At 36.4% G+C, this 72,089-nt stretch overlaps 1 protein-coding gene and 4 long non-coding RNA genes across 6 annotated transcripts; 3 read left to right on the top strand and 2 right to left on the bottom strand.

Annotated features, from left to right (window-relative positions):
• The first annotated feature begins 3,747 nt into the window (after positions 1 to 3,747).
• On the top strand, positions 3,748 to 36,966 carry LOC135778964 (C-type mannose receptor 2-like). The gene is made up of 8 exons (XM_065289600.1): positions 3,748 to 3,773; positions 17,678 to 17,741; positions 17,905 to 18,273; positions 19,832 to 20,170; positions 20,355 to 20,440; positions 34,145 to 34,208; positions 34,345 to 34,710; positions 36,953 to 36,966. Exons 2-8 carry the CDS (start codon positions 17,708 to 17,710, stop codon positions 36,964 to 36,966), a joined length of 1,272 nt encoding a protein of 423 aa, XP_065145672.1. The 5' UTR covers positions 3,748 to 3,773; positions 17,678 to 17,707.
• On the top strand, positions 14,481 to 15,816 carry LOC135779328 (uncharacterized). Its single transcript, XR_010544758.2, has 5 exons — positions 14,481 to 14,510; positions 15,055 to 15,148; positions 15,247 to 15,379; positions 15,462 to 15,565; positions 15,676 to 15,816. It is a non-coding gene; the product is annotated as an uncharacterized lncRNA (long non-coding RNA).
• On the bottom strand, positions 15,631 to 16,964 carry LOC135779329 (uncharacterized). Of its 2 annotated transcripts, XR_012337777.1 has the most exons (3): positions 16,757 to 16,964; positions 16,194 to 16,330; positions 15,631 to 15,870 (listed from the first exon to the last, which is right to left on the bottom strand). It is a non-coding gene; the product is annotated as an uncharacterized lncRNA (long non-coding RNA). The 2 variants fall into 2 exon arrangements; XR_010544759.2 differs by lacking the exon at positions 16,757 to 16,964 and having other exon boundaries at positions 16,194 to 16,747.
• Positions 36,967 to 37,381: 415 nt separating the features above from the next.
• LOC135779323 (uncharacterized) lies at positions 37,382 to 42,773 on the bottom strand. The gene is made up of 6 exons (XR_010544752.2): positions 42,686 to 42,773; positions 42,336 to 42,442; positions 41,884 to 41,953; positions 41,402 to 41,624; positions 41,053 to 41,290; positions 37,382 to 40,481 (listed from the first exon to the last, which is right to left on the bottom strand). It is a non-coding gene; the product is annotated as an uncharacterized lncRNA (long non-coding RNA).
• Positions 42,774 to 45,417: 2,644 nt separating this feature from the next.
• LOC135779325 (uncharacterized) lies at positions 45,418 to 48,052 on the top strand. Its single transcript, XR_010544755.2, has 3 exons — positions 45,418 to 45,695; positions 45,994 to 46,089; positions 47,239 to 48,052. It is a non-coding gene; the product is annotated as an uncharacterized lncRNA (long non-coding RNA).
• The last annotated feature ends 24,037 nt before the right edge of the window (positions 48,053 to 72,089 follow it).

Consider the following 72,089-nt stretch of genomic DNA (forward strand, 5'->3'; position numbering starts at 1 on the left):
AGGGTTACGCGCACATGTCTTCGTACTCTAGAATATGTAAAGATTTCGGGTTTCTGTCTCAAAGCCAGAGGTGAGGTGTGGTCTGTCGCTGCATGACATTAATGACAGATGCATCTCTCTTAAGCTGCGGATCAGCTATGGAAGGCCAATAGGACAAAAATGTCCAATCAGCTAAAACGCCAGGAAAAGTGTGCTTCTCCAGTACAGAGGACCTCTTTTCTGGGTGTAGTATGGATTTCTACGATAGCAGGCACTGTTGTCCCCTGCTCGTATAGAATCCATCCTTTAACCATGGGGTTCCTTGAGGGGCAACCCGTTTCTCATGATCAAGGTCACACGCAGATGCTTTGTGCCTTAGTATTATGGAAGAAACAATGGTTCCTTTCGGCCAGTGTTGGCCGTTTTACCATGTTCAGGGTTACGCGCACATGTCTTCGTGCCCTAAGAATATGGAAAAATGCTGGGTTTCTGTCTAAGTCCCGGAGTGAGGGGCAGACTGTTGTCGCATGACATTAATAACAGATGCATTTCTGTTAAGCTGAGGATCGGCTATGGAAAGCCAAAAGGACAAAAATATCCAATCAGCTAAACGCCAGGAAAATTGTGCTTCTCCAGTACAGAGGACCTCTTTTCTGGGCGTAGTGTGCATTTCAACGACTGCAGGCATGTTTGTCTCCTGCTCGTATAGAATCCATCCTTTAACCATGGGGTTCCCTGAGGGGCAACCCGTTTTTGCATAATCAAGGTCACACGCGAATGCTTTGTGCCTTAGTATTATGGCAGAAACTATGGTTCCTTTCTCAAAAAAGGCCAGTGTTGGCTTTTTCACATGTTCAGGGTTACGCGCATATGTCTTCGTGCCCTAAGAATATGGAAAAAAAAATTGGGTATTTGTTTACAGGCCCCAAGTTAGGTGCGGTCTGTCGCAGCAAAACATTAATGACAGACGCATCCCTTTCTAGCTGTGATCAGTTATGGAAAGCCAAAAGAGACAAAAATGTCCCATCAAATAAACGCCAGGAAAAGTATGTTTCTCCAGCACAGAGGACCTCTTTTCTGGGCGTGGTATGGATTTCAATGACTGCAGGCACGGTTGTCTCCTGCTCGTAAAGAATCCATCCTTTTAACCATGGGGTTCCCTGAGGGGCAACCCGTTTCTCATGATCAAGGTCACACGCAGATGCTTTGTGCCTTAGTATTATGGAAGAAACCATGGTTCCTTTCCCATGAAGGCCAATATCGGGGGCTCAAGGTCGTCACATCAGGCTTACGACGGATGCATCCCACTAAGGCCGGGAAGTGGCTATGGAAGACCATAAGGTCAAAATCTATGTAAGTCCACATGGAGCAGACGTTCTGCTGCGGCAGGCGTTGAGCTTGGGGAATGAATTTGGCTCAGGTTCGGCCAAGCGAAAGCTGACCTGTTTGCAATTCAGGAGAATTCACATTGTACTTTTTGGTTTTCTCTTTTTCACCCAGTCCCACTCGGACTGGTTGCCATGACACAGGAAGGGTCTGAGGGCCTCCTGTGTGTTTTTCCCCAATTGCTCAGCTCCCGGGAGTTCTGGAGAGGGTCCGGCAGCACAGGCGCAGCAGTTGCTCGTAGCCCCGTGTTGGCTGACCCGAGTGTGGTTTTCGAACCTGGTCTCCCTCCTAGACGGCTCCCCATTTCAGGGGCCGATCTGGAGGGGTCGGTAGTCTCAGGCAAGGGGCACTGTGTTTTACCCCTACCTAGAGTTTTTGGGTCTGGCCTCTGAGGAGGACAGACTCATAGAAATGGGTCTCTCAACTGAGGTTGTGCAGACTATTTTATTTCCAGAGCTCCCTCCACCAGGAAATTATACGCATTTGAAGAAAGACTTTAATTACGTGGTGCCAAGAGCACTTATATGACCCAGTTAACTGCCCCTTGGTACAGTTCTGGAGTTTTTATAAGAGCAGTTTGCAGCAGGGCTGCCTCCTTTGACCATTAAGGCTTATGTGGCAGTTATATCTGTCTTTCATACCTTAGTGGTCGGTCCCTCATTAAGTAGAGACCATCTATTCATGCGTTTCCTGTGTGGCACTCGGAGGCTGAGGCCTGCGAGTCATTTTAGGATCCCTGCGTGGGATCTGTCTGTGGTCCTGGAGGACTTATCGGGGCACCATTTGAGCCATTGATATAATTTCAGAAAGTTTCTTACTCTGGAAACTATATTTCTCCTAGCTATTACCTCCCTTAAGAGGGTAGGAGATTTAGAGGCTCTCTCAGTTTCGCCAACCTGTCTCGAGTTCGCTCCAGGCATGGTAAAGGTTTTTCTATACCCTAGATCGGGCTACGTTCCGAAGGTTTTGAGCAACATACCATGCCCCATAGTCTTGCAGGCGTTCTGCACTCCACCATTTAAGGACGCGAGCCAAAGAAGGTTAATTTACTCTGTCCAGTATGAGAACTGGACATGTATGTGCTCAGAACAGCGGAGTTCAGGAAAGCAGAGCAGTTATTTTTGCGCTTTGGTTCGGCCCGGAAAGGTTTCCTGGCCACAAAGCAAACTTTGAGTAAATGGATAGTCGAGGCTATCTCTTTTGCTTATGAAGCCTCTGTACGGCCCTCTCCTTTAACCGTCAGAGCGCATTCAACTAGAGGTATGGCAGCATCTAAAGCCCTGTGGGTAGGTGCCTCTGTCCAGGATGTCTGTGATGCGGCAGGCTGGTCCTCACCGCTCACTTTTGTACAGTTTTATAAGTTGGATCTCACTCCTACTCCTGGATCTTTGGTGCTTAGGTCTTAGTTGTGCTTTTTACACACAGACAGGCACTCGTAGTCTGGCGGATTGGGTATAGCGTTCCCATAGCGTCTCTATGGCGACGCAGCGCGAGTTCCCTCGAAAGGGAACGTCTCGGGTTACGTATGTAACCCTTGTTCCCTGAGAAGGGAACGAGACGCTGCGTCTCCTTTGCCATACTTCCTGCGTACCTGTAAGCCGTCTTCGGCAATATTTCAGATAATGTGGGCGTGGTTGTACGTCGCCTTTTATGCTTTCCGGCTCCTGCGTCACCCCGCCGGTGACGTCACGCCCCACCATTGGTTGGATTTGATATACACATTCAGACGCACTCACACCTGAAGGCGTTCCCATAGCGTCTCTATGGCGACGCAGCGTCTCGTTCCCTTTTCAGGGAACAAGGGTTACATACGTAACCCGAGACGATGTTGTGTTCTGCAGTGAGGACCATCTCAAAGTTTGTGGTGTCCCTTAACTAAAGTGCCCTTAGAAGGGGAAAATATCTTGTTTTGAACGCACCTAAAGTCTTTTCTTCTTTTTTAATGCTTATGGTGGTTGGCAAGCCAGCTTTAGGTGCAAATACTGCCAACTACTAAGATGGAGTGTGCAGCATTGATGTTAAGGGACTAATAAATAACAAACAAAGTACAAAAAGTCATGGTCGTTAATGTTTTTGAATAATGAACTGGCATTAGAAAGAACATGAGTGTGTGGATGTGAAATAGTTTGGGTATCAAGATTCGGATATTTGACCTGTTTTTTGGCGAAAGCCTTTGATGTCAATCTAACGTCAGAGTTCATGTAAATGTACTGGGCTTTCTTTACTCATGTTCTTTTAAAAATAAATCTTAATGTAAAATCTGAACATCTGAATGGAAATGAGTTTCAGATAGATGTTTTACATAAAATTTATTTGTGTATGAAGCTATTCTGAAGGAAATAAAACCTTAAATGTAGAGACTGAAACAGTACAGACCACCACAGCTTCAGTCTTCACTGTTCCTGCAGGTAATCTTGAAGGTTTTTATTGTAATTCAACAAGTTTTCGTGTATTTTTTTACTGTATCGTTGTACTTGCACACTATAAAGTCCAGTAAGTTAACCTTAAGTTAAAAAAACATAATGCAAACCAATTGCTTGAAAAACTTATTTAAGAAAAATAATAAATATATTTTCTAGTGTAGAGTTTATTTTAGATATAGCATTGATTTAGTAGTGGATTTGTTGATTTGAGTTACGTTGTCATAAAATTTATTTAAATTTAATTTTAAATAAAAAGTTTATTGCACTGTTAAGTATGTTTATGAATTAAGATGTTGATAAAGTGTTAAGCTCCTTAATAAATCAGGCATAATTTAAACTCAACAATGACAGTAACTTGTCAATGTACACATGTTTTGAACAAAACACTACTGCAAATGTTTAAAGAGGATTATTTTAATGAAAGTCAAGCGCACAACTAACAGAAACACTGATCACCATAATATTGACTTTAGACAAAACGTATTTTCAATATAAACTCAACTAAAGTTAATCCTCTGTAAATTCTCATTAAAGACGTTTGTGCATTTATGAAATTAAGTCAAACTGAAGTGAAGATGGTTATGGTGGGTGTTTTTTTCAGATTTGAAGGACTTGTTTAAGCATCCTGTTGTTAGATGTTAATGACTAAGTCAACAAATCCTTTTTTAAATTTTTTCTTCATTTTTTTTACGTTAACATCAAAAATTTAGAAGAAGAAGAAGTTTTATTTCTATAGTGCCTTTCCATAGCCCAAGGTCGTTTCACATATTGCTATACAATACATTTGCATATCCACATGCACAATACAGAACACATAAGGCCACATACACACGAAAAAATACATAGGGCAAGATTTAGCCACATTATCCAAAATACATATTGAAAGGATACATTTTAGCTGGGTCTTGAAGGTTGGCAAAGATGATATATTATGAAGTGTACGGAGTAGAGATTTCCATAATTTAGGAACATTGACACTATGGGGGTGGTTTCCCGGACAGGGATTAGACTAGCCCTAGACTAACATAAATGTAAGAGCTGTCCAAACTACTTGCACTGACATATCTTAAAATACATCAGTGCCCTTTGTTTTGCCTTAAAATACACACGTAATGTTTTTAGTAGGGCATGTTTGCTACTATTTCCTTATTAAACTAAGACCTAGCCCTGGCTTAAGCTATTTTCTGTCTGGGAAACCACCTCTAAATGACCTACCAACTACATTGGACAGCTGAAAATGATTGAGTGGACAAAATGAAAATTTATAAATGTGTTTGATTTATTATGCTTTTTTTGTTTATTGTTTAGGATTCGCTGCATTCTGTTAAACCATCACCAATGGAAAGATTAATTCAGTTTCTGCTTTTAGTGCACAGTCACTTTAAATACTCTGTATGGTGGATTCATGCAAACACAGGCCAGTGCTCATTTAATACTCATTTTGTTGTGCAGAAAGATTAATTTAAGGTGCACTTTATCGAGGAGGTCTGACAAAGTTAGTTTTCAAATGTTTCTCTTACTCTCCTCTCAACAGGATTCTGGATGTTCACACAGAGCAACTCAAATAAATATATTCTCATCCAGGAGAAAAAGACCTGGGCTGATGCACAAGTTTACTGCAGGATGAATCACATTGACTTGGCCATGGTTGCAAGCAGTGAAGACTAGACAAGTGTTCGAATAGCGGTTAGCGCCGCAATGCCTCCATTGGCTTGGATTGGAATGTTCAGATACAATAACAGTTGGTGTTGGACTTTTGAGATATTGACATTCACGTTCTGGAAGTCTGGAAAGCCAAACAACCCTGATGGAAGAGAGGATTGTGGTGTCATCAGTGCCAGCGGATGGGAGGATATGGCATGCGATCAATTGTTTCCATTTTTTTGCTACAATGGTAAGAAACATGTCTATATAATGTATATAATGCGAGTGGTGAATCCTATTTACTAAAGCAATATCGCTCAAGTAGGAGTGTGATATGTCTGTATATCAGATTAGATTAGACTAGACACAAGGCCGCAGACAGATTGATGACACAAATCTGAGTGTGTAGACCCTTGTCAGTGTTTTTTTTTTTTGCTAGTATCAGCCCGCCCATACAAAAATGTAATATATGGCCATATTTGTACTTATATTTTACATAGTATGACATATATCTATACATATATTTGACTTATCTGAGAACACAATATATGCCTGCAACATATATGTACACTTATATGTCCAAACATGTGAAAAAAAATATTTGGTTTCATCAATATATGATACCATATATCTGCATAAATTATAGTATAGTATTGGTTTCTCGCATATATGGACAATTTTAATTATAAATATGTGACATACATATTTGTTTTCCACATATCTATACATATATTTGACTTATCTGAGAACACAATATATGCCTGCAACATATATGAACATTTATATGTGCAAACATGTGAAAAAAATATTTGGTGTCATCAATATATGATACCATATATCTGCATATATTACAGTATAGTATTGGTTTGTCACATATATGGACAACATTAATTATAAATATGTGACATACATATTTGTTTTCCACATATTTAATAAATGTATGTAAACATACATGCATGTGATACTGATGCATTTTTAAAGCTGTGGCATATAGTTATGGTACTTTGTGGATGTATTTGTCAAAAATTACAAATAAAACACTGCATTATTGTATTAAAAATACTATATTATGAAGTCCTGTTAGTTTTGTGACCTAAAGACCCTCCCACCAGGATCACCATCAGACAGGTTTTTGCTTTTATACAGCAAGTAAAAATTATCTGGTCAAATCATCTTTAAATATGTAAGTGAGTGTTCAAGAAGATTTGAACCAAGGAGAACTTAATAACTTTAGACCAATCTCAAATCTCCCTTTTCTTTCGAAAATATTAGAAAAGGTAGTGGCAAGCCAGTTACGCACATTCTTGAAAAATAATAGTACATATGAAAAGTTCCAATCAGGATTCAGGCCCCACCATAGCACAGAGACAGCTATGCTTAGAGTTACAAATGACCTCCTATTAACATCCGATCGTGGTGAAATCTCAATTCTTATATTACTAGACCTTAGTGCAGCCTTTGACACAATAGATCACACAATCTTACTCAATAGACTAGAAAACTATGTTGGTATCAGTGGTCAGGCGCTAGCCTGGTTTAGGTCATATCTAACCAATCGCTATCACTTTGTTTATGTAAATGAGGAAGAGTCATATCACTCCCTGGTTAAATACGGTGTACCGCAGGGATCAGTTTTAGGTCCTATCCTGTTCTCGTTATACATGTTACCCCTAGGAGACATTATCAGGAAACATAACATAAGTTTTCACTGCTATGCGGATGATACCCAGCTTTACATCTCCTCGCATCCCAGCGAAACACACACGTTTTCTAAGCTAAAAGACTGCATTAGCGATGTTAGTGACTGGATGGCACATAACTTTCTTAAGCTCAACTCCAATAAGACAGAGGTACTTATTATTGAACCAAATCGCTACAAACATAATATGTCAGATTACAAATTGCACATAGATGGCTGTACTGTGGTGCCATCTTCCACGGTTAGGAACTTAGGTGTGATGTTCGACAGCAACTTATCCTTTGATAGTCATATCGCCAACGTCTGCCGCACAGCATTCTTCCATCTTAGAAATATCTCAAAAATACGCCATATACTGTCTACATCTGACGCAGAGAAGCTTATTCATGCTTTTATGACCTCTAGAATAGACTATTGTAACTCGCTACTCGGGGGATGCCATTCAAATCAGGTCAACAAGCTTCAGCTAGTTCAAAACGCTTCTGCAAGGGTACTTACTCGATCTAAGAAGTATGACCACATAAGCCCAATTCTGGCATCTTTACACTGGCTACCAGTTAAATATTGCATCCAATTTAAAATATCACTAATCACCTACAAAGCTTTAAATGGCTTAGCACCCTCATATCTTAGAGAACTACTATCAGAATACAATCCATCACGCACACTACGGTCGCAAAATTCTGGTCTATTGATTATCCCTAGACTATCAAAAGTGTCTAAAAGTGGAAGATCCTTTTCCTACTTAGCCCCTAAGCTCTGGAATGATTTACCAACCGATGTCCGAGAATCAGACACAGTCGATCATTTTAAATCTAGACTTAAAACTTTTCTCTTCAACAAAGCATTTGCATAATTTGTCTAGTAAATGTTCTTAACTCGCAATAGTTATTTTCACGGAACAAAGCACTCACGGTCATAACACAGACCAACCAAATAAATAAATAAAAACCTTTTCTGCATGAACACTTAAAATGAATTGCATTAAATAGTTTGCCACCATTTGCCACTGAACCTGCATTAACGACGAGAGTGGGGCTTCCGGCCTTAGTCAAACGGGTTGGCACGTATGATCGGGTTGCGATTTTGGCGCTATCGTAAGTCTTGTGAATAGTATGCCATACAGACCCGTTTGCCACTGAACCTGCATTAACGACGACAGTGGGGCCTCCAGCCTTAGTCAAACGGGTATGTATGGTCGGGTTGCGTTTTTCGCGCTTTCGTGTGTCTTGTGAAGAGTATGCCATACATACCCGTTTGCCACTGAACCTGCATTAACGACGACAGTGGGGCCTCCAGCCTTAGTCAAACGGGTATGTATGGTCGGGTTGCGTTTTTCGCGCTTTCGTGTGTCTTGTGAAGAGTATGCCATACATACCCGTTTGCCACTGAACCTGCATTAACGACGACGACAGTGGGGCCTCCAGCCTTAGTCAAACGGGTTGGTATGTATGGTCGGGTTGCGTTTTTCGCGCTTTCGTGTGTCTTGTGAATAGTATGCCATACATACCCGTTTGCCACTGAACCTGCATTAACGACGACAGTGGGGCTTCCGGCCTTAGTCAAACGGGTTAGCACGTATGGTCGGGTTGCGATGTTTTTGGCGTTTTCTCCTGGTCCTGTAAATGTTATACAATATAGACCCGTTTGCCACTGAACCTGCATTAACGACGACAGTGGGGCTTTAGGCCTTAGTCAAACGGGTCGTCAGGTTTCATTTTCTCTTAAAGATCGGAAAGTGACCCTTATTTACCATATATACCCTCGCATTGGGCCCCCGATTTGCTAAATCCTCAACTGTGGATAATATAATTATGCCGCAATAGTTAGTCTGTCAGGTACTAAGCTGAGTTAAACCACATCACTGTGTGACACTTCAATACATATGAACGGCCGCTACGCTAATACGATTTTGTTTTTCTCTCCCTGTCTCGTTCTCGACCCGAGGACAAAGAGACAAACAGACCCAGTCCCGGTAGATGTGAAAGTTGGCACACCTCTGATCTACTGGCTGTCCTTCAACGTGATGCCCAGCTGATGCCTGACCAACGATCACCGGCAGAACCGCTTAATCTCCGCTAAATCTCCTTATCCGTTCTCCCAAGGGTTTTTCCCTCCTAGGACTTATTTTTCCTCGGATAAAAGCCCGGGGTTTTTTTTCTCCTAGGGGGTTTTTCACCTCGGGGAGGCAGCCTTTTTGGGCTTTACCTAGCTTCTCCTTCTAGACGTTGCTTTAGTAATACGTGCACTTATAATATTGAGTCATAGCCGCAGCAAATTTAACTGCTCATGCTATCATGTATTTTGTTGTGCTATCTGTCGTTTTTCTGTGCTTTTCACTGCTTCTATTTATGTAAAGCTGCTTTGAAACAATTGACTTTTGTGAAAAGCGCTATATAAATTAATTGAATTGAATTGAATTGAAATGTATGATCATTATGGGGAATCACCAGCTATTTTAATTACTTTGAACAAAAGTGACTGCATTAGTTTACCATCATCAGAAAACTGCCAACTAAGTCTGTGTATATTAACAAACAGTGATGAGTTGATACTGATTATTATTAATAATCACAAATCAATTACATTATTATTTTTATTTTATTATTTTATTTTATTTTTTTATTTTATTTGTGCAAGGATGGGTAAAGTTAATAAATAAATAAATAACCTACTGTTATTTTTTTGGTTGTTTTTATATCTTTTAGTATAGTGTTTGTTTAGCGAATTTACATATTATTATTATTATGATTAAATCGTGTTAAATGTATTGCTTAATTAATAATTAATAGTCAAAAGAACATAGTATATAATAAAAATTTCCTGAACTGCCTATTGAATGCGCTACACCCAGTCCAGTAGGAGGCGCTAATTACCCTTCAGTTGCCAACCGCCACTCAGGCCAAAAGCGCAGAAGAACAAAATGACCGGGAAAATCTGACAGGACTACGAAGATAATAACAGCACAGCGGGGTTTTAGAAGTAAGTTTAAAATATTTAATATATTTTGCATAAGTTTCTTGCTTGTTACAGCCTAATTAGTCATTACTGTTAGGGGAGGTTTGCAATTTTTTTTTTTTAGGTTGTTTTCACATATATTGGTGCGCACCGTGGTGCGGCCTCGGAGCGCACCAAAATACATTGTATCATTTTTCAGTTAGTGCGGTCCGTGTTCACATATATATATTTTTTACTTTACTCGAAATGCCGCACCGTACACCATGTGACAACGGTCAGCGCTGTCATTGGTCTCTGACAACTCTTACCGTCTCATGACCACCCCCACGTTTCCACGACAACCAGCTTGACAGAGAGAGCGCAGCTATCAAGATGTGGAGATAAACGATGCACGTCTTTGTGAAGTTTCTTTGCTTTAACGCGAAATTGCGTAGCTGTTCTATTAAAGCCTTTCTCACGGAGCCGTTTGCTAAAAAGCCCGTAATGTCACTATTTGTGTGTGGAGGACAGCTATGCATTTATAAAATCATCAGCTCAAACGTAAAGGAGACAGCGAATCTCTATGCAACGGACCAGGATTGGCTTGTTTGTTGTTAACCCACAATATAACACCAGGCTCACGTCACAACGAAAGCCCAGTTGCTCAAACATGTGGAGAACTTCCTGTATTTGGTTCGGCCCGAGGTCCAGCAGTGTTCACACCACAGGTGGGTCGCCCCAGAGTTCGGCAACAGCCGCTCCGAGACCACCTGTTTAGAGCGGTCTCGGAGCGGTCGTTTAGTGCGCACCCGAGTGCGGCTGTTGTGTTCACACTGACCCAAACGCACCGTACTCGGAGCGACACGTCATTTGGGCCGACCTAAACAGTGTATATGTGAAAACACCCTTACTTATTATTAATTTGTTTTTATCATTTGTTACAGGATTATCACAAGTGCTGTCGCCCCTGCTGTATATGACGCCCCCACCACCTACACCAGGTGTAGGAAATGTCGGTCCTGGAGCGCCGTTATCCTGCAGAGTTTTGCTCCAGCTTTAAACAAGCACACCTGAACAACTAGATCTAAAGAGTCACCTGAAAACTACAGGTAGGCAAGGTTTTATCAGGGTTGGAAATAAAATCTGCAGGATTTTGGCACTCCAGGACCGATGTTGCCTACCCCTGACCTACACCTTCATCCTGCCACCACATACTACCTACAAAAAACTGTATTGTAATTATGCTTTTCACTGTATTGTATAATGTGGTTTTCTCATTAAGGGTAACTACACTATGGTAACCATTTGATACATTGATTGCTGACTGATTTTGTTAATTTTTATTTAACCTTTTGTGTAAAATCTAATCATTTTTTGGTTATTTTTGTTAATATTGTTATAAATATACAGTTAAAACTGCACAATAAATTTTCTGCTTTTAAAGATATAGTTGTTGTCTTTATATTTAACACCAACCGATAAAATAGCAGTATTTAATTTAATCGTAAAAAACACAGTAGTATATATTTTACACTGTAAAATAAATAACAGTAAAATGCTGTATGTTGGATCTTAGAAAAAACAGTATAATATTGTACTTCATTTTGCAGTATGCTTTAAACTACTGTCATTCTTTCTACAGTTATTTTACTGTTGTTTGAAATACAGGAACTACTGGATAATTGTTGCCAGTAAGTTACTGTTAATTTGACAATAAACTTTTTACAGTGTAAGTTTAAGATCACAGCCTGAGTTTACAGTAAAGGTTGATGATCAGCTTCATGGTTTTGTCAACTCAAAATAAATCCTGTAACCCTAACTTTAACCATCTTCATGGTAAAGGCCCTGGGTTCTTTGTCTGATGTTGACTTTTAGAAACTTTACAAGCGCCCGTCTTGTTTTTGGTTTAGCTTTGTGTTTATCGTGACAGGATTTTTGTTTTTGTTTGTGTGTGAATAAACTTAAAAGCTGTATTTGAATCATCCGCCTGATTCCCCTTTGTCCACAAACTACAATTAAAATATAAAAGGAAAATATGATTATATTCGTTTTTTATATTTAAGATATTATAAAATAACATTTTACATATCTAATTATTATTCATAAGTAATTTTTACCAATATAAGGTCACACATGTGTTTTAGATGTTGAAAACTGACATCAAACATTGACATAAAATAAATGCAAATCAAACGTGATGTTCATTTGACATCCACACAACGATGTTCTTTCAACCTCCAAAATAACAACACAAAAGCAATGCAAATGTAGTTTTGAAAACGAATGCACCGATTCTGATTGTGAACATAGCAGACATCTATAACTGTCTGGTCCTTCTGTGTCCCATACGGCCATATCTGACCACAGATCTGTTTGTGTTGATGTCAGTCTCAGATGATGCTGGATTTGACTGCTGTACAGCACCTGGATAAGATGCAATAACTTGAATTACTTGTAATAAACTACACCATCAAAATGGCCGCTCATACTAACATACCAATCCACAAAATAAGTTTCATCCAAGTGAGCCACACCAGTAAGATAAAGTCAACAGGCAAGTCACCACATTAATAACCAAATAAAAACACACCCAGAAATATACACGGTACAGTGCTAAATGTAATCCAGAGGGATTTTCTGTACCACAGTACAGCCGTGCATACACAAAAACTACCAGAATCAATCTTAAACACCTCTTCTTGTAAATGTTAAAAGTTTGTGGCCTCCCCTTCCTAAAGTGCCCTTAGAAGGGGGAAATATCTTGTTTTGAAGGCACCTAAAGTCTTTTTCTTCTTTGTCAATGCTTATGGTGGTTGGCAAGCCAGCTTTAGGTGCAAATAATGCAGATGGAGTATGCAGCATTGATGTTAAGGGACTAATAACAGACAAATCACAAAAAAAATACGGTTTGTCAATGTTTTTGAAGCAGATTCTATAATTAATGGGTGTTATAAAGAACATGAGTGTGCGGATGTGAAATAGTCTGGGTATCAAGATTTGGATATTTGATGTTTTTTTGGTAGCAGTCTTTGATGTCAATCTCATGTCAGAGTTCATGTAAATGCCTTGCATTTCCTTGACTCGTGTTCTTTTGAAAAGAGATCTGAATGTAAAATCTGTAAATCTGAATGGAAATGAGTTTCAAATAAATGTTTTACATAAAATTTATTTGTGTAGAAAGCTTTTCTGAAGGAAATAAAACCTTAAATGTAGAGACTGAAACAGTGCAGACCACCTCAGCTTCAGTCTTCACTGTGTTCCTGCAGGTAATCATGAAGGTTTTCATTATAATTCAAAAAGATTTTGTGTATAGTTTTTATTGTATCGTTGTACTTGCACACTATAAAGTCCAGTAAGTTAACCTTAAGTTAAAAAAAAACATAATGCAAGCCAATTGCTCAATTTTTAGATATAAAATTAATTTAGTAGTTCACTGTTAAAAATGATTAATTGATTTGAGTAAGGTTAGCTAAACTTTCAAGTTTATTGCACTGTTAAGTATGTTTATGAATTAATATGTTGATAAAGTGTTAAACTCCTAAAAAAAGGCATAATTTAAACTCAGCAATGACAGTACCTTTTCAATGTACAAATGTTTTGAACAAAACACTACTGCAAATGTTTAAAGAGGATTATTTTAATGAAAGTCAAGCGCACAACTAACAGAAACACTGATCACCATAATATTGACTTCAGACAAAACTTATTTTCAATATAATCTAAACTAAAGTTAATCCTCTGTTAATTCTCAAAAAGGACATTTGTGACTCTATGAAATAAAGTCAAACTGAAGTGAAGATGGTTATTATGGGGGGGGGGGGTGTTAGATTTTAAGGACTTGTTTAAGCATTCTGTGGTAAGATGTTTTAAAGAGCACCTATTATGGGATACACGTTTTTAAACATCCTTTTGTGTGTAAGTGTGCATAAGTACATGCTAACGATATTCAAGAAGTACATACCTCAAAGAAAACGATGACACGAGTTATCGTCTCTAACGTTCGAGGACTACAAAAAACACTCGGATTGTAGGCAACAGTTTACTTCCTGGAATTGGTGACGTAGATAAGACCAACATTATCATAGTTCAGCCCTCTCTGCTTTGCTTGGGTACGCCCTCAAAGACGAGGGTGGGGAGCGCCGAGTCAGAAGAGAGCTAAAATGGCGGAGGTTGTGAGTTCCTGCTTTGACCCTGTTTGCAAGCTCTTGTTTCATTGTTTAAGCGATTAAATCTCTCGAGTAGACGCTGTCTCTTTAGATGCGAGGGCAAAATAGCACTTTATGGACTTCCACAGAGGACATCATGTTTAATACGGTTCCGGAAAAATCCAGTCAGAAGTTGTTCACGGAGTTTTCACAATAACTGCTTCTCATGAACCGAAGCTGGATTTGCGCGAAGTCTCCTCTTGAAATTTGGATTACTGCACTTCTGGATCACAGGCTGTAAGTATTCACGTTTATTATTTGCCTTTTACTGTACATTACGTAACCGGTAACCGGAGATTAACATAATGTGCATGTAGAGCTAAGCTTGCAAGCTAATTGTCTTGTGTTGTAATACTGTATTTCATAAACAACGTACCATATTTACACACGTGTATGTTGAATTATGCAGACTATCGTTTTTTTTATCTATGTTGGTTTAGACATGTTTACAAACTTGCTAAGTTGCTAAGCTAAATACAAATACAAATACCAGCTAAACTGTTACCGGTAATAAAATTTGTTCTCATGATCAAACTCAAGAAACTCTAAGTACAGATGATTTGTTTAAAGTTATATGTATTTTACTGTTGTATTTACTTGAAGCTTTCTTAGATTTTGAAACGAAGTAAACACGTAATGTATGTTGCTAATGTTGGGCCATGTAATATGTAATACATTAACGTTTTAATGAATAGTCTAACGAGTTATAGTCGTTGTACTCTATTGTTATAATATGTCTTTTTGACTGAATACATGTTTGTTTTATTTGTCTATATCCTAGATTCGCAGCTGGACACATCCTTCTACACTGTATGCAAACATGCAACATCATTACACACAGTACAAGGAGTCAGACTGGCATATGAGGAGCAAAGGTGTGTAACACACATGATGTATTTAGCTAGTGAAACCACTACCAGTCTTAGATGTATAACTGATGATGACAAAGTTTTTTTTCTCTGCATAATAATAGGAACCCAGGCAGTAGCATCGTTTCACAATGTTTCCATCACCATCATCAGTGGATGCCTTTGCTGTCCGTAGCCTGAGATTTCAGATTTGCAGCAAAAAAAATTTATTTTCTCATTTATTGGAATGCTGTGCAGGTATTTAAGTATTTTAGTAACTGTGTTAAATAAAGTAGTATTTACTTTTACAATAAATTAATTGCTTGTTTATATTTTACAGGTATTTGTACCTTGCAGCCATCCATTACAATGTCACCAAGCCGTAACAAAAGCAGGAGAGGGAAAGTACAAGGCTATGTTCCCAAAACACACAAGTGACATACCGTAAGCAGTAATGTTTTATTTCAAATACATTCATAATTAAAAACTTCATGTATGAAGCAGGGAAATAAATGATCAAAACAAAAGATTTATTGACTGCAATATTTCTACAGTTATGTGGATGATGTGATCAGGCTTGTGTTTGATGAGGTATTTGAAGATAAGCTGAAGGAAGCCCTGATTCCAATGGACCTGGCATCACAGTTTGAGAGACCTTCAAAGGAGGACGTGATTGCATGCCATCTTCAGTGCAGGGGTCGTCGAAAGCCAAAATTGTGACCGATCTGATCAGGAAGCTCCAAGCGTATCTGGAGAACAACACACGACAGGATGATAACCTTATAGTGTCGTCTTAAATAGCACCAGCTGACAAAGCTTTGATATGCCATTTATCTGAATAGATAGCTGTAAGAAATGAATTGAACAATTTTTGAAACAAGAGCACAATATGGTTACTAAAGTATGTTTATTTATATATTGTTTAACATTTAAATATATATTTGTAATAAATAAAAAAAACTTTTGACTGACTATTATATTTTCTTTAAAGTTACATCTTTTGTTCTTTTGGGTACTTTGTTACTATAATGATACTTTAGTGTTATTGGTTTAAAAATGTAATAAAACTTACTCTAGTCCTGCACCTCAAAGGCTTATAGTCGGTACAATAAATGTTCTGTGTGTAGGGATTTAGACAATTTGTGCAAAACCTGGATGATGAATCACGCAGGTAAGAGGCCCTGGAACATGTTGCATTCTCCTTAAAACCTAGTAAGTAAAAACATAGCACAGTCTTTCATAATAAAGTTTACCATAGTAAAATAATGTAGAACTAACATTCATTTCAATTAATACTTTCTTTGTGCTACATTTGGTGTTTCCATATAGTTTGCACAGTAAAATAGTATGTAAGCAGTATTTTATAATTAAGTTTACTATAGTAAAATAATGTAGAAATTACCAAGTGAAATCGTTTTATAATCATTTTAACAAATAATTTATATGTGCTACATTTGGTGTTTCCATATAGTTTGCACAGTAATAGAGTATGTAAGCAGTCTTTTATAATATATTTTACTAGAGTAAAATAATGTAGAAATTACCAAGTGAAATCGTTTTATAATCATTTCAACAAATACTTTCTATGTGCTACATTTGGTGTTTCCATATAGTTATGTAGTACGTTATAATTACCTTTTGGATGTCTTTGCAACACATTTTCATCTTCGTTTAGCATTCTGGCAGAGCTAAGGACACCTAAAAAAGTTAAATCCAATCGCGTTCATTGACGGAGATCGTTTATATCGTAACGGCCGTCTGAACTCTCTGGATCGAGCTTGAAGTGGTAAGGCAGTACAGACACCATCGTTTATAGAGAAATATAGCGCTTGTTTACGTTGCCTCTGAGGCTGTGGCTCTCAGTCAGAATCTGTGTCAACCCACGCGTAGTCAGGGGCGTAACCTTTCAAACACACGCTGAACCCAGCTGACCAATAACAGTTGAGTAGTCATCTGACCAATCCGATTACACTAGACATTTTGGGAGGCGGAGACAGGAACTAAACCGAGCGTTTTCCAGACAGTGGGAAATCGGTGAGGTATGTAAGCAATTTATAAGACTCACAATGCATTAGTTCAAGTTTTAATAACATGTATGTACTATGGGATATTGCAATAACGTGCTAACGTGCCAATTTATTAGCATAATTGGTGCTCTTTAAGACTAAGTCAACTAAATATTTTTTTTAACAATCTTCTTGTTTGTTTTAGGCTAACCTCCCAAATTTAGAAGAAGAAGTTTTATTTATATAGTGCCTTTCCATAGTCCAAGGTCGTTTCACATACAATACATTTGCATATCTGCATTCACAATACAGAACACATAGGGCAAGATTTAGCCACAATATACAAAATATAAATTAAAAAGATACATTTTAAGCTGGGTCTTGAAGGTAGGCAAAGATGATATATTTCAAACTGTACGGAGTAGTGATTTCCATAATTTAGGAGCATAAATGACCAACCAACTGCAGGGACAACCAAAAATGAGGATTGGACAAAATTAAAGTTTATAAATGTGTTTGATTTATTATGCTCTTTTCGTTTATTGTTTAGGATTCGCTGCATTCTGTTAACCCATCACCAATGGAAAGGTTAATTCAGTTTCTGCTTTTCTTAGGTCAGTGCAATGTCACTTTAAATATTCTGTATAGTGGACTCATACAAACACATGTTTAACATCTGGGATTTGGTTGTGAAGAAAGATTCATTTAAGGTGCACATTATCGAGGAGGTCTGACAAAGTTAATTTTCAAATGTTTCTCTGACTCTCCTCTCAACAGGATTCTGGACGTTCATACAGAGCAACTCAAATAAATTTGTTCTCATCCAGGAGAATAAGACCTGGGCCGATGCACTAGCTTACTGCAAAAAGTATCACATCGACTTGGCCACGGTTGCAAGCAATGAAGATCAGACAAGTGTACGAGAAGCGGTTAGCACTGCGCTGCCTCCATTGGCCTGGATTGGAATGTACAGAAACAATAACACTTGGGGGTGGACTTATCATTTAGAGGTAGTGACAATAGGGTTCTGGAAGTCTGGAAAGCCAGACAACCCCAGTGGAAAAGAGAATTGTGGTGTCATCAATGGCAGTAGTGGATGGGAGGATATGGCATGCGATCAATTGTTTCCATTTTTTTGCTACAATGGTAAGAAACATGTCTATATAATGTATATATCCTATATATCAGCATGGCTTTAATTAGACCAGGGACACGAGGCTGCAGACAGATTGACGGCACAAATCTGAGTGTGTAGACAAATCTTAATGACAGTGATGTTCATTGTAGAAATTAATGAGCCCTGTAAGTTTTTTTTTTTTTTTTGCTAGTTTCAGCCCCTACACTTTTATCATTTTCATGACCAGCCTTTGTAATAGCAAATGCACTTGTGCCCATCTGTTTGCCCATGGGTGTGCTGTTTGAAAACAAGCTGTTCAGACACATAGCACATGTTACTATTTTGAGGAAACTAAAAAACAATTGTACTCTAAAGTTGATGGGGCAGTATTTGCATTTATTACAAGGGCGTGTTAGTAATATGTGCCTATAGATCGACCGTTTCATCGGCACACTTGCGGTGACGCGATAAGCGTCTGGTCTGAACTTTACTTCCGGTTTCTGTTTGTTTAAGAGTCTGACTAGTTGCTGAAACTGAACTCTTAAACAAATACCTCGTCGAAAATAACAAATGTTTTGGGTTCCTACTTGTTGTTTATTTTGCTTGCTATATAAATAAACTACTTTAAAAGGACTTTGTTGTTTTTTTATTCTTCGCGGAGTTTACCGGAAGTACCGTGAGGACCACGAAAGCCGCTTGTTTATGTTGTTACTGTTGAAACCGTCTATTGGCTGGTACACAATGCCTGTGCGTTCTGCTTATTACATACACAGGTACACGCAGCAGCGGCACACAAACATGCAAAAATATTAAAATGTGTAATGTGAAAGATTATTATTGTGTACATAAAGTACATGACTTTAAAAGAAAAGGGGAAATGAGACTGGCACACCGACCCTTTCTTTCGTCATTAGTAAAAGTGGATTCAGATATGCACAAAGTGCACCTACCCCATACGCTTCAGACCACTCGCTTAGATTGTTAAAATAGGAACCAGTGTGTCTATCAGTGCAATTACACACCACTGCACACATTGTTCAGTAATAGTTAAACATGATAAAGATGTGTTTTCAAGGTGTTGTCCTGGCAAGTGCTTTTTAACATGCTGGTTGCCAGATACCTTCAGGGGTCTTTTAGAGTCTATACATCATTGATTCAGTGCTGATTTGGCAGCACACCAAAGACAACAGTATATTAGCAAGGTGGTCATAACATCAGTATACTAAGGTCTTTTGAAGCACTTTTTAGGAGTAAAAGCTTCAATCAGTGTTTGGTCAAATCAACCCACAGGTCAGAGTTCACGTCCAGATAGCAAGCAACCATCGACGTGATGTTAAATCAGTGTTACTGTATCATCATTAATTGCATCGAATCAACATCATATTTGCACCCCAGTTAATGTTGAATAAATGTTTTAATGTTAATATTGCTGTTTGGAGGAAGATTTCCATTATTTGACACACCAACTTCAGGTCTTCAGGAGCATTTTATTAAAAGCTGATGATTTTATTCATGTGTGTTCAAACAAGATGGCATCTAGTGTAAAAAATTAATGTAACAAATGACCTCATTCTCATCTTATTACAGAGAGCATAGCAGACAAGTTTGTTTTAATCCCTGAAATCAAGTCATGGAATGATGCTTGGGTTTACTGCCTACAGTATCACACAGACCTGGCCAGGATTTGGAATCAAACTGAAAATGATCTGCTGGTGAATATGATGGTAGGATATGAAAAAGCATGGATTGGTCTCTTTAAGGACAAGTGGAAGTGGTCAGATGGAACAAGTTTCAACAAGTTCCCCATAACCTGGAGAGCTGGACAACCTGACATTACTGGCTCACACCCGCTTTGTGGCGCTACAGCTCTTGATGGAGTCGATGATCGACTCTGCCCAGAGACCCTTCCATTTATCTGCTCACGTCGTAAGTAAAAGGATCAAAGTTGGTCAACACTTTTTGGAATTTTACCTTCATAATTCACTGTTGAAAAACATCTAAGTATAAACTATTTTTGAAATTTAAAATAACAACTGGCAGAAATTATTTAAAGATGTAATTATTTACAGGTGTAAGTTTTTGTTGCTCTCTTCATGTTATATTCTAACAGATTCAAAGAATCAGATCATGAGAGTGGAGTTGAAATCGAGTCAGAATCTAAATGACCCTGCGGTGATGGAGAGAATCTTACAGTTGGTAAGAGGATCTATTATACCACTTTTATAAGATATAATATAAGTCTTGAGTGAGCCCAGAATGTGTTTGTGAAGTCCCACCGATCATTTGACAAAAATGCCCCTATTTGGGTGAGATCAAAAACACATTTTGTATGTGTGTGCTATGAGTTACTGTGCCCCGTCCTCCATCAGATGTTTGTTTATAATTTATACAGAGATGAGCACTTATGGTTTTAGCCACATTAACACTACAGCGTGCTAACAAACACATTTATAAAGACAATTTGCAAACATTCCCATAATAGAAAGTACAGTTGGTGTAGACCACTGATGTATATAAATGACTGGATTGCGCATGACGTCACAACTGTGAAGCCACCGCGCCCACCATGTTGGTATTCCCAGACATTCTATTAAATCAATGGACTTTATCAGATTTTAATGATAAAACATCACTTTAAAAGTCTCTGTTTTTATATCTAAAGTCTTCCTGCTCCTGTACTATTACAATGCAAACGTCCTAAGCATGTAAATAGTTATTTACTGAAAGTTGTACATTTTGTTTTTTAAACAGTTATTATACATTCATCTTTATTACAGTATCAGATCAGCAGAGGCCGCATCATATTTAGTATTAAAGACAAACGTGCTCATTCTGAAATCTAAATAAATATTCATGCTTTGTACCGTATCTGCATACGATAATTTGCTGGTTTTGTAATTATGTTATCTTTACAAGTTACCTAAACTTATTCTGAAATAACGCTGACCGTGTAGCTGAATGTCAAAAAAACTTTATTTATACCCGTGTCATTAACAGAATGCAGCAGACAGTCACCCTAACGTTTATTATAAATCCATTATCATACCCAAATAAAACATAAACATTGCAAATAACACCAAAATTAACAATTCATTTACGCACACATATCCTAAAAATGAACCTTGTGTGACTGATACGCTGTAAAGTGGGTGAAATTAGATCATGATTTTGAATGGAAGTCAATGACGCCCTCTGCCAGTTGGGTATACCAAGATAGCCGCTCGAACTCTTACGTTACGTTAACCACTCTATGTGCAATCCAGTAGTTTATATAGATCAGTGGTGTTGACACATCTTTCTGAATGAACTATTATGTGAATCCAAAGGGATTGTGGGAATTAAAACGAGGAGTAGTTGAATTTTTACGTCTTAAGTTTATTTTCTTAAGGAACAAAACCCTTAGGTTACTCACGTAACCCCGGTTCCCTGAAATAACGGGAACGAAGCATTGCGTCAGTTAGCTGACGCTATGGGGGAAACTCCTGTTTACTCCGTGACTGAAGCCTATTGGTTAACGTCTGTACAAAGTACAGACCAATGACGTTTGAACCCGCGCGCGGGAGGAACGCGTCCCTATATAAACGCGGTTCAATCGTCAGGAGCTCATTATTATTCGACTGAAGCACGCAGCCGAATAACACTCGCTGCGTAGACGTTTGTAGCACGGCAAGAGACGCAATGCTTCGTTCCCGTTATTTCAGGGAACCGGGGTTACGTGAGTAACCTAAGCGTTCCCTTTCAATACGGTTCACTTCGCATTGCGTCAGTTAGCTGACGCTATGGGGGAACGTAATCCCATCACGCCGTGCATACACAACGTACTGAAGTGCCTTACCGGAGAGACACTGCGTGTGGCCCTATACCCGGCATATTCACAGCTTTAAAAGCAAATGTGTAAGCACCATATAAATTGTTGACGCGCACACGGTGGGGTTTTAAACGCACCGGGGGTACATAACATAGCACAAGACGGCGAGGTACCGAGCGCGCCGCGGCTGTGCGAGATAAGTAAATTCAGAGTCACGTTGGTGAGCTCGCTGAGCGCACCGTGGTGTACACATAAAACGCATGAGCGTGCATGATTGAGCCGATAGAACCTGCGCTCGTAGGGCAGGGACGTCTAAGCTGTACAATCTGACAACGTAGACAGCGAAGACCAGCCGGCCGCGTAGCAGATATCAAATATAGATATAGATACCCCTGTAGACCAAGTTCATGAAGAAGCCAAACTCGCACAGAGTGGGCTCTATATAGGACATAGCTCATAGAGGGGCGTGAGCCAGTGCGATGGTTTCAACGATCCATCTAAATAACCACTGTTAGCAACAGACATACGTAGTGAGTGATCTGCGAAGCTCACGAACGGCCGATCTGACTATAATATGCGTCAGAACGGTTCGTAGCGTGGGATTATACAGATACCACAATAGTGTGAACCCAGGTGCACCCTCGAGCGCATCGGGATGCATATAGGTAGTATTATAGTGCACAGATCGGTGAGCTTTCCAAGCGCGCCGTAAATGTGTATTGACTATAAATTGCACGGGCACAGGTGAACACTTGAATACATCGTGAATGCATATAGATGAATCAGAGTGTTATAATGCACAGGCCGGCAAGATTCTCGAGCGCGCCGTCATGTGTTCTGATAATAAATTGTGCGCACACGGGTGAACTCTTCAGTGCACCGTGAATGCGTATAGATAAATCAGTGCACAGAACGCGCCGTGAATGTGTACAGATATGATTGATGAACGTAACGGTGGGCACCCAACGCACCGTGAACGTACACAGATGAACAACAATGTATGTGTCACAAAGCATAACACAGCTGTGTATACAGGTGAGCTTTCCCAAGCGCATCTTATTGTATACCAAAATGTTATAGCGTGTACATGTGAGCTTCTCTAAGCGCACGGTGGACGCATATAATTAAAAACCATATCGTGCATACAGGTGAGCTAATGGGCGCACCTTTAATGCAACAAACCTCAGTAGTGCGCGAAGCAGGGATGTCGAAGCTGTAAACTGACAACGTGGACGGCGGGGACCAGCCGGCCGTGTCACAATTGTCAAATGAGAAACCTCTAAGACCATGCCCATGCTCTAAGACAAGTGAGCATAATTGTCACGGGAGGTGATAACGTCAACGATCCATAAATAGCCTGTATTGACAGGTGCTCTAGTGAGTGATCTGTGACGCAGATGAACAGCTGATCGTCTGATGTACGTCAGACGTATGTGTCATACAGGACCTTGGACAGTTTCAGAGCGCTGTGCCTCGGGCACCGTCCGCATCTGAGAAATGACAGGCTTATGAATAAAGTGAATGGCCAGCCGTAAAAGCATGGTTCGCTGTTACCGCCGCCGTCCGCATCTGAGAGATGACAGGCTTGTGAATTAAATGAATGGTCGGTCGTAAAAGCGTGGTTCGCTGTTATCACGGCCACATAGATATAGGTAGGGGAGAGAGCCGCCGTGCCTCTGTAGTGAGGAGAAAAGTGTTCCACCGGCGATTCGCGGGGGGTTTTGACTTTCAAATGTCACTAGACAGAATGGATCAGACTTTGCATAAGGACGCCTCGTGAAAGGGGTCCTAGCAGCTTGTGTCAATGTGTCATAAGGCACGTAATGTAGGTCGTGTCCCACGGATGCCATCTCCGCACGCCCATCGTAATGGGTTAATATTGGTAGTTAAGCATGAGATGCGTATCACTCTGATTGAACATAGCTTATAAAGCGATGCAATGAGTTTATAAAGGAGATGACTCGTCAGCTTGTTCAGGGGGCGAGATCTCAGTCTGGTTCGGTAAATAATGAAACCACCGTAGATTGCCCGACCGCATTATCACAATAACACGGTCGAGAGTGCTGCAGTGCTAAATCATCCTCTTAATGTACCGTATTCACAGTACAAGGTGATTTATATGAGACAAACGGCGTTCCACGCGCCGAAGGCTGATTGCCGTCGTAAAGCGTGTTCAACCCACAAGCTTTATATTAAAAATATTGATCTTACCGGGCGGCCGCAGGGGAGACCTCGTCAGGCGTGTCCGCTGCACAGGGCTCGTACCACGGCAAGCGAAGGCTATCTTCGGTTCTCGGCCGGAAAGCGGTAGGGGAAGACGCTAGACCTGGACTCTGCTATCTTCGGTTCTCAGCCGGAAAACGGCAGGGGAAGACGCTAGGCCTGGACTCCGCTGCAGGGCTTTTGTCAACGGCGAGGTAAGGCTTCTTCTTTTCTTCGGAGCAGCGAGAGGTTCGCGCTGAAGGAGAAAATAATGAGCTCCTGACGATTGAACCGCGCTTATATAGGGACGCGTTCCTCCCGCGCGCGGGTTCAAACGTCATTGGTCTGTACTTTGTACAAACGTTAACCAATAGGCTTCAGTCACGGAGTAAACAGGAGTTTCCCCCATAGCGTCAGCTAACTGACGCAATGCGAAGTGAACCGTATTGAAAGGGAACACAAATGTGGCTGAGTACAAATAATGACATAAAAATAATAGACATGCTGCTAATCTAACCCCCCAAATATTGGCCCATATACCTACTGTGACAATATATCGCCACATATATTGATCAACTACTGGTTTAAATTATTAACAAATCTAGTTAAATAAATCAAAATATACTTGACTGATGATTTTTCGTTTTTCCCATTCTATCCCATTTGTTTTTATTACTATAACATATCTAGTTATAATTCAGTTGTCAAATATTTGTATGTTTTAGCCTAAAGTGTGAGTTGTGTTGTTAGTTTAGGCAAAATAAGTGTGTTTAATTCTGTTCTTCAGATGAAGCAGAAACTGAAGGATCGTGGGATAGGGAATGACACAACATTGGCATGGAAAGTTCAGCAAGATGGTAATGTTTTCTCATCAAAACATGAAAGTGAAAAGGGCCAGAAACCCTGTCCAAACACTTTATTTTAAATATAACAGTTACCACATCTGATTATATTAAGGATTGCTATTCATTTACATGAAATATATTTGAAACGCATGTTTTACTTAATTTTATTTAATTAAAATAGTTTTAATTAATATCATTATATAGTTTAGTTACTTAAATTGATCTTGCATAATCTAAGGCATTTAAAACTTAAATTGTAATCTGGTTTAGTATTTTTATATATTTAACCATATCAAATACATACTGCTGTAACTTAGCTGAACTGTTTAGTTTAAATGGTAAACTTTTAAAAAGATGTATGTACGGTTTAAGTGTAACTTTTAAGCTAAACTATTTAGTTTAAAAATCAACTTTTAAAAATAATAAATAGAAATATTATTATAAAATGTTATGTATTGATTGTAAAAAATCTTTGTAACATTTAAACCTTAATAAAAGTCATTTAATATCTTAAAGTTTAGTCACATTATGATCTCTGTCTATGTCTCCATTGTCTTGCACTGTTATTTTTCCACACCCACCCCTTCACTTTTATTTATTTTTTACTCAATAAACACTTTCATTCTGATCTCTTGATAAAGATATGATTATGAACAGTTTTACAAAACGAAAACATGGCCGTCCCTCACCTCTGTCCACCCCATTGCCGTCTTCTCAGTTATTACATCTATTCCAGTTAAAGATGGGATGGGGGGACTAATATTCTGAGCTCTGAGTGCTCCCCTCGTACAGCACACCAAATATGCTTTATCTCATTCTCTATTGATTACATGTTAATGTGAACTCATGAACCTTGTGTAAGATATGTCTCAACATGTGGATGTCACATACAGTATTTACATGACTTGAGATAATGTCAGAAAGTTTTTATGTCTCATATTTCCCTTTCAAGGCAACTCGAAGCTGCTTTAGAGTGATGACTGTAGAAACATTAACCCGTTGCCTTAGTGATTTCACCTTTGTCTCATTATGTGTTTATATTGATTTAGTTCAGTTCCTTTGCTCATTTGTAACATTTGCTTTGAAGTTTATTGCTGGTTTATGTTTAGTTAGTGTGTGGTTGAATTGTTCATGTTTTGGTGCAGTGATGGTTGACCTCCTGAAGCTTTGTCCCGTCTTCAGGATGTCTATAGATCAGATTTTTGGTCATAATTTAAAAAAGCAAACATTAAAACAAACAGTAAATACAGAGAAACAGGTGAATACGCTCAGTCTGTCTGTAACTGCGCGACTTCTCAAGTCCCCACCACTGTGTTTTCTGTTCTGAAATATCGAACAAATACCGGGGTTTTTAAGAAGTTTAGCGGAATGAAAACAATCAGAGCTTTATTTGGAGAACAAACTACGCGAGGATAAACTGTTTATTTTGGCACAATCAGATCAAATCCACTCCGAGCATCTGTCTCCGGATAAAGCAGTGGAAGAATGTCATGTGATTTGTGGTTTTGTAATAATGTTGTAATCTCTATAATCTTTGGATTATTTGTCTTTAATAATATTTAGAAGCATATTAGTTATGTTATTTATTTTTATTTTCCCTTTGTTAGAACACCTCTGTTTATAGCCCTTGTTTCCCAGTGTTTGATTGTATTGCATCTATTCAGGGATGTGAACAGGAATTTTGAGGGGCAGTTGCTCTGACCTAAAAAGGGCACCCCCCAAAATAAAAATAAATCCTCACGGCCTATATGAAGGACTGAGAATAACAGAAGTACAGAATGCCACATTTTATTAACCTTTGTTTATGTTTCAACACATACATGCTTTTCCAACAAAGAACAACAGAATTAAATGTGACTTATGTGTGTTGTACCCAAATGCACATAAGTGAATCAAACTGATCCTACACATTTTAGGCTTTTCATGTGTGAACAGTAAATGCATCAGGACACAGTTAAACACTTCTGAGCCAATGGTCTCTGTATGCCCACATTATATAGGAGTAAAATACAAATGTGTTGTTCATTTGAGGTGGAATATTGTCTATGTTACAACAGGTAAGAAATAAATGTGACAGATTCTGTACTTTTGTCTCATGTTCATCTTTTAATGTTTAGAACAGGGGTTCTCAAAGTTTACATTCAAAGGTCCAAATCTGAATTCTCATCATTTTCATAGGTCCGGAAAAACTTTATGTAAATCATTTGTTTATATAACAAATCAACACAAATAGTTTGGGAAAAAATAAGTGTATTTTGCATTTAAAGTTAATTTTTTTAAACAAACACAAAAATATGCCAAAAGTAACCAGGTGCAAAATACAGAGCAACCTAATTAGAGAAAGGGCACAGTTTGTTCTCCATCAGATGCATAAACCATGGCAAAAAAGTGTGGTTGTTAGGCAGAGACTGACCAAAATTAGGGGTGCACCTATGAATTGGCTGATGATGCTTGCTTTGCTTCTCAATGAATTACGGTGAACTGCCGCTACATCCAAAAGCCAGGGGGCGCTCTTGGGCAGAAACTTAATATGCGCTGCAGACGAAGAACCAGACACACGCAGCTCCAGGAAATGGCTTAAGGATATATTTATATTGCTGTTCTTCAAACCTTTTCAGTTATTTCATGATAATAAAGAATATGTATAAAAATTATGTATGCCGAGTGTTGCTTTTTCAAATGCATGTTATAAGCGACTCAAACCAACAGTGATTTCAGATTGATAAGGACTAACTGATCAAAAGCCGTAGTACATGAAGTAGCTGTGCATAATATCTGGGTGTGATGGCTACAGCGTTAGGACATTTTTGAATAACTCGTTTTATTTTTGGACCAGAAATACTCTTAAAATCTAAAAAGAAAAAAAAAACTAAACGAATGGTTAACAAGTTTAATATGCATTTGTAAAGTAGCAAATGCACACATTTAATCAATCACATAGAAATTAATGCACTTGTAATATGAAGTGAACGCGGGTCCGGATCAAGTTCCCGTCGGGTCCGGATCCGGACAGGAGTCCGGACTTTGAGAACTCCTGGTTTAGACATTTCTTGACTCCAGAGCAAACTGAGGAATTTTGCCTGTATTTTCCCAATACTTATGAAGGGCACTTATACAGTATGTATGTGTAAAACTGCAACATACACAAACAGTACAGAAAAAAGAATACAAACACAGAATAGACAAGCATTTCAAATTAACAAATTAATTCTAGTCTCAATGTTGATATAGCTTTTAGCTGAAATATCAGACACGTAAATGGACAAGAGAGTTTTGCATTCACTGGGGCAGTTTCCCAGACAGGGATTAGACTAGTCCTAGACTAAAATAAATGTAAGAGCTGTCCAAACTGAAAACAACTTTCACTGACATATCTTAAAATACATCAGTGCCCTTTGTTTTGCCTCATAATGCACACAAGTAATGTTTTTAGTAGGGCATGTTCGTTAAAACTAGTTATATTTCCTAATTAAACTAAGGCCTAGTTCTGGCTTAAGCTAATCCCCGTCCGGGAAACCGCCCCACTAAATTACCCCGGATTTCCACCGACTGCGGATCCGCTGCGGAATGGCGGCGGAGTCAATCAGTTTCCATTCAAGTCAATGTTTGTATTTCCACTGACTGCGCTCCGAATCCGTCACAGCTCCGGCCATCCGCAGCCCTCCGGCACAAATCAGAGCTTCTATTTTTGACGGATGCCGGACAGCTCCGCAGGGCGGAGCCATGACTTTATCGTGTGATCATACCTGAATACGCGAGAACTCGTGTTTTTTTTTAATTAAATATTTGCAATACAAACATTACAAACACACACAAATAAAGTCATTAATACAGAAACAACAAATAATAGACAAGAACAGAGCCAGGGGGAGTTTCAAATAAATACATTAAAGATAAAGCATATATAAATGTTTTAGCAGCCTTCTTATTTTTTTTTAATTTTGGATGGATTTGATGTACTGCTCTGTCTACACGAGATCTCGTGTTTTTTTATTTTTATTTTTTTTAGATCCCGTGTTGTGATCTGGGCTGGTTTGTAAAAACGTCATAATTCAATGGCATAATGGGCAGAGACAGAACTAGGTATTGCGCGATCATCACGTGAATTTGCGAGACCTCATGGGTCCTAGTCACTTCAGCACGCAGCCGCTCTGCAACAAATACTGATCTAGTGGGTATTGGTGGACAGCGGAGTGCGGAGCCATAACGCAGCGGAGCTGATCTGCAGCCGCTCCGCAGTCGGTGGAAATCCGGGGTTAGAGAATCTCCTAAAATGGTCTGTGGACATCGACAGCTTACACTTACATAATACAAACTGATTTTAGACATCCTCTTTTTTTGTGAATCTTAAATCACGTGTGTGTTGGGAGAGGCACTTACATCAGACAGTACAGTATACAGCGAATCAGACGTCAATCATCAATGGATTTTCTTCAATCTGTGCTACAGTGTTTCTGGAGGTTGTGCACGTTTAACTGTGTCTGACGACGAACAGGTCGCGCGTATAATGGCGGGTACGTGTGTGAAGTTTAGCTTTTAGTTAAAAGATTGGTAAATTCATATCCACGTCACCCAGCACTGTTTATATCCTGCGTGTTTCTACATAGGCTACGAGTAAAACAGCATCAGACGATTCAGTTTATTGCAGCGATCTGAACAATTCATTCAACTGATTTGCGAACCAATTCAAAACGTTTGGCCCATTTTCTTTTTAAAGAATCGACTCAAACGAGTCACTAATTTGCGAATGCCCCAGAAACACGAGACGGAAATTTAAAAATAAAATACACATTTCGTAATTAATTAAAATACAGTAACGAAGGAACGCTGCACAGTGTAAAAGTACAATATTTTTTTTTCCACCACGGAAGGGCAACTTGAGTTGAGAAGGGCATATGGGCAGTTGCCCGGGCAACCTGAGCAACCCCCCTGTGCACGTCCCTGCATCTATTGTACAGGACCCAACATCTACGATTAAAAGTTTTGTTCCCAGATTTTTTTTGGCTTTTTTAAAGAAGGAAATAATTGAAAGATCATTTGTATTTTTTAAACAAATAATATTGATGGATCACCACAATGATCCAATCCAGGCCTGAAGAGGGCAGAGAACCCAAATGTATGAGTGGACCTAATGATTTAGCCAGCGTTGCTGGATGGACTGCTTTTAGATAAGCATGGGTACAAAAACAGGGCCGGCCCTGGGCATAGGCCACCCCTTGGGGCGCCCGGGCGCCCAAATATTATTTTTATTAATATTTATGTTTATATACATTTAACTTAAAATATTAAATTTTGTTCAAGAAAACAGCCCTTATTAATGAGTTATTAGAAGCATATTGTAGTGTCTCGGGAGATCGTGCTCATTTTTAAATGTTCCGAGGCTATACTGCACTGAAGCGGCAGTTTAAAATATGAACCCAGAATTCAGGGAACAAGAAAGAACAAATAAACGGAAACAACAATTAGAACGAGACGGGGGATTTACATAACGTTACACAGACCATGTTTACATTTCTATGTTTTTGGCCAGAAATGGTATTAATAAGCTGCAACCAGCAGCACTCCAATGCGAATATTATTAATACCAGACAAAGTGAACAAGTTGGTATTTCTGGCCAGAAACATCGAAATTTAAACATGGTCTGTGTAACGTTATGTAGGCTAAATCCCGCGTCTCGGTCTGATTGTTGTTTTCGTTTTCTTGTTCTTGACGTTCTCTAAATTCTGGGTTTATATTTTAAAATGCCGCTTCAGTGCAGAGCATTTAACAATGAGGACAATCTCCCGAGACACTACAATATGCTACAAATAATTCATTAATAAGGGCTGTTTTCATGTACAAAATTAAATATTTTAAGTTAAATGCACCGTGTTAAAATCTAAAAAAGACAAGATTCTAACCATGTCAAATGCCTGACAGTGTGTGTGTGTTTCCAAAATATTTTCAAAATAAAGAAAAACAAGACAAAGCTGTGCAGTTTGTTTCTGTGTAAGTTTATGAACAAAATGATCTGAACACAATTGTCTCTGATTCTAGGGGCACCAGGTGAAATCTTGCCTAGGGCAGCAAATTGGCCAGGGCCGGCCCTGGTATAAAATTTTTGTGGTTAGCTTAGCTATCCTTTTTATCGCTTGTATTCCTCAACCTGAAAACAAGAAACACACAGCTCATCGTTCAATCCTAATGACAGAGCTGGTATGTATAATGTTTTGAATGATTTACTGTTGCATTTAGTGTTTATCAGAAATTAAATGTTTATTCTAGTAGGAGTGATGACTCTTTTTATTTTGAATATGTGTCTTTAGTGCAGATAATGTGGCAGTGGAAGTAATTGCATGAAGTGTTAAATTAAATTGAGATGTTTGAACAATGCCTTTACTTAAAGCAGTGCTTTGTTGCTTTGTCATGCATTGTTAATTGTGTGAAGTAATGTAATGCATGAATATTTTCTGACTATCTTTAAGGTTGCATATTGCCTATTCCTAGTCTGTAGGCCCTAATCCTATGATATTCAACTCATTAAACAATATTCAAATATTCAACTGTTTCAATATATTACCAATGTCATCAAAACCATCTGGAAGAAAAATAAAGACCAGAAAGAAATTGCGCTGTCACTTTGCATCCCTCATGTGTTGAACAAGTCGTTAAAGTTTGGTGACTGATTTAGGTTTGTTTTAATTGTAATGAATGTTTATAATCATACGTTAAAGATCAAAGCCTGGGTTGACAGCACAGGTTGGTGATCAGCTTCATAGTAGTTTTGTCAAATCAAAAATTAAAAGTTTTAAATATAGCCACACATCGCTACACAGTAAGGGACTACAATCTACTTAATATTTAAAAAAATATTGAAAGTCAGAAAGATTATGTAATATTGTAGATGGTCATAATTCATTGAAACACATGTTCTTGTAAATGTTAAAAGTTTGTGGCCTCCCCTTCCTAAAGTGCCCTTAGGTGCGTTCGAAACAAGATCCCCATTCTAAAGTCCTTTTCTTCTTTTTTAATGCTTATGGTGGTTGGCAAGCCAGCCTTAGGTGCAAATACTGCCAATTGCTAAGATGGAGTGTGCAGCATCGATGTTAAGGGACATTGATGTTTGATGTTTTTTGATGTTTTTTTTGGTAGCAGTCTTTGATGTCAATCTCATGTCAGAGTTCATGTAAATGTACTGCACTTCCTTGACTCATGTTCTTTTGAAAAGAGATCTGAATGTAAAATCTGTACATCTGAATGGAAATGAGTTTCAGACAGATGTTTTACATAAAATGTATTTGTGTAGGAAGCTATTCTGAAGGAAATAAAACCTTAAATGTAGAGACTGAAACAGTACAGACCACCTCAGCTTCAGTCTTCACTGTTCCTGCAGGTAATCATGAAGGTTTTCTTATAATTCAAAAAGTTTTCGTGTATTGTTTTTACTGTATCATTGTACTTGCACACTATAAAGTCCAGTAAGTTAACCTTAAGTAAAAAAAATCATCATTCAAGTCAATTGCTTGAAAAACTAGTAAAAATAGTAATAGCAGTGTTGCACACTTTCATAAAATTTGTGTAGAGTTTATTTTATTTTTAACAGGGCATTTATTTAGTAGTTTGCTGTTAGAAAGGATTTGTTGATTTGAGTTATGTTAGCATAAACTTTCAAGTTATTGCACTGTTAAGTATTTTTTATGAATTAAGATGTTGAAAAAGTATTAAACTCTTTAATAACCCAAATATATATATTAAATTCAAATATCATAATTCAAACTCAGCAATGACAGTACCTTTTCAATGTACAAATGTTTTGAACAAAACACTACTGCAAATGTTTAAAGAGGATTATTTTAATGAAAGTCAAGCGCACAACTAACAGAAACACTGATCACCATAATATTGACTTCAGACAAAACTTATTTTCAATATAATCTGAACTAAAGCTAATCCTCTGTTAATTCTCAATAAGGACATTTGTGCATGATCTAAATTGGTCAACACTTTTTGGAATTAAAAAAAAAAATCCCCGCCCTTGACAAGTTATCTGGTCAATTAAGAGGAAACATATGCATTAAAAGAACCTTAAATGTAGAGAATGAAACAGTACAGACCACCTCAGCTCAGTCTTCACTGTTCCTGCAGGTAATCATGAAGGTTTTCATTATAATTCAACAAGTTTTTGTGTATTTTTTTACTGTATTGTTGTCCTTGCACACTATAAAGTCCAGTAAGTTAACCTTAAGTTAAAAAAAATCATTCAAGTCAATTGCTCGAAAAACTTATATTTAATATATATATATATATATATATATATATATATATATATATATATATATATTAAATTCAAATATCATAATTCAAACTCAGCAATGACAGTACCTTTTCAATGTACAAATGTTTTGAACAAAACACTACTGCAAATGTTTAAAGAGGATTATTTTAATGAAAGTCAAGCGCCCAACTAACAGAAACACTGATCACCATAATATTGACTTCAGACAAAACTTCTTTTCAATATAATCTGAACTAAAGTTAATCCTCTGTTAATTCTCATTAAGGACATTTGTGCATGTATGAAATAAAGACAAACTGAAGTGAATATGGTTATGGTGTTTCAGGATTTATTTCAGCACCCTGTGGTAAGATGATGAAGACAAAGTTGACAAATCTTTTTTTTAACATTCTTGATTGCTTAGGTTAACGTCACTCATTTAAAAGTAAAAAAAGTTTTATTTACATATTGCCTTTCCATAGCCTAAGGTCACTACAGTGCTATACAATACATTTGCATATCCACATGCACAATACAGAACACATATTTGGCCACATTATCCAAAATACATATTGAAAATATAAGTTTTTAGCTGGGTCTTGAAGGTAGGCAAAGATAATTATTATATTACGTTTTATATCACGAAGTGTACAGAGTAGTGATTTCCATAATTTAGAAGCATTAACACTAAATGCCCTACCACCAGTGAACAGCCAAAAAACGAGTAGTGGAATAATTGAAAGTTTATAAATGTGTTTAATTTGATAAACTTTTTTTGTTTATTGTTTAGGATTTGCTGCATTTTGTTAACCCATCACCAATGGAAAGGTTGATTCAGATTCTGCTTTTCTCAGGTCAGTGCACTGTGTAACTTTAAATACTCTGTATGGTGGATTCATACAAATCACTTAACATTCATTTAAGTTGCACATTAGGAGGAGGTCTGACAAAGTTAGTTTTCAAATGTTTCTCTTACTCTCCTCTCAACAGGATTTTGGACGTTCACACAAAGCAACTCAAATGAATATATTCTCATCCAGGAGAAAAAGACCTGGGCCGCAGCACAAGTTTACTGCAGAAAAAATCACATCGACTTGGCCACGGTTGTAAGCAATGAAGACCAGACAAGTGTTCGAGTAGCGGTTAGCGCTGCGATGCCTCCATTGGCCTGGATTGGATTGTTCAGATACAATAACAGTTGGTATTGGACTTATCATCAAGAGATATTGACATTCAGGTTGTGGATGTCTGGAGAGCCAGACAACTCCAATGGAAAAGAGGATTGTGCTGTCATCAGTGCCAGTGGATGGGAGGATATCGCATGCAATCAATTGTTTCCATTTTTTTGCTACAGTGGTAAGAAACATGTCTATATAATGTATATATTGTGAGTGGTGAATCCTATTTACTGAAGCAATATTGCTTGTGTAGAAGTGTGATATGTAAGGGATAATGTAGAGGCAGCCGGTAGTTATCGGGAAATAAGCAGTGTGATCAGGACCCGATGCGAAGCGGAGGGTCTTGTATCACACTGAAGGGGCTTATTTCCCAATAAGTACCGGCTGCCTCTACATTATCCCGCTTATTACACGGCTACTTGCCACATAAGAAAAAAAACTGGACATGAATATGAATTTGAAACATTTTATTGGCATATTTGTTTTAAATTAAAGGTATTGAGGAGGATTATCTTCTTCCGGGTGGATCATCAAGACTATTGGTCCTCCTAGTTGTCAATCAGGAGTGTTGCGCAATTGCATTTTTTAAAAAGTGGAGAAGGCGGTTCTTTTCTAAAATTCGAGAAAATCCTCCACTATACCTTTAACATTTTTATCCTTCCGCGAAACTTTGCACAGATGCATAAAATGATCGTAATACCTTATTAAGATCCTCTGCTTCATACTTGTCTGTCTCCATTTTTTCTCTTTTAGCCAGACTTTGAGAAGTTTTAATGCCCATTCTGTATTTTTTTGTGTGTTGGCTTCGTAGCTGTCATGCTCTATTTTGTCAAGTTCAGTCTCAGTAAGCTGTCTGTGTCTTGTCGTTGTTCGTTCTTCTATCCACTGTTTAAATGTTTTGTTTTTCCGTACATGTTAAAATTAAAGTCAAAATTTTCCATTCTTAATTGTGGTTGTCCAGTGTTTGTCACAAGATGGCGCCAAACAGTAATCTTTATTGGCGCAGAGCGATTTTAATCGTATAAGTATAACCGCCTATGCGTTATTACTTTGGAGCGGTTATTATTTGAAAAGAACGAACCTGCAAATGTCTCAACTGACCAATCAGAATCAAGCATTCCAGAGAGCCGTGTAATAAGTCTGTATATCAGCATGCCTGGGATTAGAAGAGACACGAGGCCGCAAACAGATTGACGGCACAAATCTGAGTGTGTAGACAAATCTTCATGACAGTGGTGTTCATTGTAGAAATATAAAGCTCTGTAAGTTTTTTTTTTGTTTTTTTTTTGCTAGTTTCAGTCCACACTGTTATTGTTTTCACGACCAGCCTTTGTAATAGTAAATGCACTTGTGCCCATCTGTTTGCCCATGGGCGTGCTGGTTTAAAAACGAGGTGTGTTCAGACACATAGGCCCTCATTTATCATTCTTGCGTAGAAACGGGCGTATATGTTGGCGTAAGATTATGCTTACACTCCTCTCACCGCCTGATTTATGAAACTGTGCGTACCGTTGATATTCAGGTGTACGCAATATCTGCCCTTCATAAATGCCGCGGCCGAAAACGAGCGTCATTAGAATAACAAGCCCATATAAATTCAAGTCTCCGCCTCCCCCACGCCCTCATTTTACGCCATTGACACACGAAAGACGGCAAAGAAGAGAATCCGGGGAAGTGAAAAGAAACAAAATTGTTTTATTTGGCAGTTTAAAGAGTGGGATTAAAGACACATTAATAATTGGATGACAATTTGTAATATTCTTATTATTATTTTTATTATTAATTGATATTTAGAAGAATAATTATTTATTATTATTATTATTTACTGTTGCCTACATCTAAATTCTATGTCTGCTTAATGGTTCAGTTAATTTTTTTTATATAATATTTTAAAATGATGTAGTAACTTTTGTAGTGTGTTGTTCTGTATTTACATACAGTTGTTTGTTAGCTGTATCTTAGATCCAGTTTGATACGGAGCTCCGGATATAATTCAAATTAACAATTTGTTTCCACGACATCCACATGTTTTACTAAGCTAATTCATAATTTGAAGTAATAATAATTGTAATAGTAATTACGAAATATTCTAAATATTATAATAATTAATTCCAAGGAACAAACTGTTGAATATTGGGAACAAATTCTAAATTTATGGCCATACTTTAGACTAAATAAGAAAAAGTGTCCATAGCATAAAAAATTATTCGTGGCCATAATTTTGTCCGCATGTCATCATGATCGGATTTACGGCTCCACACTGTAAAAAAAAAACCCGTAAAAAAACGGTAAAAAGTCTGGCAGCAAAGTTGCCAAACACTTACCCTCAAATTACAGTGAAAAACCTTAAATTATTTTACGGGAAAATGTTGTTTTTTGAAAACGGATATTTACCGTAAACATTTTCTGTATTTTTACAGTCAACCTGCTGTAGAAAGAATAAAAAATTTCATAAAATAAATCTCCATTGAATGTTAAACGAAAGTATAAATCTGTATAAAAACTTTTAAAAATTGCAGAAATACCTTAAAATTACATAATTAAAACAAAGATTTCTGTTTTAATACAGTATTATTTAGTATATATTTAAGGTAATACAATTTATCTACGAGAACTCCTTGTCAAAGTAAAGACTTTTCCATTTAAAACACACAAAAAATTTAGTATAATTACCTTCAGATACGCTAATTTAAAGCCTAATACCAGTATATTGATCGACTTAAACTTTTATTTTATTTCATTATTCAATCTATTTACAGTAAATTCCTGTTAAATGTTGGGTTTATCCTGTACAAAAAATAAGATCTTGTGATATTACGTTTCATAAACATATTTTTAATAGTTATTTATTTATAAAAACATTATTTGACAGTAATTATAGACACATCTAAACTAAATTTAAAATTTTTACCATTAATGTATGCAGGTTTACATTATATAAACATTATTTGACAGTAATTATAGACACATCTAAACTAAATTTACAAGCTTTTACCATTAATGTATGCAGGTTTACATTATATAAACATTATTTGACAGTAATAACAAGCAACTCTTCAATATATCTACATGTTTGTACCATTTAAATACTGGGGGGTTTACTTTATATAAAGATTATTTGGCAGTAATAACAAGCAACTCTCCAATATTTCTACATATTTTTTACCTTTAATGTATGGGGGCTTTACCTTATAAAAAAATTTTTATTATGGTAATTATAAGCAACTTCCCAATATATCTACATACGTTTACCATTAATTTATGGGGGTTTACCTTATATAACCAATACTTGACATTAATTACAAAAACATCTCCAATAAATTTACATTTTTTTACCATCAATGTATGAGGTATACTTTATATAAACATTGCTTTATACTAATAAAACTTTATATCAACATGACATTTACTCAATGCATGGGTTCACTTTATATAAACATAAATGGACAGTAATTACAAGCAATTATCCCATATATGTAAAAATACACATGTTTATTTTATGTAAACAATATTTGATGGCAATTACAAGCAACTGCCCTATATATATATATATATATATATATATATATATATATATATATATATACACACACACATATACTTTTTCCATTAAATCATGGGGTTTACTTTATAAGCCAGTGGTTCTCAAACTTTTTCAGCGTGCGGCCACCCTTTGGGTACGGTGCATTCCTTCGCGCCCCCCCAAAGAAAATTTATGACAAAAAACTGTTCTAAAACTTCACATTTTAATTAAACAAAACATTAAATTATACAAAGTAGTGCTACCTTTTTTTGGTTTAATTTCCCAGAATTCATTAGAATTTAATGTATTTTATAAAATGTCATAAAACTGGGGCCCCTCTGGCACCATCTCGCGGCCCCCCTGGGGGCCCCGGTCCCCAGTTTGAGAACCACTGTTATAAGCAACTCCGATATATACAGACCTTTCTTATAAGTGCATGGGACTAACCTTATATGAATATAATTTGACAGTAATAACAAACAACTCCAATATATCTACAGACTTTTCTTAATAGTACATGGGATTTACTTAATATAAACATTATTTGACAGTAATTGCAACCAACATTCCAGTTTATGTCCACACATTCTGTATTAGTATATTGTGTTTTAAATGTACAAAAAACAAACAGAAGGTCTATGTTAAGTGCATTTGCATCAACAACTTTTTCACTAAATACATACATACATACATACATATTTCTGATATTTTACAGCAATGTCCTTTCCATTCACTGCAGATCCCCATTTGAGATGTACATTTCCACTCAAAAGAAAAGTGTTCATTTTAATGTTAAGTGCATTCATTTGGTGCACTTTAAAAGCAAAATAAATAAGCTATGGCTCTATGAAGAATGTTACCCTCTTGTTAATAATTTTGGGCCCTATGCACACTATTCCTACACCCCATGACGATTTGCGCGAATTATGGGTGCGACTTCTGGCGTGTAGTATCAGTAAACCAACGTTTTCCATGATGATTACGGTCATAAGCGGCAAAACAAAGGCGCTTTAAGGGAATTGAAGCGTTTTAGACCATAAAACATTTTTTGTTACATACCGGAAACATCTCCTCACTATCTGCTTGCTGCCTGCCCGTTGATCAAACTGTAAAAAAACGCGATCTCTGTAGACAGCCTAGACTTCACAAACGGCAATATCAACAAGTGGCCAAACCTAGCATCACAAAACAAAACAAAGTATTCCAGCCAATAAACGACAAAGGATTTGGGGGTGGGGGTTGGGCGCGTTCATGAAAGCACGGAAGGGAGGGGGAGGAGTTAGCTACGCTCCGTCTGTTTGAAAACAGTTTTAAACGTCAACAATAACTAACGTCTCGCAGATTCGCTTAGAGAGCCTTTAAACATGTGGGAACACAGCTTGTTACACCTCAAACAGAATAATGTTGTTATCCACATTATTTTCAAACGCGGGAGTAAGAGATGTGACGTATTTCCCTTCTTTGTGCGGGAGCTCAGTTTTTATGGCCAGCCAGTAGAAAACAGTGTGGTGGGAGCACGCATAAAACATGATAAAAACAGTTATGGTAAATATTTACTACACCAGCCATGTATGAGCCAGTGTGAGGATGAAATTAAGAAGTGTCCGGATATATCATATGAAGATATATTCAATCGTTTCATGTTGTTCCTAGGGGTGACGGGTCTTCAATGCATGCAAGTTTTTTTAAACTGCAATTTTAAATCGACTTTTGAGTGAACTCAAAGCTAAATGCTATCGAAGCGTCGCAGCGCGGTCCAGCGCTTACGTGCACGCACACAGATGATAGAGGGATGTATCAACAATTCTTAGTTAAGGTAATAACATATTATTGATATATGTTGAAATATGAAAATATTAAATAATATTGAAAATGAGTAGACTATTCCTTTAAAATATGTGATTTATGTGGGTCTTTTCCAGGAGTATGACGTGTTGATAAAGTATTAATTAGACATGTTTTTGATATTTGTTTTAGTTAAATTAAGTACAATCCGAGTAATGCTGAAACGTTTTAAATTAAATTGGGGCGCTGGTGTGTGTCTCGCATTGAACATTACGCCGCGGCAGTTGTGTGTGGCCTTGCTATGACGACCAGCTGCATTTAAGGGGTACTATCTCTTGAGTATGATCTGCAATGGAAAATGGAGCACGGACAGAGCTGGTACGGGTAATGGTTGTTTAAGTACTGTTCATGCTTAACATCTAGAAAATGCACATAGGCTTAAAACTCCTTCTGTCAAACACAATAGAAGCGAAGTTGTTTCCAGTAACAAACAAACAAGTTCATATATAATCAGTATTAATATAAAGATGTGAATGTGCATGCTAAAAAAAGTTCATTTGGCAGATTGATATTCACCCACGTCCTTTCAGAACTCCAACGATGGCTATGATCCTCTGTAGTGGCTTTCACCAGGCCTTGTCCTGAAAAATAAAAAAAGATGTATCATGCTTGCAAAAATTCCTACACATCAGCCGTGGCCACATTGTATTGTTTTCAATTTACACACAATGGCAACTTTGCCTCCCTCACAGCATCGCCAGAGCAAAGCCATTAGGTTGCCGCTCAACAATAATTTCAGTTTGGAGCTCGAATGAAAATTGAGCATAAACAAACTTTGCCTCTATTAATGCTTCTAATGCAGGAACATTAAAAGGCAGAGTCCACGATGTTTGAAAGCCAATGTTGATATTTGAAATCACCTAAACAAATAGACTCTGGACCTTCTGTTGATAGACCCACCCCACACATACGCAACCCGGCAAGGATGTCAGTTAGTAGACACGCTCCTTACTGCTGATTGGCTATAAGTGTGTTTTGGTAGTCAGCCCGTCTCCTTTTCCAAAGCGTTTTTCAAACATCGTGGACTCCGCCTTTAAGGGGTTAAAATGTCTTAAAAGGGTTCAAGCTGCTCTGTAGATGTGATCAACAAAATCTTAAATCCACTTGTAAATAATCTGGATAAACCAGTTGGATTTCCATACAAATCCTCACCTTGTGTTCATTAAGACGTGCTTTTCAGCTCTTCTTCGAACTCCTTTGCCGCTTCCCTCTTAGCTTCCAGGGTTTCAGCCTATCATGTTCTCAGCCATCTGGGTCACCAGCAAAGTAGAGTTTAACTTCACCCGGGCGATTCAAACTGTAGAGCAGGTTCAGAGGCTGGCTGTGCGAGAGCTGTCTGGTCTGGTTCCGACTTCACCACCTGGTCCTTGGCCTCTTGATCCTTGTCAAACTGAACACAGAATATGAACCATAACATGGGTGAGAAAGATTTGATAAACCCTTTTAGCGTCATATGGACAAATGTACAAACATTAAAATGCTACACATAACGTTAACTTACCTGTCCAAGTGGATTTCTCTTCCAGAAAATGGCCCTAATGTGATTTCTTGTTATTGAACAAAGCATTTGGTTTGTTAGATAATGATAAACCTTAACACCATCAAATAATTTTACCTGCAGCCACATTTATCCTATTATGTCTGAGGGTCTTTCCCTTAACAGTTTCCAGCAATTAAAGAAAGGACTGGTGAAGGTGACATGAATCTCCCCTTTCAGTGCGCCACTTCAGGAGAAGAAAGACAAAAGGACAGAAAGTTGCTCAGATTTGTAGAATGAATGTAAGAAAGTTTATTTGGTTACTGAACATAGGACAAAATATATTTACAGCAATTTCATTACAAACAAGGGGGGCAGCCGGAAAGGTGTAGGCTAAAGCCATGGATTATTACGCCTACCCTGTGTTACTTTATGAAATACAGTATGAAAATCATACTTAATACTATCCTTGGTTTTCGAATAGTACGTGGGTAAAATTGACTTACTGTAGTTGGTGAATGGGTCTTTCTCTGTTGGTTGTTCTCCCCCGATAAAAATCTTATTCCAATGCTTGATCTAAACAAGTAAGTTAAACAAATCAAATATCTTTTCAATGTCATTATAAAGAGGTTATGTAAACATATACTCTAACGAATAAATGACTGTTTTATCACTTTAAGTTACTCATTCCCACGCTTTTTTACCCCTCATGCCTTTGAGTTTTAAACTAACATTAGCTGACAACATTAATCATATAACGTCATATAAAACACAGCAATGTCAGATGGTAATGTACTACGAACACATTGAAATACGTGCTAATATCGCTACGCTAATAGCGAAGCAGTACAAAAACACACACAGCGATAAACTATTTAAGTTATCCTATGAGGTTGCAGTAACGTTATGCTACCCGTGTCCCTAAACGTTAGAGTGTTAATGAAAAATGATCTCTTACCTGATATGCAGCGAGCACCACTTGAGTATTTTTACAGACCCCGTACGACCCCTTCTTCTATTCACATTCCAGCTTTTGTTCTTCATTGACACATCAACTAAAATTCGCTGAAAATTTAAGAATTTAACAGGCAGATATAAAATAATCCAGGTCTGACAGAGAAATCAACGCAAAGCAGCAGCTGCTCTGACCGATAGTAACGGACGTATTTTCAAACTTAAAATAGGGGCGCAGACCCGCGCACAATATATATATATATATATCAACGTTTAAACAACAACTGACATTATTTTAATCATATCAACGTTAAAGGTAGATCATGTGCCGGCTGGGTAAATATATTAATTTACCTTTAGTGAAAGCTGAATATCCTGAAAACGTTCCATACTTTATCAAGGCTCTCTACTCTGGCCAGTGGCCACTGCCAGTATGGCGCGATCTTACGTTATGACGTATATCCCCCTCCCAAAGTCAAGCGATGTTATTGGTCGAGATTGCCTCTGCCGTACGATTCGTCCAATGATTGTACAACATTCAATTATTTGAATCTGCGCGCACTTTCTTGATACCTAAAGCACAGAGAGAGAGACTAAAAACAATTACGATGATTGTTTACACTTACACGGTTGTTTAATGTTTCAAGCATTTTAATGTCTTCAATTGCTTCACCCCCAGTTTACCAAAGCTCAAGTTTATGCAAGAGCCTTGGTTGAACTGTTGAGCCCCAGAATAAATTCCTAGTCTTTCACACATTGTTCACCTATTGTAAATTAAAAAATATAGCACCCCATTGTAAAGCTTTATTCATAGTGTGGCTGTTTTCCCCATCAACCGAGAAAATTGTGTAGTGGCCTAATGATTTCACAGTGAGGGCCTTGAATTTTGTTGAATATACAGATTGACTTTGTGTCTTCAATGTTTTTAAAGTGGACATGTGCCAATATAGTCTATGGTCAATATATACGATAACAGAAAACCACTGTCAGGGCAGCATTTCAAACAGACAAAAAGGACAATTTCACCCTTAAAAGCCAAGCCAAAAGAGGACATATCAGGACACAAGATTCAGTCCTTTCACATCAACAAGCAGACAGGCATTAGGAGGTTAGTAGTTTCCAGCATTCTTAAGCCTGGTTGTCTTGCAGAAAAACTGTCCCAAAGCATGATGCTCAGAGACTTGAGGCTGCAGCACCACTTGCCAGACAGCAGCAGCTGATACAGTCCATGGGTGGGGTCTGAAAATGTTGCCATTCAATTTTTCTCTGCCACTTATGAAATTGTTACAGAACACTTCAGAATTGTAAACACTAAGTCAGTGCCTGACAGTAAAACACGGGAAATATGATGCATAAACAATCACTGACTATTCTTGATTTCAGAATTTTATATAAAACTTAAGCTGTGCAATTATTACCTGTACAATAACTGTATAGGCCTATTTAGCTGTGCAACAATACCTCCTGCAGTATTTCATCTTTCGAGGCAATATTTTTAGATCTGTGTCTGTAGTATAACACACAGTTATTATTATGTTCAATTTTTATTTACAACATATCTGCATGAAAGGTAGCCTACATAGCTCTTTTTATTTTTTTATTTTATGCATATATTTTTTATCTATCACTCTTATTTCTGCACTTGTTGAATCTTAAGCTGATGTGGCCAGCAAAGTTTATCTTTGCTTCTGAAATATAATACATTTCTTAATTGTATATTTCTGAATTGGTTGCAGGGGACTTGGAAGTTTTGCAGTTGCCCTGTATTTGATAGGTGTGAGGTGCTAATTTTAATTCCCAGCTGTCTGCATGCCATCTAACTGACATCAGAAGCCAAAGTTGATAAGATACAGACACAAAGTATGTACTGCAAAGTATGTACTGGAAAAAGAGCCTCAGGCCAGCATCTGTAATAGACTTTGGGGCTCATGGGCCCATGGACTCCGTAAAAGTGGGATGAAGATCACAAGATGGCCATTAATGACTGTGAAGTCAAAGACTTCTAACATGTTAGGATAGTACAAGCTTGTTTTACTCCATTCAGGTCGTCTGGCTCTGTCTGTCTCTGTTCTAAATACCCTCTGTGTACTGGTATTTTCATTCTGTATTTAGGCTATATGTTAGGGGAGTGGGCGTATGTATGATGTGAACTGGCTGCATTGTACTTTTTTTATTGCTGTGGTCGAAAACGGAAGTGTCCACAGCTAGCCACCGCCCGCCATTTCAGCAGCAATGTATAATGGCAATGGCATGCAACACGTCAGCCAAGTATGGGCAATGATGGCACTAGATCCATGATGGCAGGTAACATTTGGGCCAATTGTGGGTGGGAAGTATGTGGCCCAGATCAGTTTAGTGATTGTAAGCCACATTTGAAAACTGTGATTTACAATAAATAATTATAAGAATTTAAGTATTTTTAGGCTTTCTAAATCTTAATGTAATTTAACCCTTTTTAAATAGTTTTGTAATAAAAGAAGCTAATGTATTTGGACAATTATGTTTGTTTACATTTCAGTTACATAAACATGGTTTCAGATCATGTCAAGATAATTTTGTTCAAGTGATCCTGAACTTCCAGATGTTTTTCTTTCTGAATTTTAAAGTATTGATAACGTTTCTTGAGCTGTACCATGGATTGTTTCTATTTAAATTTGCTTTTGCGCGCTTTTCATTGTAGCAGGGGGTTTATTCCTGCTCAAAATTTCTAACTTCAACGACTGTAAAGCTATCATTGTTTACGATCAAATGTCAGATAGCCTACTGTATATTGTATTTACGCATGTATATCTTGTTCCCCAACGAGAATTTTGTATGTTGGTGCTTTTGTTAATAAAAAAAGTTAGATACTGTATAAATAAACGATATATGTTTCACTGTGCTTTTTGCCTGCCGAAGTGTTAAAAACGATCGCGTTACATTAGGATGCGTAGTTTATTATGCAGTGCATCAAGAACCTACAAGCGGATGACATCAAAGTACTGCGAGAACGACTCGAAAAATCATGCGCAGGATTATGATCTCAAATCCCTCTCGCGTTATTTTAACGTCATCCGTTTGTACGTTCTTGCAACGCAGCATTATGTAGAACACCTTATCAAAAATGATTGAGATGGCCAATCAAATCAAAAAAAGGCGAGTGCCACTGGCCAATCACATAACAGATGACGAGCTTTCCTCTGCTTTCCTGTTGACGCAAGCCGAGCGGTGGCCAATCAAATAAACCAATAGGCGGGGTAACCGTTACAGGAGCAACGCTGCCTGCAGCCGGCCATCATAACGGACACAGATTTCAAAGCGGGTGAAAGATACTAGTTGCCAACCGCCAATAAAAGTTAAAGAAGAAGAAAGAACAAGATTACTAGTAAGTACCTGAACTTGAGTATTTAAACTTTTTCAATCATAAAATGTTTTAGTTTAAATGTCTAACAAACGAATAAAGGGATGCAAACGTTTACGTGATCATGTAGTATGTGTTATAGGCTATTGCAGTTTGACGGCCATTATTAGCTGTTGTTAGGCATAAGAATTACTGTAATCATATTATTAATGAAGTTAATTAAATTGGTTATCTGGTCTTCCCGTTGTTAGAACATTTATAAAAAAAAATAATATTTGAAAATGTATTTCTGTAACGTTTAAATTTTCTTTTTTGGTGAAAGTGTGTCAGGTCTGTGTTCATCAAGACTTGGAAGACTCTGGAGTAGGACAAAAAGGATGATGGGGTGTATATTCCAGTAGACACGTAAAACATCAAGGTAAATTAAATGTTGAGGCTCATGTTGTCATCTTTTTGTTTATATCCACCTGTTTCTTGACGTAAATGCGGGCGCCGCCATCTTTGAGCTTTCCGGTTTATGACTTCCGGTGAGCCACTATAGCTAACGTTAGCCTATTACGAAGGACACAAGTGTGCCGTTTTGTGCAATCAGGGGTTGCTATAATAGCTAACACAAATGCAGTAAATCTCTACAAAACATTTGTTTTAACCCCATCCAGTAAAACCTTTCATAGAAACTACCAGTAAACAATAAATACAAGAATTGTTTAAAAACACTTAAAATGCTGATAAAAAAATATGCTGATTTAACGTTAGCTGATTTATTTATTCTGCTACTATATATTATTACAAAAATGTGATTACAGTACATACATGACATAATCCGCTTAGTTAATGTTTATAATAGTTCTTAATGTGTTTGAGCTTATTTTTGTTATGTTTTAAATAAAAAAGCAAATACTTTCATAAGCTCATGTCTCCACCTGCGTAAGAAGCAATGTTATAATATTTTCATAAACAAAAACAATACTCAATACATATGGAGTAGTTTAATATGTTTATTAGGGTTTGTTCAAATAACTTGCACGGGTTGGTTGAATGATACTGCTGACTGTGTCAGAAAGCATCTTTTGCAGCGATTTTTGTGTGAGCATATCAATGAACACCCCTGACCACTCGGTGAGTTTCACGTCTTTGTAAACGAAAGTTTAATGCATTTAAGAAAGGATTGTTCCAGTGCACCTATTAGACCCATTATAGAGGTGGGAGGTGATACAAGAAACACCTGAAAATTCTCGGGGCAGCCACATATCTCGAAATTTCAGTCAAAACCGTTCTATTTCATCATAAACAATCCGAAAACAGGGCTTTAAGTGTAAAATACCGAACTTGTCCTTTAAGTACATGCTCAGATCTCATTTGCTTTTGAGTACCTTAATGAAAAGTACGTCTTTAAGGTCTAAGCTATGTTTCATTTTATTTAGACATTTAACACTTTCGGCCAAAGCAACTTCTAATGGTCTATCTGTCTGTTTTGAAGTATATCTTTATGCTTTTAATTGCTGTATTATATGGCTTTGGCTTAATAACAAATATTCATTTGCATCTATTTTCTTTAATATAACAGTGGGCTGCTGTAATGTTTACGTCTATGGAAAGAGGAGCTGAGAAGCAGTACTTCTTGTTGAGGACAATCTTGAACACTTTCTCATACACATTTATTATTATTATTATTAGTGTTGGATTGTTTTTGTTTCAATTTTATTAATTGTATTGTTTTAATTTTTCGATCGATTTGAAATTACCTCAGTTAGATTCATGCTAATACTTTAACTGGAACTTGTATCTTTCCGTAAAGCTGACTGTAGAGTTGGTTTCACATACACATGAAGTTGTAGTGTTTCTAATTAACTTAACTAACTTTTAAGTTCAGTTTGGTTCAAACTTGTATTTACCCATGGTAATTCATTTAAATTTTAATTCATGCTAATATGTTAATTTCAATGAAAACTTCTGTATTTGTGTATAGCTGGTCATTTGGGCAAACTATGTTTCACACACCAGGGTAACTGTCACAATGTTTTTTTTATTTATTTTTTTATTATTAGTTTGTTCTAAACTTCTGTTTGTTTACTAAGGATTAAATTGCTTTGTAATTTAAGTTGTTGGTGTTAGATTCATGCCAATAATGTATTTGAACAAACTAGTATTTTTGTTTATTGCTGGCAGTTTATATTAGAATAGTTTTAACACATACAATGTGGATGTCGTAGTGTTATTGACTTGTGTTATTGATTAATAAAAATGGCAAATAATTTCAAAGTAATTTTTTGTGTTATTTATTAATATAATTTGGGCAAGATCAGGCTGAGTTATGGCTCAGTTTTGGAAGTTCTGGTTAAATGCTGGTTTTAATATGGTGACTTATGGCTGAGAACCGGTACCAATGAACCTGATCTGGGCCGGTTATGGGATATTATCTGGCCCTTGTCTCTAATCCAGAACTGGGCCATTGTAGGGCCGTCATTATTTGTTGTATGTGGGCCGAGGAAAAACTTATTTTACTTTTGCCAAAATTGCTATGTGGGTCCTTAAATTAATGGGATAAATATATTGGACAGTTGCTCTTAAATACTATAAAATTATGTTTATATAAAGTAAACCCTATACAGTAATGATAAAGTAATGTAGATATATTGGATACTTGCTTTTATTTACTATAAAAAATTTTATATAAACTGAACTTCATGAATTAATAGGAAAAGTATATAGATATATTAGATAGTTGTGTGTAATGACTATAAAAGTAAATTTATTCAACGTAAACCTATAGATTAATGGGAAAAGTACGTAAGTGTATTTGATAATTCCTTGTAATTACTATAAAAGTATGTTCATTTAAAGTAAACCCTGTAAATTAATAGGTAAAGTCTGTAAATATAATTGATAGTTCCTTTTAATTACTATAAAGTAATGTATTTATAAAGTTAACTTCATTCATTAATGAGAAGAGTCTGTAGATATATTGGATAGTTGCTTTTAATTACTATAAAAGTATGTTTTTTTCAAATTAAACCCTATACATTAATGGGAAAAGTATGTAGATATATTGGATAAATGCTTGTAATTACTGTGCAATATGGTTTATATAAAGTAATGACCATAAAAATATGGCTTTGCAAGCTATTATAATGTGATCTTATTTTTTCTACAGTTCAAAAACAAAATTTAACAGGAATTTAATATTAATAGATTTGATAATCCCATAAAATAAAAGCCTAAAGCTGTTAAAATACGGTATTTTAAGTAATGTTATGTAACTTTTTTTGTGTTTTACATCTAAAAATCTGTAATTTGACAGATAGTTCTTGTGGATGTAATTGATAATGTTATGAATTTACAAAATACTGTGTAAAAAAGAAGACTTCATTTAATTTTATCATTTTGAGGTATTTCTGCAATAATATCCAGTTTATATGCAGATTTATTCATTTATTTTACATTCTACAGACATTTTTTAATGGGATTTTCTTTTCATTCTTCAGCAGTGGAACTGTAAAAATATAGTACATTTTACGGTAAATATCTGTATTTTAAAAAACAGAATTATTCCGTAGAATAACTTAAGGTTTTTTACTGTAATTTGAAGGTAAGTGTTTGGCAACTTTGCTGCCAGACTTTTTACCGTTTTTTTACGATTGTTTTTTTACATGTATTTACCTTAAAGTTAAGGTTTCATATTAAAAAAACATATAGTTGTCTTAATTTTAAATATGTGATTTTTTTTGTATTTTTACATAGAATTCAATGTAATTTAACATTCAAGCCAATTAAAAATAAGAATAATCCTGTAAAAAAACTATGATTTCTCATTAAGTGAAATTACAGTTTATTAATTTTATTTTATGGTTAATGTTTTTAATAAAAGTTTTTTTCTTTATTTTAATGACATTTACACGTAATGTAAAAAAAACAGAAAATTTCAGTAAAATAATACAGTATATTTCTGTGAAAAAAAATTTTTTTTTTACAGTGCATTCAACACAAGCATTTTACCTTACCTCATCTGTATTTATTTATCATCGAATGGTACGTAACTAGCTTACCTTTTATTGCATTACCATGTTTTCGTAGCACATCCTTGTGCTTTCTTGCAATGTGCCGCTTCAGATTCCAGGAAGAATATTTGCTAACTCTTTACAGTCTCTCCGCAGTCCCTTTCAATTTTTTCTTCCTGCTCAATCTTAACTTTGATTTTTACTTTACATTTATGTATAAGGCTTGAATTCCATAACTTATTGCTAGACGTTTTAACAGATTCTCGAACTAGCAAATTATCAAAGGGCGTTCTGGGTTCAACGAGCGGTGCTGAGCGAGCGGATCTTTAGAGAGGCGCTATCATGGTAATATTACCGCACGGCTCAAGGTACGCTCCGCTCCGTTCACATGCTCGCTCTGAAACATCAGGTAAAGCGCACAGGCTTTCAACTGAAGGAATACATATGCATACAAATCAAATGCTTTGGTAAAGTCTCACAAATTAAACATTGAAGTACATGTTGCATAAAAATAAACACTGAAGTTTATAATTACTATGTTTTTGTTTTTTTACAGTGGGTCATAATATATCATATATTTTAGTTTGTCAGTGCGTTTTGTGTGTTAGGAATTGTTTGCGCATTTCTGCACTAATTCAAAATGTGCGTACACCACCTCCTGAGCTGGCGTAGGATTTGAGCGTGCCGTACGCCAACGTCCATATTGATAAATCTCAAAGTCACCGTGGTTTTGGGTGTACGCCAGGTGTACGCTGGAAATTTGGTGTACGTACTTTTGATAAATGAGGGCCATAGTGTGTTACTATTTTGAAAAAAAAAAAAACTAAAAAACAATTGTTCTTTAAAGTCGATGGTGCAGAATTTGCATTTATTTAAAGGGCGTGTTAGTAATATGTGCTTACGCCTATACATATGGCAGTACATTCTGCTTACACAGGTACAAGCAGCAGCAAACAAACATGCCAAATATTGTCCCCAACTGTGTGCCCAAACTAGTAATCAATTTCTATGATCAGACTATCTCGGTACCCAACTGTGCTCAACCAAGTGATCGGATTATGTTTGGACATATTTATTTTATTATCATAGACCCTCTTTGACCTGTGTTGGTTCTCAAAGTCTCCCTTTGGATTCTATGAAGAAAATATCACTTCAGGTTATATTATTGTATTGCTTGAACTGAGATTACATTTATGATATCAAGCTTTTTAGAGGAATGAGCTTGTTTCAACAGCTATGTTGGAGTGGAATCTGTGTCAAGGCTGACTATAAATTCTAACAAAATGTACAAAAGATTATTATTGTGTACATAATGAATTTTAAAGGCAAGGGAAGATAATACTCTTGATTGGTTTACAACCCTTTTGAATTATAGTAAGGTCGTTTGAAGCACTTTTTAGAAGTAAAAGCTTCAAGCTGTGTTTGGACGAATCAACTCACAGGTCAGAGTTCACACCCATATAGCAAGCAATCACTGATGTGATGTTAAATCAGTGTTACTGTATCAACATTAATTGCATCGAATCAACATCATATTTGTACCCCCAGTTAATGTTGAATAAATGTTTTAATGTTAATATTGCTGTTTGGAGGCCTCCACATGGGGAAGGTTTCCATTATTTGACACACCAACTTTAGGAGCATTTTATTAAAAGCTGATGAGTTGAGTCAGGAGTGTTTAAACAAGATGACATCTAGTGTAAACATGTAACAAATGACCTCATTTTCATCTCATTACAGTGAACAGTGCAGACAAATTTGTCTTTATCTCTCAAATCAAGTCATGGAATGATGCTTGGGCTTACTGCCTAAAGTATCACACAGACATGGCCATCATTCGGAATCAAACTGAAAATGACCTGCTGGTGAATATGATGGTAGGATATGAAAAAGCATGGATTGGTCTCTTTAAGGACTTTTGGAAGTGGTCAGATAAAACAAATATCTACACGTTCCCCATAACCTGGAGCGCTGGACAACCTGACATTACTGGCCTATACCCACTTTGTGGCGCTACAGCCCTTGATGGAGTCGATGATCGATTCTGCCCAGAGACCCTTCCATTTATCTGCTTAAAACGTAAGTTTCACCAGTAAAATGATCAAAATTGGTCAACACTTTTTGGAATTTTTAAAAAATTCCCCACCATTGATGAGTTATCTGGTCAATTAAAAGGAAACATGTGTATTAAAAAAAAAACGTGTTCCTGATGAGGTTTTATAATAATCTGTAATACCACGGTTATCCACTTTCCGAATGTATAAAAAACTGAATACTGAATACAAACATATATATACTAATTTAAAACTCTGTGTATGTTTTGATAATTGTTCTAAATCTCTATCAAAATTCCTTCACAAAAATGCAATTATTTTAGCTTTAAAAAAATAACTTAATAAAAAAATAGATAGGATGATTTTTTCCAGTTTTGTTTCTTTGAAAGGAAAGGGTCTGTTCTTTTATTTGATATATTTATATGTTTATATATTTTCACAGGCAAAATTTTCCTGGAAGGCATTTTGTAAAACCTTTGTGAAAATCTTTTGTGGTGAATGAGTAATAATTCAGAATTGCTAAAAAACATCTAAGTGTAAACTATTTTTGAAATTTAAAGTACACTGTAAAAATATAGCTGTAATTATGCAGCTGGTTGCCAGTAACTTACTGCAGAAGATAAAGACTAAAAATGATTAATGTTCATTTAACTTTAAACAAACTGTTGCCAGTAACATAAATGTAAAATCTACAGTAAGTTACTGGCAACCAGCTGCCAGTACTACTATAATTTCTACAGAATCTTTTTACAGTGTAACAACGGGCAGTAAACGTTAAAATTTAATTATTTACATATAACTTTGTTTTTTGTTGCTCTCTTTCACTGTTCATTAGTTAAATGATTGATGTATTTTTTTAACAGATACAAAGAATCAGATCATGAGAGTGGAGTTGAAATCGAGTCAGAATCTAAATGACCCTGCGGTGATGGAGAGAATCTTACAGTTGGTAAGAGGATCTATTATAGCACTTTTATAAGATATAATATAAGTCTTTAGTGAGCCCAGAATGTGTTTGTGAAGTCCCACCGATCATTTATTATAGCATGACAAAAAGTCCCCTATTTGGGTGAGATCAAAAACACATTTTGTATGTGTATGCATATGAGTTACTGTGCCCCGTCCTCCATCAGATGTTTGTTTATAATTTATACAGAGATGAGCACTTATGGTTTTAGCCACATTAACACGACAGCGTGCTAACAAACACATTTATAAAGACAATTTGCAAATATTCCCATAATAGAAAGTGGAGTTGAATCACAAACAGTTGGTGTAGACACATCTTTCTGAACAAACTATTATGTGAATCCAATGGGATTATGGGGATTAAAAAGAGAAGTGGTTGAATTTTTACGTCCTAAGTTTATTTTCTTAAAGGACAAGTTCGGTATTTTACACTTAAAGCCCTGTTTTCAGATTGTTTAGGGGTGAAATTGAACGGTTTTGACTGAAATTTGGACATATGATGCTGGCCCGAGAATTTTTAGGTGTTTGTTGCATCACCCCCATCTCTACAATGGCTGCATTGTAGTGTTCACTGATATGCTCACACAAAAATTCCTGCAAAAGATGCGTTCCAACAGGTATTTTACCATTCGTTCTAAACTTGTGGACCTATTTTTCCAAACGCCTCACACCCGTATATTCTTCCGTTAAGAGCTTGAATAATAGACAATCCAGCCCATTTGGTGGCGATAATCCACCTTTGCCAACGGAAAAACTCAATTTTACGGAATACCGTACCTCATACTGTAGCACATCTAATACAAATCAATGGAGTTGGACAAAAACTACAATAAAACCTGTTGGAAAGCATCTTTTGAAGCGATTTTTGTGTGAGCATATCAGTGAACACCCCGACCACTCAGTGAGTTTCACGGCTTTGTAAACAAAAGTTTAATGCATTTTTAGGAAGGATTATTCCAGTGCACCTATCCAGCCATTGTAAGGATGGGGGGAACCGAAAATTCTCGGGCCAGCATCATATGTCCAAATTTCAGTAAAAAACTTTCTATCTATCATAAACAATCTGAAAAGTGTAAGTGTAAAATACCAAACTTGTCCTTTAAGGAACAAAACACAAATGCTGCTGAGTAGAAATAATCACATGGAAAAAAATAATAGGCACATGCCGCTAATCTAACCCCCCAAATATTGGCCCACATACCAACTATGACAATATACCGCCACATATATCGGTCAACTACTGGTTTATAACTACTAGTTAAATAAATCGATATATACTAAACTGATGATTTTTAGTGTTTCCCATTCTATCCCATTCTTTATAAAAAAATATTTTTATTACTATAACATATCTAGTTATAATTCAGTTTGGCAAATATTCGTATGTCCTTTTTTTAGCCTAAAGTGTCAGTTGTGTTGTTAGTTTAGGCAAAATAAGTTTGTTTGTGCGATCAGTACTCATGATTGATTCTGTTCTTCAGATGAAGCAGAAACTGAAGGATCGTGGGATAGGGAATGACACAACATTGACATGGAGAGTTCAGCCAGATGGAAATGTTTTCTCTTCAAAACATGAAAGTGAAAAGGGCCAGAAACCCTGTCCAAACACTTTATTATAAATATAAGAGTTACCACATCTGATTATATTGCTATTTATTTAAATGAATATTATTTGAGATGCATGTTTTACTTAATTTAATTTAATTGAATTGAAATAGTTTTAATTAATATTGTTTTATAGTTTAATTACTTATTATTTAATTAGTTTAATCTTCCATAATCTAAGGCATTTAAAATTAAATTATTAAAAAGTAATTTGGTTTAGTATTTAACCATATCAAATATATACTGCTGTAACTAAGCTGAACTGTTTAATTGAAATAGTAAACTTTTAAAAAGACTTATGTACTGTAAATCTATTATGCTGGTGTAAGTGTAACTTTTAAGCTGAACTATTCAGTTTAAGAAATCATCTAAAAAAAAAAATAATATTTTTTTTTTTTCGGATAAAGCAGAAGACAAATTTCATGTGATTTGTGGTTTTGCAATGATGTTGTAATCTCTGTAATCATTGGATTATTTGTCTTTAATAATATTTAGAAGTGTATTAGTTTTGTAATTTATTTTTATTTTCCCTTTGTTAGAACACCTCTATTTATAGCCCTTGTTTCCCAGTAATGTTTGATTGTATCATATCTATTGTAACTTTTAAAAATAATTAATACAAATATTATTATAAAATGTTAGGTATTGATTGTAAAAAAATCTTTGTAACATTTAAACCTTAATAAAAGTCATTTAATATCTTAAAGTTTAGTCACATTATGATCTCTGTCTATGTCTTCATTGTCTTTTACTGTTATTTTTCATTTGCTTAAGCTGTACTTTAATTAAACATTGTCATATTTTAATAAAAGCTCAAAAGACACTTTCATTCTGACCTCTTGAAAATATGATTATGCACAGTTTTACAAAATGAAAAGATGGCCGACCCTCATCTGAAAAAAAAATCTGAAGCAAAAAACAGAAAAAAAGGTTGATGATGATTGAATGCTTTGCATGAGGCTGTTATTGTATAGTTTTATTCTATAAAGATAAAGACTTGTTAATATTTAAAATATATTTAACTTTGAATAAACTCTTGCCAGTAATTAACATAAATATAAATCTATGGCAAGTTACCGGCAACCAGCTGCAAGTAACACTGTAATTCTACAGATTTTTTTACAGTGTATACGAAAAATAAACTCTTTATTTTGGCACAGTCAGATGAAATCCACGGCGAACATCGGTCTTCGGATAAAGCAGTGGACGAATTTCATGTGATTTGTAGTTTTGCAATCGTATTGTAATCTGTATAATCTTTGGATTATTTGTCTTTAATAATATTTAGAAGCGTATTAGTTTTGTAATTTATTTTTATTTTCCTTTTGTTAGAACACTTCTGTTTATAGCATTTGTTTCCCAGTAATGTTTGATTGTATCGCATCTATTGTACAGGACCCAACATTTATTTATTTATTTATTTATTTCGAACTGAGAAAAAGTAAATTACAACACACACACACACACACAATACACGAAAAAATATAATTTACAAAAGCTCACCTCATTCAAAAAGGTATAGGTAGAAGCCCTAGGCTTATCAAAAACCTTTTAAAATGATCACCAAAAATAATAAAAAAGACACAAATTAATCAAAATCAGGCAGTAGCAGTTTTCCAACTCACACCTCTTTTATATACTTATCAAAAATAGATCTTTTAAACCTTTGTTTTAATTGAAATATATGAACATTTTCTTTTTTTCCACAATATCACTCCACTGATTGAAATACACATTCTTTTAAGCTCTGTCCGAGCATATTGTTGTCTCATATCTAAAGTCCTTCTTAAGTTATAACCACATTCAATATCTATAAACAATTTTTGTATGTTCCAAGGGAGTTGTTTATTTTTTGCTTTATAAATAATTTGAGCATGTTCAATGTTTTGAAATCTACTAAATCATTAAACTATAGAGTTTGTAATTTTAAGAATAATAAATGAGCATATACGATTAAAAAAAAATTCCCATATTTTTTGCTTTTTTAAAAAAAGGAAATAATTAAAAGATAATTTGTAATTTTGAAACAACTAATATTGATTGATCACCAAAATTGAACAACACATTTTAATAAGATTTTGCAATTATTAAAACACATGTTTAGACACAACCAGAATATAACATAACATTAGGATATATTTAATCTTTGCTTCATTACACACCTATAACTCAAGCATTAAAGTCAGCAAACAAATACAAACAAAAACACACAGAAAAAACATAAAGAAACACACAGCTCATTGTTCAAGACGTAACTGGTATGTAATGTTTGGAATGATTTACTATGTTGCATTCAGTGTTTAGCAGAAATTAAATGTTTAATTCTAGTAATAGTGATGACTCTTATTAAATGTGTTTTAAGTGCAGATAATGTGGCAGTGAAAGTAATTACATTGAGATGTTTAAACAATCCTTTTACTTAAAGATTAGATTAACTTTATTCATCCCCAAAGGGAAATTCACATGCCACAGCAAGCTCAACACACACAATAATACATAGTATATAAAAAATAATAATTACAAAACAATAACAAAACAAAGCAATGCTTTGTTGCTTTGTCATGCATTGTTTATTGTGTTAAGTAATGTAATGCATGTTTATTTTCTGATTATCTTTAAGGTTGCCAATTATTGCCTATTCCCTATCTCTAGGCCCTAATCCTATGCCATTCAACTCATTTAACAATATTCAACATTCAACTGTTTCAATATATTACAAATCTCATCAAAACCACCTGGAAGAAAAATAAAGACCAGGGGTGCGTTCTCCGAAACTACCTTAACGCTACGTCGTTCTTAAGTTGTACCTTAAGCTGTACCTTATCGCTAATACGTGTTTTCCGAAACGTTCTTAGTTACGCATACCTTCTGTAAGTCATACGTTCGTAAGGTTGGTCTGGAGCACTCTTAGCTATACCTTATCCCACATGACTCATCCCATCACTTTCATAAAAGCTTACATTGCAGTCATATATAACTAAATATTTGTAAAAAAAAAATAAAAACAATAATAAGTTTATACACTCCGTGTTTAATTAGGCAAATATTTTTATATTTAAAGAATAAAACATTCACATAATTAGACATCATTGGATTGATGGTTGTTAGATTTTTTATTATGTTTTCCAAAGGGACGTCAGCTGCGAACTATTAAATGCTACAGGCTTAAGAAACTATTTAAAAAATATATATTGGGTGTTGGAGTTGGTGAAACTATGGCAGCTATACAGCGAATCCTACTATTTAATTTGTGCATTTCATATCCGTTAAATCTTAGTATTTTAGTTGCATAAATAAATCGGGTAAAAAAAATTAATTATGATTATTAATGTTAATTCGACTTTGCATCGCAGTTTTTTGACGTTTTATAACTTTGAGGCAACTGCATGCCATATTCTTTATAAACATTCAAAATAAACTGCTCCACTTGATTACGGCTTGTATAGTCTCCTAAGGTCAACAAAATTTCCACATTAAAACTATTCAAGCTAAAATCTAAAGCAATCATACTATATATTTATAAAGGCTATTATATAATATATATTTTTATATGTTATATTTGAAGTAGACAGACAGGCTCCAGAAATGCGTTCATTAAGCTTTATCCGCATTGTAACCACGCTGCTTGCGCATCCAGTCTCCAAGCACAATAAACGCATCAACTAATGAACAACAACAGTTTGTTTTTAGATATTTTAAGTGTAATGCACAGCCAAGTACCTGCACGACCCACTTTATTCCCCTTTGCAACGCACTTATTGGGAACCCCTAATATAAATTTTAATTTCAAGTGAAGGCATGGCGGATGCAATGGAGCAGTTTATGCATGATACGTTTGGAAATAAAGTTGCGGGTTTTGCACGGGTTTGATATAAAATTTAGAAGGTTGAATTTAGTTGTTTGCAATTTGAAATATTTTTACCAGATATTCCTAATAAATTTAACTTGAACTATTTCTAAAATGTTTCTTTAATAAAGAACACCGCTATCTCATAACGCAGCGAAACCTATTACATGAAGTGAATAATTGATTGTCGAGCAATCGATATCAACCTATTCAGCACCTACACCATGGACAGCACCCGCTAAGGTCGAACTTAAGAAGGTTTACCTTAAGCAACATCCTAAGGTATAGTTCGGAGAACACACGTAGGTAAGGTATACCTGTAGTTAAGGTGTACCTTTTGAGTCTTCGTATCGCGCTAAGAGATAACGTTATCGGAGAACGCACCCCAGAAAATAACTGAGTTGTCCCTTTGCACCCCTCATGTGTTGAACAAGCCGTTTTCAGGTTTGGGCAGAGCTGAACTGATTGGGATAACTTTACAATTGGCATGGAAAAAGGAGCTGTTTGATTTAATATTTGTTTATACACATGATCAAATAACCTTTTTTATGTTTGTTACAATGTGTGGTTGTTAAATTGTGGTGAATGATTTAGGTTTGTTTAATTGTAATGAATGTTAATAATTATAAGCTAAAGATCGAAGCCTGAGTTGACAGGAAAGGTTGGTGATCAGCTTCATAGTAGTTTTGTCAACTCGAAATGAATCCTATATAATCCTGAGTGTAGGAGCCACTTGGTTATGTTGGGTTTGTAGTTTTTTTTTCACGTCAATAGAGGGCGCTTAATGTATTTATGGTGTCTCAATCATCTCCCTTGTTCAGTAGTCAGGGCACTGATCAGGGAGTCAGCCAATCACAAAATCTGTCCAGTGCACTGGAACATTCGTTCCTTAAAAATTCCCACAATGCAACGCAAAAACCAGTGATGGTCCCTATGTTCCCTTACCAGAAATCACATGACCTTTTCTGAAGCTTGCTAACTGAAAATCATGTGATCCAACTCAATAAACTTTATGAAATGTGACAGAACTTTTATAAAAACAAACTTTTGTTTTAGTTTGAAATATAACCAACCACACATCGCTACACAGTAAGGGACCACAATCTACTTAATAAATATTTAAAATAATGTTTATTTAAATTGTAAAAAATATCTATTTAAATGTAATTATGTTCCAATTTTTTGCACGGATATGTAAGAGAATAATGACAGCGTTTTTTCACAATGTCCTGTTTAAAAATTAAGTCAGAAAGATGATGGTTTTGCCGGTTGTTGATGAGTAACAGCTTTGAGTGATAACAACGCACAGCCACGTGACAGAAAAATAAGTGAACAGTGTCCCAATGTCTAGTGAGCTAGTGATCTTACCAGTGCCCGATATACTGGTTTACGACCCTGGGAGCTAGGGAATGACCTTCACCGTTGTCACCATTTCTGATTCTGAACTTGAGTAGATAGATGCTTATTTATTTTCTTAATTGTTTATTGCTGATTAATCTTGGAATCAAAGTGAGGACATACTAATAAATGGATTGGTAAGTAATGGACATTGTTTTATAGCTTATCTAATTTCAAGTTCAAACAACCCGTCAGAACAAAGACCTCAAAATGGACAATCACGCACCTACACTGAGTTTAACCATCTTCATGGTAAAGGCCCTGCAGGGTTCTTTGTCTGGTGTTGACTTTTATAAACGTTGCATGTGCCCCGTCTTGTTTTTGGTTTGTTTTTTATCATGACTGGATTTAGTTTTTTGTTTGTGTGTGAATAAAATTAAAAGCTGTATTTGGATCATCCGTCTGTTTCTGCTTTGTCCACACACTACAATTAAAATATAAAAAAATAATTTATGATCATATTTGTTTTTTTATATTTAAGATATTATAAAATAACATTTACATATCTTATTATTATTCATTAGTAATCATTACCAATATAAGGTCACACATGTGTTTTATTTCTGAGCTGTTCCCAGTGGGCACCCCGGTGTTGAAAATTGACATCAAACATATAAACGCAAATCAAACTGACATCAAAAACGTGATTTTTATTTGACATCCACACAACGATGTTCTTTCAACCTCCAAAATAACAACACAAAAGCAATGCAAAGTTACCGTGTAGTTACCCATTTTTTTCAACAAACAAAAAATCAATACAAATGTAGTTTTGAAAACGAATGCACCGATTCGGATTGTGAACATAGCAGACATCTATAACGTCTTTTGGATGAGACGTTAAACCGAGGTCCTGACTCATTGTGGTCCAGGATGTCATCTGAAAAAAGAGTAGGGGTGTGCCCCGGCATCCTGGCCAAACTTGCCGATTGGCCTACTAATCATCCCTCATACTAATTGTCTATATCACTCGGTCTCCTCTCCACTAATAAGCTGGTGTGTGGTGAGCGTTCTGGCGCAATATGGCTGCCGTTGCATCATCCAGGTGGATGCTGCACATTGGTGGTGGTTGAGGTCTGCAGAAAAAGCGCTAAATGTAATGAATTATTATTATTATTAAAGATGTCTGGTCCTTCTGTGTCCCATACGGCCATATTTGACCACAGATTTGTTTGTGTTGATGTCAGCCTCAGATGATGATGGATTTGACTGCTGTACAGCACCTGGATAAGATGCTGTAATTTTTAATACTTGTTATAAACTACAGCATCAAAATGGCCGCTCATACCAACATACCAATCCACAAAATCATCCAAGTGAGCCACACCAGTAGGATAAAGTCAACAGGCAAGTCACCACATTAATAATAAAAACACACCCAGAAATATACACGGTACAGTGCTAAATGTTATCCAAAGGGATTTTCTGTACCACAGTACAGCCATGCATACACAAAAACTACCCGAAATGTTGCAGATAGTCATATTATATTGAAACACGACATCCAGGGGGCGGGGTTGAATTCAGATCCAGGTGCGGGCTGGATCCAGGTCCAGAAATCTCTTCTGGCAGACCAATCAAAATGCATTGGATTTTGATTGGTCTGCCGTTTTACCACAAGACACTTGTTGTTGCGTTACCATTTCCGCATTGGGTCGTTACTAAAGTAAGTTATTCTTTTGACGGAAAAACAAACTTTACTTATGACTACAATAAAACTAGTGCCTTTAAGGTGAAAGGTAAAAATGTAAATTTTTTTGCTTAAATGTTTTGGAGTAAAACATTTTGGGTACTACAAGTAATCTTACCACAGCAAAATCACCAGTGTTAAATCTACACTGCTGTAGTTTATATGGGAAACACCAGACCTGGTGTTTCCCATAAACTACAGAAGTGTATTTAATACCTATGAATGTATAACGTTTAATACATATGAATGTATACAGTATAAATATGCATAATTATTAACATATATGGCATGTTATTTAGAAATTAATAAATTGAGTGTTTATCTTGTATAGACTTTGAACTTGTTTTAACGCGTATTTGCTTACAGCCATTAGGAAACAGATTTCACTTGCAGTAGGTTTACTTTTCTTACAAATGTGCTAATGAAATATATCAAATAAAATTGTGTTTTTATATTTACTAGTATAAAAATAGCCCTGTAATAAGTTGGAAAATGTACAGCCAACCGGTTGCAAATAAATCCCTTCAGTGATATCACCCTGTCGGGAACGCGCCCCTTACCCCCGCCCCCTTATGCCTAACTGTGATCATTACTTATTAAATTATAAATCTTTCTCAACTATATTATTAATCAAATCAGACTTAAATTGATAAGAGCAAACGTTAGCGACCACAGGTTTCAACTAATTGCAGGCTGCAACAATGCAAATATACTGGTTCATTTGGTGGAGCAAAGTATATAAAGTGGGAGCAGTTGGATCAAGCTCCACCCCGCCCCCTGGATGTTGTGTTCTGCAGTGAGGACCATCTCAAAGTTTGTGGTGTCCCTTAACTAAAGTGCGCTTAGAAGGGGGAGATATCTTGTTTTGAACGCACATAAAGTCTTTTCTTCTTTTTTAATGCTTATGGTGGTTGGCAAGCCAGCTTTAGGTGCAAATACTGCCAACTACTAAGATGGAGTGTGCAGCATTGATGTTAAGGGACTAATAAATAACAAACAAATCACAAAAAGTCACGGTCGTTAATGTTTTTGAATAATGAATGGGCATTAGAAAGAACATGAGTGTGTGGATGTGAAATAGTTTGGGTATCAAGATTCGGATATTTGACCAGTTTTTTGGCGGCAGTCTTTGATGTCAATCTCACGTCAGAGTTCATGTAAATGTACTGGGCTTTCTTGACTCATGTTCTTTTGAAAATAAATCTAAATGTAAAATCTGAACATCTGAATGGAAATTAGTTTCAGATAGATGTTTTACATAAAATTTATTTGTGTAGGAAGCTATTCTAAGGAAATAAAACCTTAAATGTAGAGACTGAAACAGTACAGACCACCACAGCTTCAGTCTTCACTGTTCCTGCAGGTAATCATGAAGGTTTTCATTATAATTCAAAAAGTTTTTGTGTATTTTTCTACTTTATCGTTGTACTTAAAAGTCCAGCAAGTTAACCTTAAGTAAAAAAAAAACATAATGCAGGCCAATTGCTTGAAAAACTTATTTAAGTAAAATAGTAATAATATTCTAGTGTAGAGTTTATTTTAGATATAGCATTGATTTAGTAGTTGGATTTGTTGATTTGAGTTACGTTGTCATAACATTTATTTAAATTTAATTTAAAATAAAAAGTTTATTGCACTGTTAAGTATGTTTATGAATTAAGATGTTGATAAAGTGTTAAGCTCCTAAATAATTCAGGCATAATTTAAACTCAACAATGACAGTAACTTTTCAATGTACACATGTTTTGAACAAAACACTACTGCAAATGTTTAAAGATGATTATTTTAATGAAAGTCAAGCGCACAACTAACAGAAACACTGATCACCATAATAGTGTCTTCAGACAAAACTTATTTTCAATATAAACTCAACTAAAGTTAATCCTCTGTTAATTCTCAAAAAGGACATTTGTGCATGTATGAAATAAAGTCAAACTGAAGTTAAGATGGTTATGGTGGTGGTGGTGGTGGGGGGGGGGCAGGGTTAGATTTGAAGGACTTGCTTAAGCATCCTGTTGTTAGATGTTAATGACTAAGTCAACAAATCCTTTTTTTTTTCTTAACTTTTTTAGGTTAACATCACAAACTTAGAAAAAGAATAAGTTTTATTTCTATAGTGCCTTTCCATAGCCCAAGGTTGTTTCACATAGTGCCATACAATACTTTTGCATATCCACATGCACAAAACAGAACACATAGGGCAAGATTTAGCCACATTATCCAAAATACATATTGAAAGGATACGTTTTAAGCAGGATCTTGAAGGTTGGCAAAGATGATATATTATGAAGTGTACGGAGTAGAGATTTCCATAATTTAGGAACATTGACACTATGGGGGTGGTTTCCCAGACAGGGATTAGACTAGCCCTAGACTAACATAAATGTAAGAGCTGTCCAATCTACTTGCACTGACATATCTTAAAATACATCAGTGCCCTTTGTTTTGCCTTAAAATACACACGTAATGTTTTTAGTAGGGCATGTTTGCTACTATTTCCTTATTAAACTAAGACCTAGTCCTGGCTTAAGCTATTTTCTGTCTGGGAAACCACCCCTAAATGACCTACCAACTACATTGGACGGCTGAAAACGAGGAGTGGACAAAATGAAAGTTTATAAATGTGTTTATTTTGATAAAGTTTTTTTGTTTATTGTTTAGGATTGGCCGCATTCTGTTAACCCATCACCAATGGAAAGATTGATTCAGTTTCTGCTTTTCTCAGGTCAGTGCACTTTAAATACTCTGTATGGTGGATTCATGCAAACACAGGCCAGTGCTCATTTAATACTCATTTTGTTGTGCAGAAAGATTCATTTAAGGTGCACTTTATCGAGGAGGTCTGACAAAGTTAGTTTTCAAATGTTTCTCTTACACTCCTCTCAACAGGATTCTGGATGTTCACACAGAGCAACTCAAATGAATATATTCTCATCCAGGAGAAAAAGACCTGGGCTGATGCACAAGTTTACTGCAGAATGAATCACATCGAATTGGCCACGGTTGCAAGCAATGAAGACCAGACAAGTGTCCGAGTAGCGGTTAGCGCTGCGATGCCTCCATTGGCCTGGATTGGAATGTTCAGATACAATAACAGTTGGTGTTGGACTTATCATTATGAGATATTGACATTAACTTTCTGGAAGTCTGAAAAGCCAAACAACCCCGATGGAAGAGAGGATTGTGCTGTCATCAGTGCCAGTGGATGGGAGGATATGGCATGCGATCAATTGTTTTTCATTTTTTTGCTACAATGGTAAGAAACATGTCTATATAATGTATATAATGTGACTGGTGAATCCTATTTTCTGGAGCGATATCGCTCGAGTAGGAGTGTGATATGTCTGTGATATGGCCGCAGACAGATATGACACAAGGCCGCAGACAGATTGACGGCACACATCTGACAGTGTAGAACCTTGTCAGTGTTTGTTTTTTGCTAGTATCAGCCACTGTTATTATTTTCACGACCAGTGCCACGCCTTTGTAATAGCAAATGCACTTGTGCCCATCTGTTTGCCCATGGGCGTGCTGTTTGAAAACGAGGTGTGGACCGACACATAGTACATGTTACTATTTCGAGGAAACTAAAAAAACAATTGTACTCTTAAGTTGATGGTGCAGTATTTGCATTTATTTAAAGGCCGTGTTAGTAATATGTGCCCACAGGCGGGTACACAATGCCTGTACGTTCTGCTTATTACACACACAGGTACACACAGCAAACAAACATGCAAAAATATTAAAAATGTGCAATGTGAAAGATTATTATTGTGTACATAAAGTACATGACTTTTAAAGCAAAAGGGGGAAATGAGACTGGCACACCATCCCTTTCTTTCGTCGTTAGTAAAAGTGGATTCAGATATGCACAAAGTGCACCTACCCCATACGCTTCAGACCACTCGCTTAGATTGTTAAAATAGGAACCAGTGTGTCTATCAGTGCAATTACACACCACTGCACACATTGTACAGGAATAGTTAAACATGATAAAGATGTGTTTTCAAGGTGTTGTCCTGGCAAGTGCTTTTTAACATGCTGGTTGCCAGATACCTTCAGGGGTCTTTTAGAGTCTATGACTCATTGATTCAGTGCACACCAAGGATCAACACTATATTAGCCAGGTGGTCATAACATCATTATACCCACATGGAAAAAACATATATAAACATATATGTTTCAATATAGGTTTTGATATAAGTTTTACATATATGTGACATATATAAAATTGGCCGTTTTCCTATATTATATGTACATATATGTACATATATGCACATATATGTTAACCTATATATTGGTAAAATTATTAAAATCTGTAGCTGCTAATAAATTAAACATAAATAAAGGTCCAACCAATGACAGTCTGCACCTGCAGGAGCAAGGTTCAAACCTCCAACCTTCCGATTACAAAAAAAAAAATGCAATCCCACGCGCCACTGCTGGGATTCGAACACCCAACCTTCCGATCATTAGACAACTCGCTTTACCATCTGCGCTACTGTCGCTGTTAAATATCACTGAACAGTAGCTGTTAAAATAAACCATTATGTTATACATGTCGTAGACAGATCTTGTAAATGTTTTAAATGTGCAGACATCATAACTTTATTTAATAATTCACATAATTTATGGCCTGTATATGCACATATATGCACCTCAATTTTGCATATATGCAGCATATATATTATCATATATGGGCATATATGCTGTATATGTGCAGCATATATGTGCATAGTAGCTGCATATAGGTTTCATATATGTGCATATATATTATTATATATGTGCATATATGCTGTATATGTGCTGCATATATGTGCATATTAGCTGCATATATGTTTCATATATGCGCATATATGCTGTATATATGCAGCATATATGTGCATATAAGCTGCATATAGGTTTCATATATGCACATATATCCACATATAGGTTCTTTCCATGTGGGTACTAAGGACATTTGAAGCAGTTTTTTGAACTAAAAACTTCGATCAGTGTTTGATCGAATCAACCCAAAGGTCAGAGTTGATGCTCAGATAGCAAGCAACCATTGACGTGATGTTTGGAGGCCTTCTTAACAGTAAACATGGGGAAAGTTTCCATTATTTGACACACCGACTTCAGGTCTTCAGGAGCATTTTATTAAAAGCTGATGAGTTAAATCAGGTGTGTTTAAACAAGACGACATTTAGGGGTGGTTTCCCGGACAGGGATTAGCTTAAACCAGGACAAGGCCTTAGTTTAATTAGGAAATATAACTAGTTTTAACAAACATGCCTTACTAAAACATTACCTGTGTAAGAATTTATAGTCAGCCTTGACAAAGATTCCACTCCAATTTAGATGTTGAACAAGCTCATCCCTCTAAAAGTCTTGATAATCATAAATGTAATCTCAGTTCAAGCAATACAATAATATAACCTGAAGTAATACTTTCTTAAAAGTAGTATGGGAGCAAATGTGAGACTTCTTGAACCGACACAGGTCAAGACATCTATCAAAACATTATCGAATCACTTGGTTGAACACACAGTTGGGTACTAAGATAATCTGATCATAGAAATATAATGACCCATTTGGGCACAGTGGGAGATATAGAGGTCATTTGTAGTATTAGTCTTAATTTACATTTAAAGGGATACTTCATTAGCATTTGGGGTGGGCAAACAGGTTTGAAACTATAAAGTGTTAAGACTGACTTTGCTCAGGGTTCACTCCAACTCCGATGAACCCAGAGTGCTTCATGTTCTTTGCTTCTGCTTCAATTGAATAAACTACTTTTTGATTGAGACCTCCAACGTCCTCCTCATCATTTTTTCTTACACCTGTGTGCATTTAAGGCAAAACAAAGGGTACTGATGTATTTTAAGAAATGTAAGTGCAACTTGTTTTCAGTTTGGACAGCTCCTACATTTATTTTAGTCTAGGACTAGTCTAATCCCTGTTCGGAAACCACCCCATAGTGTAAAAAAATGAATGTAACAAATGACCTCATTCTCATCTTATTACAGTGAACACAGCAGGCCGGTTTGTTTTTATCCCTGACTTCATGTTATGGAGTGATGCTTGGACCTACTGCCTACAGTATCACACAGACCTGGCCATCATTCGGAGTCAAACTGAAAATGATCTGCTGGTGAATATGATGGTAGGATTTGAAAATGCATGGATTGGTCTATTTAAGGACTGGTGGAGGTGGTCAGATGGAACAGACATCTACACGTTCCCCATAACCTGGAGCGCTGGACAACCTGACGTGACTGGCCTGAACCCACTTTGTGGCGCTACGGCTCTTGATGGAATCGATGATCGACTCTGCCCAGAGACCCTTCCATTTATCTGCTCACGTCGTAAGTTTCATGAGTAAAAAGATCAAAATTGAACACTTTTTTAAATTTTACCTTAACTTTTTCCTCACCATTGATGAGTTATCTCATCAATTAAGAAAAAAACATTTGCATAAAAAATATGTTCCTGATGAGTTTTTATGTTAATCTGTAATACCACAATTATCCACTTAACCAATTTATAAACAAAACTGAAGCAAAAAAGTACTAATTTAAACTCTGTGTATGTTTTGATTATTGTTCTGAATCTGGGCTGGGTTTCCCGATAGCGATTGAACTTAGCACTTAAGAGCGCTTTCTACGAGCTACTTTACGAACATTCGTTGTTCATTAACGTGCGTTTCCCAAAGATGAACGTGAAACGATCACTCGCAGCTGGGTTTTAAGTGCTACTTAGGGGTCTCTATCCATTTGTCAAGTGCTGAAATGTCACCAATAGAATGACTCGAATTTGTAGCAGAAGCTTGTTTAGGCTAATGATCTTTAGCCAATGTGCACTAATATTTTTTATAATATTTTTTATTATTGTTCAATGACCTTTTAAATCTTTTAAAATTGTTCATAATGAAATTTTCTTTTCCGTATTTAGTTAGGACTCGTCCCACTGCAAAATGCCTTCTGCATTTTATCTTATATTTTAGGTTATTATTATTATTTGTAATATGTTATATTTATTATTAGGGATTATTGCATTGTACCGTAAATATTTATTTGGTTTCTTTAATCAGATGCCATACCCTTCAAAAAAATCTTTTTTTACTGTAGCCTAGATGAATTATAGCAGCAATTGGTAGGAACCATTTATCAATTTGCCAGTACCAACTTTTACCAAAATTGTACCAAATTTGTTTTCCTTCTTTATTAATATGTGTTTAGTCAATTAAATTTTATTTCTCGTTTGAAATTTAAATATATTATATTAAAGTAATTTAAACAAATAAACAAAGAAAACCCCCCAAAAATAAATATAGCCTACATTTAAAACATTACATTATCGTTATTGCAGGAGTGCAATTTGCTGGTTGTCCTGCAGGTGACCTTGTAACACTGCTGTCTTACGATGCACTTATGAATGAACGATAACTCCACAGCACTCATAGATCTACGATGATTTTCAAGTGCAACTTAAGCTACGAAGCTTTTGGGAAACGGACCGTAATTCTAAGATGATTCGTACGATTGTTTTTACGATCTACTTAGCCTTACGATGCTTTTGGGAAACCCAGCCCTGATCTCTAACAAAATTTATTCACAAAAATGCAATTATTTCATCTTTTTGCAAAAAAAAGAAAGAAAGAAAATTACCCATATTTAAGAGTTCATAAGCAGAGAAAATAGTTAGGATAAAACTTTTTTCCAGTTTTGTTTGTTTGAAAGCAGAGGGTCTGTTCTTTCATTTGATATATTGGTATGTTATATATATATCTATTGGAAGAAAATGTTCGTGGAAAGCATTTTGTGAAACCTTTGTGAAAATCACAAAAATGCTGGTGGGCAAAAAAAAAAATGGCTGTCAGGGAATGAGTTAATAAGTCACAACTGTTAAAAACATCTAAGTATAACCTATTTTTGAAATTTAAAATAACAACTGGCAGTAAACATTAAAATGTAATTATTTACAGGTGTAAGTTTTTGTTGCTCTCTTCATGTAATATTCTAACAGATTCAAAGAATCAGATCATGAGAGTGGAGTTGAAATTGAGTCAGAATCTAAATGATCCTGCGGTGATGGAGAGAATCTTACAGTTGGTAAGAGGATCTATTATACCACTTTTACAAGATATCATATAAGTCTCGGGTGAGCCCAGAATGTGTTTGTGAAGTCCCACCGATCATTTATTAAATGCCCCTATTTGGGTGAGATCAAAAACACATTTTGTATGTGTGTGCATATGAGTTACTGTGCCCCGTCCTCCATCAGATGTTTGTTTATAATTTATACAGAGATGAGCACTTATGGTTTTAGCCACATTAACACTACAGCGTGCTAAAAAACACATTTATAAAGACAATTTGCAAACATTCCCATAATAGAAAGTGCAGTTGAATCACGAACAATTGGTGTAGACACATCTTTCTGTACAAACTATTATGTGAATCCAAAGGGATTATGGGGATTAAAAAGAGAAGTGGTTGGATTTTTACATCTTTAGTGTTTTTTCCTCAAGAAAATAAAAAAGTATAAATAATGACATGAAAAAAATAATAGGCACATGCCGCTAATCTAACCCCCCAAAAATCTGTGCATATACCAACTGTGACAATATACCGCAACATATATCAGTCAAATACTGGTTAATATAAATCTATATTTACTTAACTGATGATTTTTAGTGTTTCCCATTCTATACCATTCTTTATAAAAACTATGTTTTTTACTATAACATATCTAGTTATAGTTCAGTTTGTCTTTAAATGTTTGTCCTATTTTTTGCCTTAAGTGTCAGTTGTTTTGTTAGTTTAGGCAAAATAAGTGTGTGTGTTTTTGATGAGTACTCATGATTGATTCTGTTCTTCAGATAAAGAAGAAACTGAAGGATCGTGGGATTGGGAATGAAACAACATTGACATGGAGAGTTCAGCCAGATGCAAATGTTTTCTCATCAAAAGATGAAAGTGAAGAGAACAAGAAACCCTGTCCAAACACTTTCTTTTAAATATAACAGTTACCATATCTGATGATATTAAGGACTGCTATTCATTTAAATGAAATTTATTTAAAACACACGTTTTACTTAATTTAATTTACTTAAAATAGTTTCAGTTAATATCATTAAAGCTGCAAGCAGCGAAGGTATGGCCCTCGGACGCATTGGTACCGCCAGCCTACGGCCTTAGTAAAACAGTGAACCAGGGGGATATGAATTTAAGTGAGTAAATATAGGTGGAAAGACAAAAAAACTTAGATGTGCCACACCTCCTGTGTGCAGCAGGTGGTGCTGTGACTGTAACTGATTTTTGTTATATTGATGTGTTCAGGCCAGGACCCTTTTCAAACATTTCAAGCTGGTGTAAGATTGGACATTTTAAGCCTGAGTTAGAACAACTTCTTGTTCATTGCTAAAAACAGAAATTTGGTAGGCCGCAACAGACACACTCTCCATCAAAATCTCCAGATCTCCGCAGTTTAGCATTGCAAAGGCCTTCAGATGACACAAGCCAAATATGATGATGATCTAATTAAATTTCTAGAAGGAGTTCTGAAGCCTATATCACATGAAAAAAGCCACATTTGACGTGTCTGCAACGTTTCATGATTTTTGAGCTTGTTTAGGCTGTCAAAAATGCAGTTCATTTAGCGATAATTTGCGAGGCCACCACAGACATGTCCTTTTACGAAAAGTCAAGGTGGTTGCTATTACTTATCACACAAGGTCTTGAGATAAGACTGATGAAATTTGATGTTGATATGGTTAAATCTCTAAGAGCAGTAAGTCACAGTGTAAAACATGGTATTGTTGATGTGTTGATGTTGATGTGTTCAGGCCAGGACGTCTGAAGTCTGGGCCAGGTCGGACATTGTATGCCTGAATTACAACTTCCTGTTTCAAGGTGAAACATCACACTTTGCCAGGCTGCCACAGACACGGCCTTCATTGGTGCACAGATCGGGCAAAAATGTACGCACATGTACGGAAGTTGGTATGTATATAGATCTCATCGACCTGAACAACTTTCACACTCAAACCTATTAGCTCCGCCCAACAGGAAGTCGGCCATTTTTGATTGTTTCAAAAATTAATGTTGTGAACTTTTAAATACTGCTTCTAGGGATTCATGCGTTGACACCAAACGTGGTGATCATGATGTAGAGACATTGGACTTGATACCTCGAACGATGCTGCCATGGCTAGGCAACAAATTCATGGCAAAATCAAAGAAACAGAAAGTGTCTAATATCTAAGCCAAAAAATGTCTTATTGTGATGACACATGGGGTGTATGTTTGGTCAAAGATTCTGATCGCATCGATGTGCCTATTGTGACTCCTGGGTATAGCGCCACCACCAGGTGCCACGAAATGTGTCAGTCACAAAGGTGGATTTTTTTGACAGTTGCATGTGATGTTCTTTTAAATACTCCTCCTAGGATATTTATGCGATTGACACCAATAGTGGTCAACATAATGCCGAGACATTGTAGATGATAAATTGCGAAGGGATTTTTGATACCTCAAACGCTGTTTCCATGGCAACGCGTCAAACTTTACTTTCATGTTCAAGCATATTTAAGCTCTTGGCGTGCACTTTGGGTGCCTTTACATGCACAAAAACTTTTGAAATTTGGCACAGACGTCAGAGTCGTCCGTCATTAGGACTGGGCAAAGGCTGAAACATGGGCGTAGCAAGAGGGCTCTGTAGCTCCCCCTGTAATGCAAAAAAAATGTCAAACTTTACATTCATTTTCAGGCATATTTAGGGCTCTTGGCGTGCTTAGATTAACTTTGGCACACACATCAGAGTTGTCAGCTGTTAAGTGTGGACAAAAAGGTCAGACAAAGGCGTGTCTCT

Source organism: Paramisgurnus dabryanus, chromosome 1 (genome assembly GCF_030506205.2).
Source record: "Paramisgurnus dabryanus chromosome 1, PD_genome_1.1, whole genome shotgun sequence".
Classification (NCBI taxonomy): domain Eukaryota; kingdom Metazoa; phylum Chordata; class Actinopteri; order Cypriniformes; family Cobitidae; genus Paramisgurnus; species Paramisgurnus dabryanus.

Bases quoted from the DNA above. Each gene is read 5' to 3' on its own strand.
- LOC135778964 (XM_065289600.1), top strand. From the start codon at position 17,708: ATGGAAAGGTTAATTCAGTTTCTGCTTTTCTTAG. The intron at 20,171-20,354 runs GTAAGTAAAAGG...ATATTCTAACAG, and splicing joins TCCATTTATCTGCTCACGTC to ATTCAAAGAATCAGATCATG. The intron at 34,209-34,344 runs GTCAGTGCACTG...TCCTCTCAACAG, and splicing joins TCAGATTCTGCTTTTCTCAG to GATTTTGGACGTTCACACAA.